Source organism: Perognathus longimembris, chromosome 5 (genome assembly GCF_023159225.1).
Source record: "Perognathus longimembris pacificus isolate PPM17 chromosome 5, ASM2315922v1, whole genome shotgun sequence".
NCBI lineage: Eukaryota > Metazoa > Chordata > Mammalia > Rodentia > Heteromyidae > Perognathus > Perognathus longimembris.
Genome location: NC_063165.1, coordinates 9,230,068 through 9,291,015, shown reverse-complemented (window position 1 = coordinate 9,291,015; position 60,948 = coordinate 9,230,068). Strand labels below are relative to the sequence as shown.

At 35.6% G+C, this 60,948-nt stretch overlaps 5 protein-coding genes across 6 annotated transcripts; all 5 read right to left on the bottom strand.

Annotated features, from left to right (window-relative positions):
* Positions 1 to 9,061: 9,061 nt before the first annotated feature.
* Positions 9,062 to 9,229, bottom strand: LOC125351363 (keratin-associated protein 19-9b-like). The gene has a single exon (XM_048346043.1). It carries the CDS (start codon positions 9,227 to 9,229, stop codon positions 9,062 to 9,064), a length of 168 nt encoding a protein of 55 aa, XP_048202000.1.
* Positions 9,230 to 14,347: 5,118 nt separating this feature from the next.
* On the bottom strand, positions 14,348 to 14,515 carry LOC125351367 (keratin-associated protein 19-9b-like). The gene has a single exon (XM_048346047.1). The coding sequence runs from the start codon at positions 14,513 to 14,515 to the stop codon at positions 14,348 to 14,350; it is 168 nt and encodes a 55-aa protein (XP_048202004.1).
* Positions 14,516 to 17,989: 3,474 nt separating this feature from the next.
* On the bottom strand, positions 17,990 to 18,157 carry LOC125351366 (keratin-associated protein 19-9b). The gene has a single exon (XM_048346046.1). The coding sequence runs from the start codon at positions 18,155 to 18,157 to the stop codon at positions 17,990 to 17,992; it is 168 nt and encodes a 55-aa protein (XP_048202003.1).
* Positions 18,158 to 31,914: 13,757 nt separating this feature from the next.
* Positions 31,915 to 32,088, bottom strand: LOC125351214 (keratin-associated protein 19-9b-like). Its single transcript, XM_048345922.1, has one exon. The coding sequence runs from the start codon at positions 32,086 to 32,088 to the stop codon at positions 31,915 to 31,917; it is 174 nt and encodes a 57-aa protein (XP_048201879.1).
* An 11,092-nt stretch (positions 32,089 to 43,180) lies between these two features.
* LOC125351213 (keratin-associated protein 19-5-like) lies at positions 43,181 to 47,021 on the bottom strand. 2 transcript variants are annotated; one of them, XM_048345920.1, is made up of 2 exons: positions 46,828 to 47,021; positions 43,181 to 43,205 (listed from the first exon to the last, which is right to left on the bottom strand). In XM_048345920.1, exons 1-2 carry the CDS (start codon positions 47,019 to 47,021, stop codon positions 43,181 to 43,183), a joined length of 219 nt encoding a protein of 72 aa, XP_048201877.1. The 2 variants fall into 2 exon arrangements, with proteins under 2 accessions (XP_048201877.1, XP_048201878.1); XM_048345921.1 differs by lacking the exon at positions 43,181 to 43,205 and having other exon boundaries at positions 46,803 to 46,894; positions 46,934 to 47,021.
* Between the last annotated feature and the right edge of the window lie 13,927 nt (positions 47,022 to 60,948).

Sequence of the window (60,948 nt, the reverse complement as noted above, 5' to 3'; positions counted from 1 at the left end):
ATCCCTAGCGCAACTTTTATTTTTTCTCTAAAGGACAGGTTTATTTTATATACATTTTATTGTTTAACAGCTATTACTATACAAACATTTTTATTACTTTGTTATTCAAGTCCACATGATGAACTATTAATTCTTTGTATTAATCTTTGAGTCGTTTTACAAAGAGGTTTCAATTCAACGTGCCAGCTTAGTGCCATTCTTCATCTGTCAATGCATTTTTGTTTTCTCTCCCATAACAATGAATATACATCCCTGTTCTCTGGCTATCACTTTTCCTAATAGATTTACATTCTAATGTTTCCCCCAAAGAATTCTATTTTTATTTGTTTTCTTTTAAACTACATTTCTTCATGTTCTTTACTATCTTGACTCTTGGCCACAGAACAATTATTTAACTATGATTTGACATTTTGCTTACAGAAAACTTAGCAAATATGGAAAATCTAGGACTTCAGTAGGTGCATCCTTAAATCATTCATTTATTTTTATGAGTTGTCAGGATTGTTCAGTGTTTCAAAATGTCTCTAGCAGTGATTTTATAAACCATTGCTATCTTTCCTGCAGGTAAAGTACTAATATTTAAAAATCCTTGTCAGCTTCAATTTGGTATAGCGTGAACGATTAAATGTTATATACTGGTTTAAAGGATGCTGTTTTCAGCTTGAATCAATGAAATTCATCAGCCAAATCAGCCTCCGTTTTCAAAATCATAAAAAAATTCAGCATATACAGTCAGCATACAAACAAATTATTAAAGTACTAGTGAGAATTACTTGAGAACCCAGAAGATTTCAGTGACTAGTCAAATCAACCAAACGTTATATTGATAATCACACCATTTCTAACTGAAAACAGATAACTAGGAGCAAGAAAATGCCAAAGAAAAACCCCTGCAACTTAGATATGAATAACCAAACTCAAGTTTGAGAAGCGTCTTCAAATAAAAGATTTGCAATACAAGTGCTCTGAAGACGTACGGAACCATTGCAATATTCAGTGGTTGAAAAAGGTTTATAAACTGAGTCAAACACCAGTGACTGACTTACACTTGTAATCTTTAGCTACTCAGGAGGCTGAGATCTTGACTAGTTCAAGGCCAGCCCAGGTAGAAATGTTTGCTAGATTCCACCTCTAAAAAAAAAAAATATATATATATATATATATATATATATTATAAATACAGAGAGAGAGAGAGAAAGGGAGAGAGAAATATTACAGTGAAAATACACTGTAAAATCAATGTATGCTAATAAAATTTAAATAAATGTTAAACTGAAACAGAAAAGAACAATAAATAAAATAAATATTAAGATTTCAAAAGCAGGCCAGACTCATGGTTCAAAGAGCAGAACAGCAGCCTAACAAGTGTAAGGATGTGACTTCAAATGCCAGGACTATCCTCCCAGAAAAGTCTAGAAACTGATTCTCAGTGAACACTCCATGTTATTAAAAAATTTAATGTAAACCTGCTTGTTAACTGAATAAAATTGATAAAAGCATAAACTATTTCCTCACATAGACAAAGCATAATCCAAAGTTTGAACCTCTTTACAAAAAAATACACTGAAGGACAGCACTTTCAAAACAAGGCCTGTGTACTGTGACATTATTCCTTTAAAAAAGACACCAGTAAAGGACAAGCAGAACACTAAGCAGCAAAGCATTAGCATCTCTCATTCATGATGCTAATAATACATCCATACTTACAGGACAAATGTGATGTGAAACCATTCCTTTCCTGGGATACTGAATTTTTAAGCAAAAATTTATGAGTTAGGACAAGATATCCATTAACATTAAAATATATCAATCTATTAATTTTTGTAGGATATCAAATAAAAAAGAGAACATCTCAAATATATCAATGGAAAGAAAGAACTAATGGCTACAAGAGTATAGGAATAGGGCTGGGAATATGGCCTAATGGGTAAAGTGTGTGCCTCGTATCCATGAAGCCCTAGGTTTGGTTCCTTATCACCACATATACAAAAAAAGCCAGAAGTGGAGCTTCGGCTCAAGTGGTAGAATGCTAGCCTTGAGCACAAAGAAGCCAGGAACAGTGCTCAGTCCCTGAATTCAAGGCCCAGGACTGACCAAAAAAAAAAAAAAATAGAGTATAGGAATACATATAAGAAAGTAGAGTGGGCTGGGGATATAGCCTAGTGGCAAGAGTGCCTGCCTCGGATACACGAGGCCCTAGGTTCGATTCCCCAGCACCACATATACAGAAAACGGCCAGAAGCGGCGCTGTGGCTCAAGTGGCAGAGTGCTAGCCTTGAGCGGGAAGAAACCAGGGACAGTGCTCAGGCCCTGAGTCCAAGGCCCAGGACTGGCCAAAAAAAAAAAAAAAAAAGAAAGTAGAAATTCTAATAGAGTAGCTCAGTCTAATATTCTAGCTACACAGGAAGTTGAGATCTGAGAATCATGGTTCTAAGACTACTTGAGACTCTTATCTTTAGTTACTCAGCAAAAATTCATAAATGAAGATGTAGCTCAAGTAAGTAGTAGATCACTAACTCAAGTCCTGTGTTAATCTCTCAGTAACAGAAAAGAAAAAGAGAAAGAGAAGAAGGGAAGGAAGGAAGGAAGGAGGGAAGGGAGGGAGGAAGGGAGGGAGGGAGGGAGGGAAAAAGGAGAAAGAAAGAAAGAAAAAAGAAAGATAAGAGAAGGAAAAAGAAGGAAAGGAAGAAAAAAAGAAGGAAGGAAGGAAGAAGGAAAGAAAGAGAGAGAGAAAGAAAGAAAGAAAGAAAGAAAGAAAGAAAGAAAGAAAGAAAGAAAGAAAGAAAGAAAGAAAGAAAGAAAGAAAGAAAGAAAGAAAGAAAGGAAGGAAGAAAAAGAAAGAAAGAAGGAAAGAAAGAAAGAGGGGCTGGGAATATGGCCTAGTGGTAGAGTGCTTGCCTCACATACATGAAGCCCTAGGTTCGATTCCTCAGCACCACATATATAGAAAAAGCTGCAAGTGGTGCTGTGGCTCAAGTGGTAGAGTGTTTGTTAGCCTTGAGCAGAGAGAAGCCAGGGACAGTGCTCAAGCCCTGAGTTCAAGCCTCAGGACTGACAAAGAAAGAAAGAGAAGGAAAGAAAAGAAGGAAGGAAAAAGCAGCTTTCTAATAAACCTATTTAGTTGATCTGAAAACTGTGCACATAAAATGTCGAAGTAGAAGTATTTTAAACGAGACAGTACAAAGGATTCATAGGGAATATTTATTGGCTTAACAGGTACACAAGTATCACAGAAAAGAAGAAGAAACGGGCATAAGGATGGACACGTGATTGATGGAATCTAGATCAGGAACAGATCGTCTCAGACAGCCATGTTTTCAGTAAAATCCAGAGGACCAGTATCTGCCATAGAAAGAGGGGCGGTAGTAGCCATAACCACCATAGCCCCCAAGGCCATAGCTGGAACCATAGCCATAGCCCAGGCCACCAAAGCCACCCAGGCCATAGCCCAGGCCACCATAGTAGTAGTAGCTCATTGTGTCAGGAGGTGAGGATTGGGTTAGATGTGGAAGCTGAGTTTTCTGAGATGAATGTCACCATGTGCACTTGGACTTTTATACTTTGCCATGGAGCTCAGTCAAGCCACAACAAAGGAGAGTTATTACTTTGAAAATTCACCTTTGGACAAAAACAGTACCATTAAGGCATACTTTACATTTTAAAAATACTTCTGAATATTAATTAAAACTACATTCCCGTGGACCCATTTTAATTTGTTAATTTGAGCTAGGTATTTTATTGAATAATTATTATCTAGTCTAAAAAGTTGGTATTCTCCCATTGGTATGTGGCTATCTTAGAAATCAATCTTTTTTGTTTCAGATATATGAAACTTCTGTCATTTTGCATCAATTCTTCATTTTGCTTCTGACTGGATTTTCCCTCAAAACATTGTTTACAGACTTAACAGAAAATTACTTATCTAGATAAGATGAAATTAATTTGAGACCATAAAAGTGCATATTTCTAGGAAGAATATGTAGACATGTGACTCTTTTACCATGTTGGCATGTTTTGGTTATGACTTTTTAAACCCATTATTAGTAAAGATTATTTCTAAGCCATCATTGCCACGATAACTCATGTGACATAACCATTACACTTTGATGTAATGTCTCATTTGATCCTTAAAAATTGGACTAGTAGCTCACACCTGTAATCCTAGTTACTCAGAAGAGTAAGATCTGAAGATCATGGTTCAAAGCCAGCCCGGGAAAGGAAAGTCCATGAGACTTTTATCTCCAATTAATCACAGAAAAAAAACAGAATGTTTAAAAAAAATTATCTTTAATTTCTCTTACACTACCTAATGATTAACTGAATTCTGTTTAGAACTTGATCATTCTTTTCACATTAAGTTCAAATCAAATTCTCTGCAGAAAGGAAAAAGGAAAATCTTTCCTAATGAAGAAAGAAAGTGTAGAACTATCAAAATTGTCATTTTGGTTCACAAGGTAAAAATCTGACTTTTTATCAGTAATTCTCCAAATCTGCAGTTAAGGGATAAAGTTATGTTCTAAATTAATTTCACACAACCAGCTAGGAACAAACCCAACTAACTGCTCAACACTATAACTTCACTTTTCTGCTCCAACTTTTCCCCTTTCTGAAAAAGACGGGAAGAAAGAAAAAGGAAGAAGGAAGGTGGGAAGGAGGGACAGAGAGAGGGAGGAAGGAAGGAAAGAAGCAAGGAAGGAAAGAAAGAAAGAGAGGAAGAAAAAGAGAAAAGAAGGAAAGAAAGAAAATGCAATAATTGGTGCTCAAATGTAGAGTGGTAGCTTTGAGCAAAAGGAGCTTAGGGACCACCCCCAGGCCCAGAGTTCAAGGTGCAGGACCAGCGAAGAAAGAAGAAAAAAAACTTGGGTTTTCACTATAAATTCTTTGTCATTCTTAGTTTGGAATAATTCCTTCCTGCCATCCTTAGAGCTTTCTGCAAGCCTTCAAGAAAATAAATGCCTACTTAAAAAACAAACTACTGATCCCTAAATTCACATTGTCTTGTGTAGAACTGATGTTTTTTTTTAAACTTTTCTTTCTTTTTTGGTAGGTTTTAATAGGTTTCATCAACATGAGTACATCTCTTCCTGTTTATATTTGTGGATATGTCACTTGGTACACATGTATGAATGTATATATGCATATTTTCTCAAATCACTTAGGGCAGTATATATGATGGAATACAATGTGAAGTAGCAATTATTTTAAAATGACATAAATATAATTTAAAATAATGATAACAAAAATGTGAAGAGTGAATTTCAGGAGTGGGTTAGGGTATTTAAGAAACGTGGAAGGTATGATGACTATCAAAAAATTCCTATAGGTATAAAATGAGTCGAATTCAGGTGGCAACAAAGCATATCATGAAGTAAATGGAAAGGAGGACACCAAAGTTTAATGCACCATGAGGGAATAAAGGAGGGAAGTGTGCTCTGAATGAGCAAAACCTGTACTTGAGTTGAGTATAAATATGGACTAATTAAGAGAGATGTTGAAATAGGGTGCTTCCTGCATTATAATCTGTGCTTTTCTTTAGGACAATCAATGACACTACCAGAAATAATGTTTTAGGGACCCATGCAGTAGTCATTATACAAAATTTTATTGAGTTACCAAATTCTTTGAATGCATATTTTAAAATACAAAAATTAACTGAAATTTTCAGAGGGAGATTTCCGTAGCAGTGAATAAGATATAATGATGAAAGTCCATTGTATGAATATACAACTAATCTATGCTAATAGATATGTAAGATATCACAAGAATGTACTCACTGCCTTATTATGTAACTGTACCCCTTTTGCACAATACCTTGTCAACAAAATTTAATTAATAAAAAAATGTAAAAAAGAACAAAATGACAGTCAAAAGGAATATTGAGAAACAGACACAAGAAAAGATTAGTAGTAACTTGTCTTATTTGAAATGCTTTTAGAAAAATAAATATTTTGGTGCTCCAGCAAGTTTTGAAAAGTCAATTAAGATGCAAATTAACCACATTAGGCAAAAGTTTGAGGTGTTTCTTGCTAACTAGAATTAATATATAAGTATAACTTAGGAAAATTATGTAATTACATAAACACATCAATTAAATAACATTCTCCAACAAGTTATTTGCACTTGGCAATCAAGATGCAATGTACATGCAAATCAACTAAAATGAAATTCTCATTAATTTTCCACTGACATGTGTATTTATTTAACTCTTTAAGCAAGGCCCACACTTTTTTTCTGGGCACAAGCACTAAAACACATTTGTTTCATATTCATTTTCACTGAAATAATCAGTCTTCAGAAAATTCTTGGAATCCCCATCTCTTTAATCCCAATTTGCTCCACTGAAAATACAAAACAAGAATTTAAGTTTGCCCTCCTTTGACAAAAATCATGATCACCAATGTAATAGTCTATCTATCTTACAGTTATTTCCTCTTAAACATAATTTTTCTTGCCACAAGTGTCTTTATATTTTTCTGAAATATATAATACAAATCCCATTGTGCTATTATTAAAAAGGATATGATATTTACTAAGATTTTCAAAACGGACCCTCAAGATCCATTTTGCTCTTTTACTCTATGAATAATAAATTCTTGTTGCAGTAACAGTGACGATGTCTCATTCTCTAATTGGAAAAATTATTCAATCAATCAAGGAACCCACCTATAAACAGAAAAAAGAAAATGTGTTATATATACATCATAAAGTACCAGTCAGCTCTAAAGAAGAATGAAATATGTCATTTGGTGGAAAATAGTTAGAAAATTATGTCTTTTTTTTTTTTTTTGCCAGTCCTGGGGCTTGAACTCAGGGCCTTGGCTCTGTCCCTGAGCATCTTTTGCTCAAGGCTAGACTTTACCACTTGATCCACAGCGCCACTTCCAGCTTTTTCTGTATATGTGGTACTGAGGAATTGAACCCAGGTCTTCATGAATGCTAGGCAAGCACTCTACCACCAAGCCACCAAGCTCATCTGTGAGACCTAGCCCTCTAAAGGACGGATAGGTGGCTAGGTGCTGGTGACTCAGGCCTTTAATTCTAGTTAGTCTGACTGAGACAAGAGGATTGTGGATCAAAGCCAGCCTCGACAGAAACAACCCTGAGACTCTTATCTCCAATAAACCAAAAAAAAGGCCAGAAGTGGGACTCTGGCTCAAGTGGTGTAGCACTAGCCTTAATCAAAAAAAGCTCAGGAAAGGTGTCCCAGCCCTGATTTCAAGCCTATAGGACTAGCACAAAAATAAAAGGGAGGAAAGAAGGACAGAAATATAAAATGCAATCTCTCTGGAAATAGGTAGAAACTGGAAAGAGGAAGAAAGGTGAAGGAGAAAATGAAGGAGAGTGAAATTAATCAAAGTATTTTTAAATTTAATTTTATTGTCAGGTGATGTACAGAGGGGTTATAGTTATATACATAAGACAGTGAGTACACTTCTTGTCAAACTTGTTACCTCCTCCCTCAACATGGTTTTAAGTATAGTAGATAAAGAGCAAGGGGATACATAGAGTGATGAAATTTATCAGGGAATATGTATGCATATAGCACAGTGAAACCCCTTACAAAACCTATATAATAATTACAGTGTAAAATATATATAATTAATTTCATGAAATCTCTTTAAAAAAAGAAAGAACAGAGAAATGAAATACAACGAAAGGGGAGAGAGACAGGAAAGAACGGGAGAAGGAAGGAAGGGAAAGAGGGAGGGAGGGAGGGAGAGAGGGAGGGAGGGAAGGAGGGAGAGAGGGAGGGAAGGAAGGAAGATAGGAAGGAGAAACAAACAAAGAAAAGACAAAGAAACCAAAGAAAAACTCATGTAATGCAATCTTTTCCAAGGTTTAAATGAGAAGCAAAATACTCAACCATTGTCAAGAGGAAAAAACCAAACAAGCAAGCAGAAGATGCATTGACTCAAAATCTAAACTCAGTGCTGTCAATGCCCGAGGAAAAGTAGATTTATGCTTACAACGTTGAATGATACATACTAAGAATAAAAAGTAAAGAAACACTGAAAATAGAAAAAGCGTATTTTCATGCTCTCTACCTGTATAAAATTAGAATCTGGAGGATAATACAGTCTGGAAACAAGCCATGTGATGTCTTCTATTGTGTCATAAAAAGACCCTTGGTGAGAGGCACACAGAACCCAGACTGTACAACGGGACATGGCCAGCCCTTCTCTGGGTAATTCATAAACTGATCATATGTCAAGGGAAAATACACATGAAAAATCCTTTTCTGATATAGTGAGTGAGGAAGAGATGTGTCATTGAACTTTTTTCTAATGTGGATTGTGGAGAAGTATATATTATATAATTAATCATAAGAATTAGACATTTAAATCTTTTTGACCTACACAATTTTAAATTAAAGGAGGAACAACACTTGAATGTATGTCACATTCCATGGTAAAATTACTGGCTAAAGTAATCAAGATACACTGTATTCATTAACTGTTAGGTAAGTGGCAAACCCTTTATACTACTTAAAGATAATAAATTTTAATGAAGAAATCAATAAAAAAAAAAGTCAAAATGGAGGTGAGAGAGTAGATAATAATGTGGAGCAAAGAGGCTTCAATGAAATTCACTACTGATAGTACGCACAAAATTATGAGTAAAGGTATATGTAGATACATAGAATAATCAAACCAGGTTGGCAGTGCTCTCAAGGAATGTTTATTGAAAGAATATGGTCAGAAGTATCAGAAGGGGGCTGGGGATATGGCCTAGTGGCAAAGAGTCCTAGCCTCCTATACATGAAGCCCTGGGTTCAATTCCCCAGCACCACATATACAGAAAACGGCCAGAAGTGGCGCTGTGGCTCAAGTGGCAGAGTGCTAGCCTTGAGCAAAAAGAAGCCAGGGACAGTGCTCAGGCCCTGAGTCCAAGCCCCAGGACTGGCAAAAAAAAAAAAAAAAAAAAGAAGAAGAAGAAGAAGAAGAAGAAGAAGAAGTATCAGAAGGATGAAGAAATCTTCCTGCAGTTAGCACTACTGGTGGGGAGGATAGCCAGCATCAGTGATGGATTGGTGGATCAGATCATCACAACAGCTATGTTTTCAGTAAAATCCAGAGGACCAGTATCTGCCATAGAAAGAGGGGCGGTAGTAGCCATAACCACCATAGCCCCCAAGGCCATAGCCGGAACCATAGCCATAGCCCAGGCCACCAAAGCCACCCAGGCCATAGCCCAGGCCACCGTAGTAGTTGCCATAGTAGTAGCTCATTGTGAAAGAGGCTGGGATTGAGTTTGTTGTTGAGTTTCTTGAGAATGAATGTCAATATGTGCACCTGGGCTTTTATACTTTCCCAGTGGAGCTGGACAAGCCACAACAAAGGAGTGTCATTACTTTGAAAAATCTATTTTAGTATTAAGCCATACTTTGCATATTAAAGATTCCTCTGAATATAAATGAAGACTAAATAGCTTTGAACTCAATTTTAATTTGGTACTCCAAACAGGGATTTTATTGAATAATTATTATCTAGTCCTCAAAGCACATATTCTCATACTTGGTAAAATGTATATCTTAGAAATCACACTCCTTCATTTCAGATAGCATAAGATTTTGCCATTGTGAATAGAATATCTATTTTGCTTCTGAATTGATTTTATTCTCAGACATGGTCTTCTCACCTCTGTGAATAAAAAAGAGAAGCTAATGTAAAATTCCATATCTCTAAGTGAATGAAATCAATTTGAGACCATGGGAATATAAATTTTCAGAAAAGACATATAGACATCTGAGTCTTCTATCAACTCTTCATATTATAGTGATAACTTTTAAGTGTTTTTTTGTTGGTAAAGATGATTTTCAAGTCTTGTCAAAAAGTAGCCCAGGCCTAATTTTCAGCATTATTTCCACCAAAGATTATCTGAAATATCCATTATCCTTAGGTGCAAACTCTCACACTAATACTTAAAATTGAATTTCCATTCTAAAGTTTTGTCGGTCTTTCTCATTGTGAAATAATAACTTCCTGTTCTCCATCTTTCAACCATACTAGAACACAGATACCTACTAACAAACTACTGATATTTTAAATTCACAATGTCTTTCAGAATTTGTTTCCTTATTCATTCCTTATTAGTGGTGCAGGATTTGCCTTTGGGGTCCATAATTGGCTGGCAAGCATTTTACCACTTGAGTCATGGCTTCATTCTTTTTCTATCCATCTTCTCTACACATGAGGCAAACACAAGCTCTTTAGTTTAAAATTATTATTTCATTCTGATATTAAACAATATCAGACTCTAAGATGTCTGGTTACTGCTTTAATAATTTTAAATAATTATAAGGAAGCCCCCCTTTTAAGATTTCAATCAGCCAGTGATCAAATAAAAGAAAGTACACAATTTAGAATGGGATGATGTGACTTCTAAAAACTTTATTAAGTAACAAAGGAAATCCACACTTTGGGCACTTCATTAATTATAAGTTCTGTTTCTTCATACAATGGATACTACATGATTTCATAATTGTGAGTATATAATGTGATCTTTGCATTTTTCCCTTCTCTTAGTTTTATCTTCCCTAATCCAGAAAAATAAAGTCACTCCCAGGTTGACCAGTCCTTACCAAAATTCTATACCTCTCTGTGTGTGCTGCTTATATGGTAGAACATCTGCCTGGTATCCCAAGGCCCTAAAAGCAAACTCCATTGTTTCTAATTTTTTGTGTTCTTGTGCCTGTCCTGGGGCTTGAACTCAGGGCCTGGGCACTATCCCTGAGCTTTTATGCTCAAGTCCAATGCTCTAACCCCTGAGACACATTCCATTGCCAGATTTGGGGGAGTTAATTGGAGTTAAGCAGTTAAGCATCTCACAAGTTTTCCTGCCAGGACTGGCTTCAAACCATGGTCCTCAGATCTCAGCCTCCTGAGTAGCTAGCACTAGCCCTGATCCATTATTGTTTGGCTTAAGTTATTATTTAAATGTGAATTTTAATCTCTTAACTTCAGCTGAAAAGTGAAGGTTAAGATTCTGAGGTGATCAAAGTCTGTTGTATACATGTACACCTTATCTGTGCTATGAAAACTGGAAAAGAATCACAAAGACTGAAAGTAAATTGTATTAAGAAACATACATTATAAAACATTAGTAGCAGCTTAGCTCTATTTTAAAACTATAAAAACACATACTCTGGTGGTGATGCAAGTCTTGGAAAGTTAATTACCTCTCCCAACAAGTTATTTTCCTTTGTCAATCATAGTAGCAATGTAGTACAGGCAAATCATCTGAAATGAAATTTTCATTGCTTTCTATGGAAATGTGTACTTATGCACTACTTACATGCAATAACAGAGCTTTTATTCTAATCATGAGTCCTGGAAACTCGATTTTACCTAAATTTTTCTTCCCTATTTTTACTGAAAACATGAGTCATCAGAAAATCCTCAAAATCTGTTCCTTAAAGCCCCCTTTACTGTGAACACCACAAGAGATGAAGAACTTGAGCTGGGACTTCTTAGTCAAAGACCAGGGCTATCACAGAAACGTTTTATCTGGCTTACAATTATTATCGGTTAAACATAACTTTTCTTGCTGTTATTGTAACAAAGAAAATTTTCTTCAGTGTATTTTAAAATCTCATTGTTCTATTTTAAATCATATTCTACTCAGTATGGTATTTCAAAACTGACTTGGTTCTTTTCTCTGTGTACAATATACACTTCTTGTTTCTACGACAATTCACACACTGCCTTTTCCTTGATGACTCATTTCCTATCGTCTTAATTCTTACATTTCTCTCAAAGGGCATGTGAACTATAGTTCTAGAGGATACTTCTTTTTATTTTCTTTAAATTTTATGGTTCTTGCCACAAAGTAAACAAATTCTACTTTGAAAAGCTTTTAAATATGGAAAATGGGCTACTACTGCCATAAATCATTCATTCATTTTAAATAATTAAGAAATCAGTATCAATTGCATTTTGGACAATTTTTAAAACATTAACATTGATTACTGCAATTAATAGTCCATTTCAAGTGTCTTGAAGTTTCCAACTTGCTACAACTTTAATAACTGCTACTTGGTTTCTTTAAAAAGCTGTAATTCTACCCAGTACAAGTGCTTCACACCTATAATCCTATCTACCCAAGAAGCTAAAATCTTCAGAACATGGTTCAAAACCCAGCCCAGGTAGGAAAGCCCTTTAGTCTTTTATCTCCAATTAACCACACACAAAAAAAATGTCAGAAATGGAGCTTTGGCCCTAATGATTCATCAAAAAAGCTCTGGGATAGCACTTATGTCCTGAGTTCGAGTCCCAGGATTGGCACAAAAATATGAAGCTGTAATTCTAGCTTAAGTTCATCATAGAAATCATTCATTATTTCACTAAACCAACTTGTATGGAGTTAAGGTCCACATGAACGTGCACAGACCCATTATTAAAGAACTATTAATAATGACCTGAGATACCTGAAGACTTCTGTCACCCCTTCTATTAAGTAAAAGTTATGCTTGGCATCATCTTATGTACAACTGACTAAGGATCTGAAGATGCTTAACATGGGAGTTAGAAATCAATACCTGTTCACACTTTGGGAAATATATCCAGGCCCAGGTCAAAGAGTGGGATCTTATCCTCAAAGTAACTAAGTCAATGAAGACTTATGTGTGGCTAACGTGGTACAGCAACTGTCCAGCAAGTAAAATGTCCTGAGATCAAATGTCAGGATCTAAAATTGTAGCATTATTCACAACCTCCAAGGTGATAGCATCTTAGGCACCCAACAACCTATGAATAGATTTTTAAAATGTGATATACAGACACAATGGAAAATTATTTAGCCACAAATATTAATGAACTAAATATTTTGCTGGAAAATAGATTGAACCAGAAATCTTTATATAAAGTGAAATAAAAAAACGGAGTCACAAATATCACATACTCTATTAGACATGTGGGATTAAGACCTTTAAGGAATGAGAGGAATATAAAATGGGTTCTGTCTAGACATAGGTATGAGTGGGAAGGTGGGAAGAAAAGAAGAGGGTGGAATATTTTTGAAGTGTATATATATGCATTATGATGATAAAATAATGACCCTTGTTGACATTGTTTTAGAAAGAATAGAGAGAGGGATATGAGAATTATAAAGGGATGAATTTTAATAGGTACATTGAATCCATATATGATAATATCACAATAAAACATTTTTGAACAATTGATGCATACTAATCAAAATGTAAAAAATAGAAATAAAAATCTATTCAGCTTCATGATGTCTGCAGAATAGAAAAGGGAAGAATAGAAAAAGGAAGAAAAGAGAAAAAGAAAGAAGGAAGGAAAAGAAAGAAGTAAAAAGGAAGGAAGCAAGGAGGGAGGGAAGGAGGAAGGGAAGAAGGAAGGAAAGGAGGGAGGGAGGAAGGAAGGGAGGGAGGAAGGAAGGAAGGAAGGAAGGAAGGAAGGAAGGAAGGAAGGAAGGAAGGAAGGAAGGAAGGAAAGGAAGAAGGGAGGGAGGGAGGGAGGAAGGACAGAGAAATATGTAATGTAAACCTTTAAACCTTTCAAGGTTTAAATGATTGCCAACTATACCAACTACAAATACTCAGTCTGAGCTAGGGGGAAGAAAGCCAGCATGCACTGATTCAAAATGAATGCTCAATCTATTAATGTATGATGAAAGGGAGGGTTATGCCCACAAAATTAAATGGCACATTATACAAAGCAAAAACTGAGGGTAATTGAACATAGATAAAACATATTCCCTCAATCTCTAGCTCTACAGAGTTCGAATTGAGGTAAATGAGGTCTACAGACAAGCCACCTGGATTCGTTTTTTTTTTTTTTTTTTTTTTTTTTAATTTCTAAGAAGACACCTGCTGAGGAAGGCACAGAGCAGTCATATAATACCCATACTTACAGGACACATGTACTAAAAAGAATTTCCTTTCTGAATGCACTAAAATGAGAATAAATGTATCACTGAAGAACTTTGTGGTGTGGATTGTATAGGAGGATATATTATATAATTATGCCATCATAAGAATTAAGTGCAATTAACTCTATTTCTTCCACACAACTTCAAATCAGAGAGCAGCACCTGTGTGCGTCCTCATTCAGGGGAGTCACTGGCTGGTGCATATCAGATTGGAGGTCAGGAAGTGGAAAATAACATAGGGAAAAGAGCCTTTAATGTTATATACTACACACATATATGCCAAATGTATGAATAAAACTGTATTTTGGTACACAAATAAAGACAAAACAAATTTTGTGATGTTCTCAAGCTATGTTTATTAAAATAACATACTCAGAAACATCACAGAAAAGATGAAGAAATCTTCCAGCTTGAGTGATGGATTGTGGATCAGATCATCACAACAGCTATGTTTTCAGTAAAATCCAGAGGACCAGTATCTGCCATAGAAAGAGGGGCGGTAGTAGCCATAACCACCATGGCCCCCAAAGCCATAGCCGGAACCATAGCCATAGCCCAGGCCACCAAAGCCACCCAGGCCATAGCCCAGGCCACCGTAGTAGTTGCCGTAGTAGTAGCTCATTGTGTCAGGAGGTGAGGCTTGGGTTAGATGTTGAAGGTGAGTGTCCTGAGATGAATGTCACCATGTACGCCTGGACTTTTATACTTTCCCAGCGGGGTGTGGCAAGGCACAACAAAGGAGGCTCATTCTCTTTGAAAATCCATCCTCAAAAAAAAAAATCAAAACAATTGAGTCACAATTTTCATAGTAAGGATGGTTTTCAGATTTGTACAAAGCCTCTTTATTTTTGCAATTTAGCTTAATTCTGAAGCCACAGAACTTGTTTTTTAATGAATATAAAATGCTACTCAGCTGTTAGTAGTGTAAAGTTGATATTTCTTTTTCTGTCTACATATTTCTATATGTACATAGAAATAAGCCTCCTTTCTCTTTAAACTGCCTAAGATTCTTCACAATTTCAAGGATATCATCAGTTTATCTCCAAAAATATTTACAAGATGTTTCATTCTTTTCACTTACAAACCAAGTATTTCTTATTTTCTGAAATGCTGTTCTAGACCACAAGCATCTAATATCACACTAGTGTCTTACCAACTTGAAACTGCCTCGGGCACAATTGTTTTGTTCTATTGCTGTTTACTTTTGTTTTTCAGGCAGTTATTGGTGATGGTTTAAAAAACATTCTAATAGTATGAGATTTTTCTTCATACTCCTAACACCTAACACGAGAGCTCAAGGAACACAATTGCTGCGATGAAAAAATAAAAATCTTACTTTTAATTAGCTTGTTTTTAAGGGCTTTATATACTTCTGTATAAATAATACCTTTATGTATACTATGTATATAGTACATAATATTTTTATAATGATCCAAAATTAACCCCAAACTCATTTTCCTTTTTTTTCAGTAGATAATATTTTCTATTTTTTTACCATCACAATGTACATATTGTCATATTCTTTTGTTATAGTTTTCTGTGATATATTTAAATTCCAACATTCCTGCTATTTGTCAAATGAAGTACATCTCTTCCTGTTCTGCTCTATTCTGGTTGTCACTAAGTCAAATCTTAGCTATAATATTTACTTCTTAAGTTAAGCTTTCTAAATGCAGGAATGCATTATTGGTAATATAAATATCTCCCATAAATGTTATATCATAAATTTACAAATCAATGTTAAATATTTTCTGACAGTTTTAAGTTATTTATGTTAAGAACAGCTCGAACTAACTCTTACTATTTAAATATTATTATCAGGTTAGATGTATTGTTATAAAATTAACCCATGTGACATTTATTGAAAGGTCCTGGCTATAGTTTGAGTGAGATGTCATCACATGAATCATTTCTTCTAGCCTTTTGATTTGTGAACTCATTACAAAACTAGCAATTAGAAGTCTCCAGAACAGGGATCAGATGTCAATCACCAGTTTCAAACTTCAAGCATCGAAAAGAGGACCTGCAATATAGTCCCCTTCAATGGGAAAATGAGGAATGCGCTCAATGTTAAATGCATGTTGCATAGAGTTTACACATCATGAGTCAGACTCAGCTGTCAATATTTTTAATGAATAAAGGAAAGGTGGAGACTGAACATTTAAATGCTATTTGCTACCATCATAAGAGTAAGGAAGCATGGCACCTGACCCACCCCTCCCAGGCTGCTACGTCATATCAGTAGCAGGGTGAACGGGGTTGCCTTGGAAGACAGTGGGGACTGGCATCAGACTCCATGTATATATCATTATTTCCTTAGAAGTCACCAGGTGAGGAACTTTAGAACCCAGACTGGACAGCAAGTCATGGCAATTCTTCCATGAGAGGCTCATAAATGGTTATATTCAAATATACTCCAAGACACAGGCTTTCCTCATAATGGGAGGTCTGGAAGGTTGTGATAGATGCTTCCTAGTTGTTATAGATGAAATGGATGTCATTCCTATAGATATGTGGATATTGCATCCATTTAAGATATACAGGGGTCATATGAATGTATGCCTAAACATATCAACTGAAATGTGGTATATACAGGGGAAAGTTCCAGTAGTAAAATTCCATTGAACAGCGAACTTACAGTTTAATGAAATGCATACCAAGAGGCTGGCTCTGTGGAGTTGAGGGAGACAATTAAAGAGAGGAAATGGAGAGAGGCGGAGTAGGTGAGTGCAGTCATAATACTCGATGTATGTTTGCAAAAATGGAGCCAGAAAATTTGAAGAGATGGGTGGGGTGGAGAGAGATGAAGAAGAAGGTAAAAGAAACAGTACCGGTCAGGATGCATTGACACGGTGAAATGAAATCCCTCTGCCCATTTAAAGACAATTTTAATTGTAAATTTAAATAGACAAATGCAATATACAACTGAATGATATCTAAAGATACATTGCTCTGTAGGTTTCAAATCTAAATGGAAACTATATGAGCATATATCACATGATGTAAAAGAGTTACTAGTTAAAAAGGTAGCATTTAGTATTAGTTCCTTAAAATATAATTACATGAAATGCATATTAATAGAGTAAAATGTGGTGTTTACATTAATCAGTATATTGAGTACATTCAGCAGCATGCACGCACATTTCCTTCTTTTCTCATTTTTCCATCAAGCCATTTTATTGTCACTAATATAATTTTAACATAAATCCATTACATATTTTTAATGTCTGTAAAGAGTAATATTTTATATGGTCACAATCCACCTAATACATCATCATTGTTGTATTTTCCCAAACTTCCTTTATTATAAAAATATATAAAAGTTTCCTAGGACTGATTTTTTTTTGCTACTATTATCCATTACTATTTCGTGTGTGTGTGTGTGTGTGTGTGTGTGTGTGTGTGTGTGTGTGTACTAAGGCTTGAACTCAGGGCCTCACACTCTCATTTTAGGTTTTCACTCTTGGTTGGAGCTTGAGCCATGCCACTGATACTGGCTTTTTTCTGGTTAATTAGAAATAATAGTCTTATGGATTCGTTTTCCTCGCCTAGACTTTTTCTCAACTTCAGTTTCCAGATCTCAACTTCTTGAGCAGCTAGGATTACAAGTGTGAGACATCTGTATCTGGTTTATTTGTCCCATTTTTATGGCAGTACTTGAGTTTGATCTCGAGGCCTTGGATTCATTAAGCACTTAAGCCATGGCCCCAGCTCCTTCTGCCATACTTTACTTGACAGATAGAACCTTACACTTTCTTCCTGAGCTAGCCTCAGACTGTGATACCCTCACCTCCGCCTCTCACGTAGGTGAGTTTGCAAACACGCATCACCATCACAGGCCCTGATGCGGCATTATTTTTCTTCAAACTTTATTACTTTTTTGTAGTGAAATGTATAAGCTTATGAGTCAATTGTGGTTTGAGTGGCACAAATACAAATGAAACATATTAAGAATGTTCACAAAGAATGTTTATTAAAAATAGCATATGCAAAAGTATCAGAGAAGTGAAATGAAGACATTCTTATGCCATAGAACAACAGAACACCCAACTTGAGTGACAGAATCAGGAACAGATCGTACCAGACGGCCATGTTTTCAGTAAAATCCAGAGGACCAGTATCTGCCATAGAAAGAGGGGCTGTAGTAGCCATAACCACCATAGCCCCCAAGGCCATAGCTGGAACCATAGCCATAGCCCAGGCCACCAAAGCCACCCAGGCCATAGCCCAGGCCACCATAGTAGTTGCCGTAGTAGTAGCTCATTGTGTCAGGAGGTGAGGATTGGGTTAGATGTGGAAGGTGAGTTTTCTGAGAATGAATGTCGCCATGTGCACTGGACTTTTATACTTTCCCAGTGGATGTGTGGCAAACCACAACAAAGGATTGTCATTACTTTGAAAATCGATCACTAGAGGAAAAGAGTGTCATTTGTCATACCTTCCTTACTAAGAATATTGCAAAGATGCATAGAATGTTTAATATTTTTCATATGTGTAAAAATCGTTGTCCTTTGATCATGGCTGCTATTTTACATATTTATAATAGTTAGAATGTAACTATTAGACATTCCTGCTATTGTTGAATCATTTCTGCATTCCTGGTCTTTTGTGCCATTCCAATCATATTATACTCATTTTTGTATGTTTTCCAATTTAATCTATTACAAATACCATGCTGTCTGTGTGTCTTCTCTCTTGTTCCTCATTAATTTACAAATGATTAATATTAATCCAAAAATTAAAGACTAAACTTGACTACAAAAATTGTAAAAATACTTTCCAATTTTTGTTTGCTTTTGTAAGCAAGTTCTCTCATTTCATCTCTAGCTTATAAAGAAAGTGTACATATGAATTTTAACTTTTCATAAAACATATCTACTAGTAGTCGAGCTCTAGGGTTACTATAACCAGTTATTACAAACTGGGTGCTGTAACAACATAAATATATTTTCAAACTCCTAGATGGTAAAAGTCCTTATTGTATGTGGCTAGGACATGCTGGCAATCCTTGACATTTCTTAGACTGGAGCTTCATTTTTACTATCTCTGCCTTATTTATTACATAGCTATCACATGTGTGTGTGTGTGTGTGTGTGTGTGTGAATGTGAGTGCACCTTTATGTCTACCTGTATGTCTGTGGCTTTGTGTGTCTGTGTTGCTTTTGTTGTCATAGTAATGTGTATCTCTCTCTCCAGGAGACACCACTTAAATTAAGGCCTACCTTAATCTAGTATGCCTTCATCTTTAATTGATTACCTCTACAAAGACTGTCTTTCCATATTACTTCAGATTTACAGCCACTTGGTTTAGAAACTTAACATGTACTTTCAGGGAGTATCTTTCAATCCACAGTAACACCATTTTTATAAAATAAGTCTCCTAGAAGATTATTTTCAATGACTTAGGTAAGTAGAGTTGTGTGTCCAAGAATTCCTTTCTTGAGATACTTTGGAGGGAAAGATAATATTTGCATAAATATTGAAAGGCCATAACTCATCTGTAAGATGAGATGGGAAGGCTAGAGAGAGGCTAGTGTAGAATATTTACTTTCCCCATGACTCTTGATAAAGCTCAAGTAAACTCTTTTCCTCTTGAATGTTGATGATGGAGAAGACTCTAGGTTTACTCATGAGGACATCTTTTACTCTCCCTCTTTTAGAAAAAAATATGATTAATTCACAAATCTTTACAGAAAATATGGAAGAGTTTTTTAAAATATGGCTTCTGAAAATACAGATGCTCTCTTAAGATTCTAACTGCAAGTCTGTCATTTTTACATTAATCTATATTTATCCTATAGCACATTGTCAAAATTATTTCCATTCTAGGTCCCAGGAAAGTCGTTGGTTCTTTTTTTCGCCAGTTGCTTCTTATTATAAGTACAGAAGAGAAGGAAATAAATACTTCTCTATTTAATTATGTGTTCTATAGATCCTGGAGAAGTTAGAGGATGAAAGATCCAAATTTAGGTTTCATACCAAAAGGATGATAAGAATTGAGGTAAATTTATTCATGAAATAAATTTTAATGGAATTTTTGGAGTATGAAAACTCAGATAGTAAAAGAGAGAGATGTAAATCACCACTTGTAGTCTTAGAAAATCTGCTTTCAAGTGGGCTTGTCTAGAATTTTCAGGGCATCGGCACACTTCAGTCTTAGTGGCAAGGGTAACAAAATTACAAGACAAAAGCAAAATGGGAGTTGGGATCTCTTATTTGTAAAGCAACTTAAAGACCTAAAGACACCATGGCCAGGTTTATTTGTAAGGAGAACTCTGAAGGATCTGGCATTAAAAATATATTTAGAGAGCTCAAATAGCATAATCTTTTAAAAAGATTAAGTCAAAGCCCCAAAACATCAGCACCAGGAAATAAGTACATGCAAAAGAGAGGGTGGATTCAAGGGGAGAAGAGTAAAGGAATAGAAGGGAGAAAGAAGGAAAATGCTGCCAAAATTTGTTGTACATACAACAACCTTAAGTAAAGAAAGGGTTGGGCCCCAGGGGGTGAGGATGTTGAAGGAGGTGAAAGCAGTCATGATGCATTGAACGCATACATGGTACCCCCTTTGTACAACTATGTAAAGATAGAAAATGCTTTTTCAAAAGAAGGTTATGCAGCAAACAACAAAATACGAAAGATAAAAGTAAACACTAGAGGAGACGATGTCTTTGGCTAACAATCAGAGGCAAGACTAAGCTACTTAGAGCCTCAGTGAGCATATTAGTCTGGTGGGGCAGTGGCTGAGCCTAAGTTTATGTTGATAAATTGATGTGCCCTAAAGGTTATCCTATTTCTTTGGTGGAAGGAAATGAGATTGGTTTTGTTTTGTTTTTGTTGCCAGTCCTGGGGCATGGACTCAGGGCTTGAGCACTGTCCCTGGCTTCTTTTTGCTCAAGGCTAGCACTCTACCACTCGAGCCACAGCACCACTTCTGGCTTGTTTCTATATATGTGGTGCTGAGGAATCATGTATACGAGGTGAGCACTTTACCACTAGGCCATATTCCCAGCCAGGAAATGAGATTGTAAAAAGAAATTTTAGAAGTACTTGTTTGGGGTGCAGGTTTGTTGGAGATCTTACTGGTATCTGCTACAATGGTAAGACAACTAGGCATAATAAATATGATGAATTCTCAGGCTGTATTCCTTGTACAAGAAGAAAGATAATCCTAAATACATAAAACAGTGGAGTCCAAGTCAAGGGAATTGCTTGTATATTGAGCTCAGAAAAACTCACAGTGTACATGGGGAAGGCCCAGAGAGCATTCCTGAACTCACAACACTGGGAATCTTAGTAACTGTGTAAGGAAGACACCATAAATGCTCCATCAACCTAATATTGTAACCAAATGCATGATTTCCCTGAGAAATATCCACATCTATTCCCATCTATAGGATTCCATTGAAAAAGAAGCCATCGATTTAGAAATGGGAAATCATCAAAATGGATTGCATGCTTTTGTTAGTCATAAGAATCCTTTCTGAGGAAAAGTGAATTTGAAGCATATCTAAGAAACAATAGTTTTCAATATAAAATCCCACTAAAATTTTTTAGAAAACTTAGATGAAACACTCTGTTTATTTACAAAATAAAATTTAATAAAATTCCTGGACTATGAAAGCTATTTAAGTTTCCCATAGAAAAAGAAAACACTTGAAAGAAATAAAGATTGAGATTTAATACTCATTAAGAAATTTTATTAAAATGCATGTTCATAATTATTCCAGACAAGGAACATAGTAAAGGACACAGTTCTGGAGACTCTTCATATTGACATTGACTTGCTTAGTCAGAGATATGAAAATCTACTCATTGAAAAATTCTTGTGCACAATGGTAACTTTTTCAAAGAATTAATATGTTCGAAGAAGAAAAATAAGTAAATATTATGAGTGACAATTTTTTCTTCTTTTCAGTAAAATCCAGAAGACCAGTATCTACCATAGAAAGAGGGGCGGTAGTAGCCATAACCACCATAGCCCCCAAGGCCATAGCCGGAACCATAGCCATAGCCCAGGCTACCAAAGCCGCCCAGGCCACCATAGTAGTTGCCGTAGTAGTAGCTCATTGTTTCAGGAGGTGAGGATTGGGTTTGATGTTGAAGGTGAGTTTTTCTGAGAATGAATGTCGCCGTGTACACCTGGACTTTTATACTTTCCTGGCTAGCTGTGGCAAGCCACAACAAAGGAGGGTCATTACTTTGAAAATCCATCTTTGGAGAAAAACAGTATCATTTACCCATGACTCATTAGTCAGTTTGAAACATTCATGACAAATATTTTCCTTCACAGAAAAAAAAAAAAACTGATTTCAATTTTAAGTTCTAAAACCAATTTAGGTAGCAGGTTTAATTTTCCTGTATTCAATAATACAGAATACATTTTTTAAATTCAGATCTCAAAATTTAGGCTCCCTAATTTACACAGTGCAAGGCTTTTAATTATTGCCTTTCACTTTTTTTTATTCAATAAACCCAATATATTATTCATCTCTATATGTCAATAAAATAATATGATGATTATGAACATTCTTGACTGGCCATTCATACTTTCAAAGTATAAGAACATGTTGATATCATTAATTGAAAATTGTTTAAGTTTGCATCCTTTCTTGTATATATTTGGGGAAAATTTCTTGCTACTTTCATATATGTAATACATGTTCAAATACTATCAAAATACACACCACAAATAAATTTTAATACAATTAAATCCTTAAATGAATTCTTTTCTATCTCATAGGTGAGTCCACTTAAAGGGCTTTGTATGACTTCAATTAGCTAGACAAATGAAATCAAGGTAAGGTAAGATAATGTTATATAAACCACAATCACGTCCTAAGATAAACAAGATTTAAGTTTCTATGTAATGAGTATCCATTTCTCAGAACTGATCATCTCACCCATTTGGGTGAGATGAATACCAGGAAGCAGTTTTTCAAAGAAAGAATCAAAAGTAACACAAATTATGAAGAAAACAATATGAAAGTCTTTGGGGTTTTTTTGTTTTGTTTTGTCTTGTTTTGCTGAATCCAGTTTAGACATGTTATTTTGATTCTGAAATTAAGAAATTCTCTACAGGGAAACAAAATCCTTCTTTTGATATGATTCCTGACAACTATAAAACTAAATATAGTAAAAAAATATCTAAGAATACTGATCAGATAAAGAATACAGGATAAATTCATACTACAGGGAAGTAAGAATACTGATCAGATAAAGAATACAGGATAAATTCATACTACAGGGAAGTTAACAATGCAAGTGACTAGTTTGAGACCTAGGTTCCCTCATTTATATTTAGATATGTGTCTGTTTTTATCTTTCCATGCCACAGCTTTTCTCAAGATTCATTTGCACTCTCCCTATTTTCCTTTCATCCCTGAATATCAGTTGAATTAACATCCTAGAAACACACACCTGTAAACATCTCCTTTTGTCTAAGTCTCTAAGTAAAATGTAAGTTTGAAAAAGCCAAAATATGATTGAAGAGTCAAGAAAAGGGTCCCAAGTTTGAATTAAGTAGGCAAAGGTAAAAGTTGCATGCAATCCTGTAAGCAGGGTCTGAGATGCAAGCAGCAATAGAAACATTCATTTAAGTCAACAACTTCCATTTATTTAGCTAATAATAACTTTAAGGACAAATTTCACAAAGCTAAATGTAATGCGTAGGAAGATTGGAATAACCTAGAAGCTATAAACCAAAAGAAAAAAATTAAAAACATGTATTTATTCTACCTTTTTTATATAAGCAGAAACTGAGATATTACTGAATTCTGGTGTTGACTTGGGAAGAGGTCATTTATACAGGAAAATCCATGAGTCTAAACAAGAAGCCAAGGGAATTTGGTTCTTGCTACATTCATGATACAACAGTTAGATGTCTGGAGAGATATTCTTCATTATAGATAGTACTTCCTATAATGTTAAATTTATATACATATCATGAGATGTTACATTAAACTAATAAGTATGGAATGTCTAAATATACTTCATTCAGTCTAATGAGAAATATGAGGGCTATATAAAAGGAATTATGTAACATTCTATGAGGGTTGTTTTAAAGGATAACTAAAATACAAGTACAGAATATTTTTCAATGCAATATGCCATACAGATATAATAATGTGAATAAAAGTTCATTGACCATGGCAAATAAATGAGAGAAATAACCTACAAGAAGGAAATATGCTACATTTAAATATGGAGTAGTGATAAGATTATTCACCTTGCATGATAAAGTTTCTTGATCGAAGAGACAGAGATCCAGAGATTTCTCTGGAATGTCATTTCCATGACTAAGGCAGAATCTCAGATGTGTTACAAATCATAGTGAAAAAGTTAGAGCAACCGTTTTTTTAATGAAAACGGATAGAAATCTGTGAAGTGATGTGCAGTATGCACTATTTTCAAGAAAATCCCAATGTCCAGTACCTTCCAAAGAGCCCCCAAAGGAATCACAGTCCATGAGGCCATCCATAGCTAGAACATGTAGATGTCAAAGCTAGTAAAGCAGCTTCTATAATAATAGCTCATTGTGCCAGGGGTTGAGGATTGGATTTGATGGTGCAGGCGAGTCTCCTGAGAAGATGTCAGAAGATGACAGCATCTTTGCCTGGACTTGTAGGCTCCCTATAGAAAGCCATTGCATGAGTGATATTCTCTTTGAAAATGCATCTTTGGTGAAAGCAGTACTACTAACGCATCCTTATTTCAGTGTTGTTCAGAGAGTCATGAAGGCAGTGCTTTGAATTTAGTCAATGATGATTTCATAGGGTCAGTATTAATGTTCGATAATTATCTCCCCGTGTTTAAAGGCATTTTTGCAATTATCTCTCTTTAAAGTGGGAGTAAAGGGTTCATCTGTTAGGTAAACCATTCCTATCATTTCTTATGTTTCCATCATTTTCGAGTATTTTTGTTATAGTTACCTTCTATTTAAAATATGTGTGTACTTGACTATAACATACCATATATTAGCATATACAAATAATTTCAGATGAGAAAATTAAATTACACATGGGTTCCCTAAACAATGCACATTCTAATGCATATTCTACTAATGAAATAAGTTTTCTCTAACAGGTTTTGTTTTTTAATTCTTCCATGGGTCTTCATTCACTTTCTCAATATGATGACAAAGGCCATGACATCACTCTATTTGTATTTATTCCCTCAAATACATTGAATGCAAACTTCTTTCTGTATGTTATGCAATCTTCCATCTTTAATTCACATCTATTTCACCAATTTTCCTATTAATTTTCTACAGCATTTATTTTTATCCCACACAATAGGACAATTAGTTGTACTTGGAATTCTTTAAATGACATAGAAAATTGTCATGTATTCAAAAATGGGAAATCTAATATGAACAACCAAATTATAAATTTATTCAAATTCAAACCTTACCATCATAAGGACAATTATATTTCCTTTATATAAATGGTATTTTTTTCTATTTTGTCATTTTTTACAAACTTGTTTTCATACAATTTCATCACAAAAGGTATTCTCTGTATCAATAGGAAGTTATACAAGTTAATTTTTTGTTTGGATGAAAATATTAGTTCCCTCAGCTGAAAACTTCTCACTGTAGAATTATTAACTAAGGAGGCTGCTTTAGCTGGAATGAGTGGATTCTCTCTCTGGTATTTCCTACTTCCTATATTAGGCAAACAATATTCCATGGTCATCTTTTTCTTTCAGTGGACAAAATATATTACTGAAAATGTTCCTGGGAAAAGAAGTCCAGAACCATAGCACTGGACTGTCAGGTGGAACTCAACAGTGAAAACTAAGCTTTCGGCAATCATCTTTCTCTAGAACAGACTTGCAGGCAAGGCAAAAATAAAACCACTCTTCGATCAGAATTGGAAAACCAAACAGGACTATTCACTCATAATTAATTTCTAAACTTTTGAGAACATGAAAGCCAAAGGTTCTATCTCAAAGGTTGTCTAACATATGCCAGAATGTTTTAATCTCCAGAAATGCTGCCCAACATAGAAAAAATATCTTAGACAATTTGTTAGCATTCATAATTCTCTTATAATACAATATCCCAAAGTAGGTAGCTGAAAATAATGTGCACGCGCGCGCACACACACACACACACACACACACACACACACAAATGTGTTTTAGGACAAGGTACACATCTACCTTGAAGGTAGACATCTGAAATCAAGGTTTCAAAAAGACCATGTTCTGTTGGTTCTGTGCAACAATCTTTTCTTTAGTATCAAGTGTCACAAAGCTATTTCCCTGGTTTCTAGACACATGTCTCTGACCTCTGTGTTGTCTCATCAATTCTTCCTGTAAGGGCTCCTGTTCCCTCTTTCTGTGCCTCTGTCCCTTCTGATGACAACAGAAATCCTCCCTTAACTTTCTGCAGCTAAAAGAATATTTCAGCTAAAAGAATATTTTAAGATAGGACAAGAGATACTACACCCAAAATACATTAATTGCAGTGTTTAAGATAACAACTGCTTTTTAATCTTATTATTAATGCTTAATGTCTGCTTTTAAGAATTATTGAGGCATATTGCTATAATTGTTCTATTTTTATTATCTCTTACTATGCCTAATTATAAATTAATTGTTCTGTAATTACTTTGGCTAGAAGAAAGTACAGCCTATGTATTATCAACAGTTAAGCATATGCTAGAGGCTTTTAGAGGGAATCCTCCACAAATGTGGAGCAATGGCCATACAATTCCCATTTGACTAATGGCCCATCTGTCTCCTATATCATCCTATCTCAACTATTTGGATCTACAGAGTCTATCATTCCAAATAAACTTGCATTTTGAGGTTATGCAAAGTTTTCAAATTCTGAGAGTATTGTATTCTAGCATGGGGTCAAAGTTGTGGAAGGGAGTAAGTACCTGCCTGATCTTACATCTAGGTGTACGTCCCTGACTCCCAAAAATTCATAAATGACAATTCAAAAGTGCATGCTCAGTTCATGAAGGTAGAGCCCCATGTAGGTAAGGGGAGAAGCAAGAGAGATGATCTCCCTTATGTAATCTCAAGAAAACATGAGTATATTAAAAGAGATGTGTCTTAGTATCTTAAATAATGAAGGACATTATTCTTATAACTATTAGAAAATCCTGAATTTGTCTTCATGGAATATCTTTTTTGAAATATATTTTATTATCTTTATGCAGTAGAACAAAGGGGTTGGTATTCCACAAAGCAGTATATTAATACAATGTCTTAGCCACCTTTTTCAACCAGTGGAATGTATGACCAGAAAAATCAGGTCAGCATAAGAAATGGAGTACTCTAACCTAAATCGAGTTACCAGTTTGTATTCATAGTGATGCTTATTCTTAAGAAATAAAAATCCCAAGTAAATAGTTCTATGAGGAAAGTGTTTCTAATAAAAACATGGCTAAGTATTTGTAAAGCATAAAAATCTATTGCTCTCAGATGGATGAAAGATGAAAGCAGACATTATATATATAGAAAGAAACTTTATTAGAAAATAACTCAAAATGTCACAGAAGGGGAAAAGTGAAAAGCCAACGCATCATAAACATCAAGAGCTGACATGGTGCAATTTGAGTAGTTGAATCCTTGCTGAGTGACATACATGTCCATCCATGTACACAATGACAACTCGCCACAGCTTGTTAAAAGACAAGATTTACATAATGATATTTAAAACATGCTGAGTTCTGCTGTGATCATCCGTTGTTCTTCAGTAAAATCCAGAGGACCAGTATCTGCCATAGAAAGAGGGGCGGTAGTAGCCATAACCACCATAGCCCCCAAGGCCATAGCCGGAACCATAGCCATAGCCCAGGCTACCAAAGCCACCCAGGCCATAGCCCAGGCCACCATAGTAGTTGCCGTAGTAGTAGCTCATTGTGTCAGGAGGTGAGGATTGGGTTTGACTTTGGAGGTGAGTGTCCTGAGAATGAATGTTGCCATCTGAACCTGGACTTTTATACTTTCCCAGCTGGGTGTGGCAAGCCACAACAAAGGAGGGTCATTCTCCTCAGTTGTCCTTGGTAAAAAACAAAACCATCACAGCATACTTGAAAGTTTTTCTTCCTTTAAGGCATACTTGAAATTTTTTCTTTGCATATAGTTCAAATTTCATAAATCATAATTTAGAATTTAATTACCCTTCTTTCCTTAAAATTAGTTTCACTTTTTCATTTGCTTCTACCTTACAATTGATTCATCTAAGCTACTTTATTAGGTAAGTTTTTGAATTTTTGAGATATTGTAATGTCAGATGACAGCTTTTCTTTGACTTAGTTCTTAATATTTTCCAAATAACCTTTTATCCTCAATGAGCTAACAATTAAGTTATGAAATCATGAAAAAAATGTGTTAATTACATAACAAAGAAATTATTTACTTTTTTTAAAAACAAAGATCATATTTACTTATTCTCCTCATTGGATAGTCTGTGTTCTGAACTTTAAATCTTATTTGTACTGGTAAATAGAAATTTCTAAAAGAGCATAAATTGGTCATCAGAGAAGAACACACAATTTTCTCATGAAAATTTCTTTGCAAAGAGTAACCCCCATACTCTGGGTCCTGCTGGCTCCCCCCTGGTTACTCAGGAAGATGAGATCTGAGGATCATGGTTCAAGGCCAGCCTGGGCAGGAATGTCCAGGAGACTCTGATCTCCAATTAACCACAAGAAAACTGTAAGTAGTGTTGTGGCTCAAAGTGGTAGAGCACTAACCTTAACCAAAAAAAGCTCAAGGACAGTACCCAGGTCCTGAGTTCAAGCCCTACAACTTAGAAAAAAAAGTAACACCCCACCCACCCAAATATGATACTCTTAACCCTTCCTGAAGCTACAGCTGGCATGAAACAGAAATCTGAGTTCTCACTCTTGAGAAAAAAAATGCTGTCTTACCTTTCATCATCATCATCATCATCCTAGTCCATAATTTTATTGGCTCCTAAGGAGTCCCCCTTACACATGACAGAAAGATTCCAAGACCCCCAGAAAATGCTTTCACTACAGATAGCGCCAATTCTTAGACACTCAATCTTACAAAGCTTAATTTATAAATTGTGCACAATGACAAACAATAATAGAAAAATTATACAATGTGATTTTAAAAAATGAATATGGATGTGATCTCTCTCTTGAAAGTGTCAGGATGAAGATAAACATTTTGGAACACAGTTGGTCATGGATAGTTGCATTCACAGGAGAAGAAACTGCAGATAAGACCAGACTGTCTGCCCTGTCCTAAGTTCCTTTCCCATTTCCTGTATTGTCCTGTGTTCTCTGTCCACTTCCTATATTGTCCTATGGTCCTTGTCCACTGACACTTAATGGTTGACTCCTTTGGGTTTTTATTTATTTAGGTACTTCACCCTAGTCCTCTATTACATGTTGGTTCTGAGACTCAGACTCTGAGATGAAGTTAGAGGTGATATCCTCAAGTAATCTCAAGAAAGTAAAGTGAATGAGCAGATAGTCGAAGCATGAGGCCCTAACACTGTTCCTAAAAAGTCTCCCCTGGCCAGCAGGTGCTCCAGAGAAAAGGTTGCCTCTCATGGAGACCCATGTTGAGCAATGACATTGTATCAGTCATTGGCTGGTGCTGCTCTAAAATCAGTGTGTCAGTGCTCAGGTGCTGAGACGGAACTGATGGTTCTAAAGTCCTGTCACCTCCCTGGGAAGTAATTTTTTATGTATAGAACAATCACTGGAGAAATCTGCATAGCTGCTGACTTTCTTAGATGAATGCCAGCAATTCAAAGTCATGGACTTGAGGATGCACATGATCTCTTTTGTTTTTTACAGTGACTAGATGTAGAGTTTTGTGCATGTGTTTTGAAACTATTATTTTAAAAGTTAAATTCTTCTTAAATAGAGAAAAAGAATAGGTATGCCAAATAAAACACTGCAATATGATGCACCAATGAAATGGAATAATAAATTTTGAACACAATTTTTTGCTGAATGTATATAATGTGAGAACATTATTGTTTTGCATTTGGTCAAAAGTAGAGTAAGTTGTTTGTATACAAAGACTTATTCTCTCTGGCTTTAGAAATTGACCCTCTGATTTTTCTCAGAACTTGTGGGTAAGTGTGTGTGTATGTGTGTGCATATGTATTTGTAGGTAAGTATATTCCTATATTTTATGCATTAATGATATAAACAAGTTAAATATAGTAAAATAGGTAGTGACATTTATTTCAAAATCAGTAAAAATTGAAGAATGATATATATATATATATAAATATATATGTACATATATGTACCACTGAATGTATGCGTGCTCTAGTGTCTGAAAAGGTAGGCAGGTAGTGAGAACAAAATATATATCCTAGAAGACATGATTGACTTTTAAGATAAAGTGACAAGAAAGGCTGCTACCAGGTCTCTGGGAAAAAGAATGGCTAGGAAATACAGGACATAAGTTATACTGTAAAAGGGGGCTAGGAATATGGCCTCGTGGCAGAGTGTTTGCCTTTCATACATGAAGCCCTGGGTTCGATTCCTCAGCACCACATATATATAGAAAAAGCCAGAAGTGGTTCTGTGGCTCAAGAGATAGAGTGATAGCCTTGAATCAAAAGAAGCTGGGGACAGTGCTCAGGCCCTGAGCTCAAGCCCCAGGACTGGCAAAAAAAAAAAAAAAGATATATTGGAAATCTCATGCATACACATATACCTATGTATAAAAAAGAATAGTTATACAGTCTTTGCTATCAAAACATAGCATCTAAAACTAAGAAATTTACTACATGTCAGTGATAGATTAACTGAATGACATCTTTTTAATATATGAAAAATACTCATAATTTTCATAAACATTTTAGTATATATGCTGAACTCCATTACATTTACCATATATTCCATTTATAATCTCTTAAAAGAGAAAAATTGAAACCATTAGGTAAATAAATTTGTGATTTAATAGTATTTGAGAGCAGAATGTGTGGAAAGGCTGCTTTACATAATTAGTAAACAAATATAAAAAAATAAGTTGGCTCCAATTTCCAGCTTAATAAAAATTTCTCTAAAATTCCTAAGTTAAAAACGTCTCCTCAGCTCCCATAATTTTTCAAATGCTCTCTATTTCCTGAGTATTTCAACTGAATATTTATGGAAAAACAAGACTAAAATATTAAGAAATAATGTAATTCAAAAGTGTATTCATAGCACTTGCTGGTGGCTCATGTCTATTAAAATCTTAGCTCAAAACTGAGAATTGCACTTTGAAGTCAGTCTGGGCAGGAAACAGGAAATTGGAGACTTTTATTTCCAATTAACCAGAAAAAAGGCCAGAAATGGAGCTGTGGTTCAAGTGGTAGAGTGCTAGACTTGAGTGATAAAGCTAAGGGATAGCACCTAAGTCCTGAGTTCAAGCCCCAGCAAGGACGCATACACATATACACATGTTACCACTTGGAAACTCATTAAATACTATAAGCATGAAATTTAAATATAAATATTTTAAATAATTTGATTTTTTTTTAATTTAAAATGCGTTTCATTTTTGGTCAGTCCATTATCATCAGTTGCATGATGGTGTCCTTAGATAAATTTAGTGCTCTCCTTTTTGTCTTAAGAATCATTCTGGAATTTGTAAGGAAGTAAGTATCTTGAGAAAAGGGAACTAGCCGGAAGAGCCTTTGGTCTGTTTGAGCCCTTCTCTAGATATAGTCTATCTGACCTTCAATTATTTACCCTAATGATTCTGTGACCCCAGGTGGGCTTGCTTGTCCAGACTCATTATGGCTGCATTAGAATGGGGTATAATTTACTGAGGGAAACAGTTTTGGATAACATATTATTCAAATATGTAAATGTATGATTCAAAAGGTTTGAGTAGCACAAATAACAATGAAACAAGATTTGGAATACTCAAAAAGTATGTTTATTACAATAACATGTGCATAAATATCACAAAACATAAAATGAAGAAATCTTCCTGCTGACATCACAAAGTGGGGGTCTGGCCCGTTTCAGTGTTGAATTGTGGTCAGGAAACAGCTAATGACAGCCAGTCATCTTTTCAGTAAAATCCAGAGGACCAGTATCTGCCATAGAAAGAGGGGCGGTAGTAGCCATAACCATAACCACCATAGCCCCCAAGGCCATAGCCGGAACCATAGCCATAGCCCAGGCCACCAAAGCCACCCAGGCCATAGCCCAGGCCACCGTAGTAGTTGCCGTAGTAGTAGCTCATTGTGTCAGAGGCTGGGGATTGAGTTTGGTGTTGAAGGTGAGTTTCCTGAGAATGAATGTCACCATCTGCACCTGGACTTTTATACTCACATGGGGGATGTTTGTCACCCACTCATATAGCTACTTTGCATGCTTACTGCTCTCTTAAGAATGTGGAAAACATCCTAACTATGCTTTTGACTTGTAATCTGGGTGGCTTTTTGTTTGTTTTAATGCCACTGCTATATGATTTCTTTTACTTAATTGCTTGATCTTAACTTCTTAAGGAGACTCTTTTCATAGAAGATAATTGCTACCAAGCCTGCAAAGCTACCACTGTGTTTCAATATAACCTAACTCAATTCCTACATGCAACCTGCCCTCTTCTTGCATCATGGTCAGTTTTTTCTAGTCTTTAGCTTTCATTCTTTTCCTAAATTAGATAATTTGTCTATGACTCACTTCTGGTACTGAGTCTAAACGTGTTGGATAGAGCACACCTAGGTTTTAAATTCAAATCCTGGTATATCTACATGCCATGTAGTTTTGGGTATCTTTGCAACTCATAAAATATCAGTTTTTACAGATGGGTTGAGCTGTTGTTCTAGTCTCTGATTTGCAGTTAACCACCTTAAGCATATAATAACAAGCTTACATGCTTAATTCCTCTTCCAGCTAACAAGAGTAATTACATAAAAGAAATAAATATAAACCACTGAAGAGTTGCTTCTTATGTAGCTCTGAATATCCTTAAAGGTTACCAAATTAAAGCAAGAATAAAAGAGGTATATGTAAATTTATATGCATATAAATGTTGTATAAATGTATATGTGTTTGTGTGTGTGTGTGTGTGTGTGTGTGTGTGTGAATGAAGGGACAATGTCTTTACTTTTTAAAGAAAATATAGTTTAATTATTTCTGAAATGTTCAAAATGAATAAAGAATGTATAACTCTAAGAAAAAAGACCACTTATTATAAGCATGTTTAAATCTCTTACAAGTAATTACTAAGACACATAATTCTCAAAAAATTAATTATTCAGTGTGAAAATATGGGCAAAATTTAAATGAGAAAGTCTATTGAGATGAATAAAATACACATTTACTGTGTCCATAGTAATTTTATTGGAAATTTGTGCAGATATTTTCTTTATGAATAAGAAGTTTCCAGAAGGTCCATAATATGGGAATGATAAAAGAAGCTCTATTTATACTGATGAAATTCTGAATCAGAAAAAATAATCTTTTTTACTTCCTCTTGGTCCTGATTGTGTGATTGTGGTGTCCTTCTTTCATTAGAGGTTCATGAGAAGCTATCAGAAAAGCATTACCCGGAGAGAGCCTAGTGGCAAGAGTGCCTGCCTCGGATACACGAGGCCCTAGGTTCGATTCCCCAGCACCACATATACAGAAAACGGCCAGAAGCGGCGCTGTGGCTCAAGTGGCAGAGTGCTAGCCTTGAGCGGGAAGAAGCCAGGGACAGTGCTCAGGCCCTGAGTCCAAGGCCCAGGACTGGCCAAAAAAAAAAAAAAAAAAGCATTACCCAGTAAAGAAAATAAGGTTACGGCTACATTTCTAGGGAAGAAAAGAAGAAATAAGATACAAAAATGAAAGAGTAAAGGACTAAGAGATCAATAACTATATGAGAGAGATGTGAGAACTCCTTTTCCCAGTGAAAGAAGTTGTTGGTCAACAAATCTCCCAATCCTATGGCTCTACCGCCATGATGTTGCTCTCGGAGATTATAACAGGTAGAGCTGAGTTGTAATGTTAGGGGTGTGTTACCCATATTCAAAGGGCACTACCCGCCAAGAGAGGGATATCTGTAATCCATCCTTGTGATGAGTGCACAGACATTAGTACTACATCATTTGTATTGCTCTTTTAAGAAAAATGCACCAAAACCTACCCACCTGCTTTATGATTTTATCTTAGATTTAAATTTTATTTCACTTTAGTTTCCTTATTGTGCTTCATAGCATTTTATAGCATTCATGGAATTCTTTCAGACTTTATTTCTGCTACCCCTGTGTTAGTTAAAACAACAGCTAAGCCAATTCTTTCTAAAAGATGGTATTTTGTTTTTGTTTGTGGTAGGAACAAGACAAAAGCCATGTATGTGCATGACTTTCCAAATGTTGTATTAAGCTAAATTCTGAGTTAAACCAGCACTTGGCAACAATTTAAATGCATGAAAGTATTCCTGAGAACTGAAAACTTAAAAAGAGAAATTGTGTGAATGTGTAAAAATTTCTCCAATTGTATAATATGAAACAATTTACTTCCCAACAATTATTCCCTTACTAATGAGTGGAGGGTCCTTGATGAAATTACTTAGTGAAGGAAATATCCATATTACTCCAAGACATTAAAAGAACAATATATATAAAACAGAGTCTGTCATGGCCTAGTGCCAATGCTCAGAGTTCTGTGTAACATAGATAGGAAGTAAAAATTAGAGTAACCTAAGATATATGAGTGGAAGTCAGAAACAAGTAACTAAATTCCAATTTGGCAATCAGCCCAACACACCATATTAAGTTAAAGCGTATTTATCGGTGTATGAGAAACACTTAATAGTCCAAAAAGAATTTGAAGAAAATGCCTTGACTAAATTAGGATAAGAATAAGTTCTGAGCAATTATTCCTAAGAAAAATAACCCCGGAGGGAAATATGAAGTATTGAAATATTTTGTAGAAGATGTCAAATATGTTCATCTTAATTCATTGAAAAGAAGGTGATTTTGCAATGGCAATCGGTAAGTCGATGGGAAAAATGAAAAGATCACTACTATAAAATATGAGGGAAAAAAGCTTCGATAACAACACATTTTTCGATGAGAATAAAAGCCTCTAATATTGAAATTCATTTGAGGATGAGTTTTTGATAGATTTGGGTTTTTTACCTTTCATAATTAAAGTTGGGATATAAATGAAGTAGCTTTGGTAATCATTGGAGATTCACAGCTTCCTTTGTGAATCCCAAAGCTTGCACCAAAGACTGTTTACTTGTAGATGGCTGTACATTGCACTAATAAGTGCAATAATATAAACATAGAACTTCCTTTTCTACTAACTTCCTGACATCATTCTCTCCATCAAGACTTCTAAGTAAAATGATGGAAAGAATGACATTGATCAAGCTGCGTGGTATTCATAAATAGACATGTTGAATTGAAATCCTTTGCACAATTCCCTAAATATAATAGAAAGAACAATATTCCAGAAAAATATGAATTCTAATTCAGACATAAGTAATATCACTTAAAATGCTATGTATCTGGAAAAATGTGAAATATGAAGCTTGAATGTGTTGATAAAAAGGGAGATATCAAAAGATACTCATACTAGGAGACAGTATGGATAATGTGTTATATGGAATTGTAGTGAAAAGAGGATTAACAAAACCTCAACAGCAGAGTCCAGAATCTTCTGGCATGTAGTCTTCCTCAGCAAAGGAGCCTAAGATAAACAGATCAATGTTCTGTCAATATGTTAGGAAAACATTATGAAGTGGCGATTAAACAACTATGGAATTTTTCAGTAATAATCAATAAGAAAATATTTATGCAGATGATACTGTAATGTAATTTACCCAAACGATTTAAAATGAGTTATTGAAGAGAAGGCCTAGTGGAGTGTATTGCAACATTACTAAATAAGAGAGAAGAGTATGTGCATATGAACAACATTGTTGAAGAGTAAATATAAGCAAAGATTTGGGATAGAATATAAAGAGGCAAGTCAAGTATATGATTTTCATATTGATATACTCATAGAGTGATTAGTGTGATCAAACTAAAGAGAAAATAGTTAAATAAAATGGATAATTGAATAATCAGATGTCTATTAAGGGGGAAGTGATAACATTCTACACACAATTGAAGGATAGTTTTTAGACGGGGCAGGACTCTTCCTTCATGTGTTGGAATAAGTGGAAAGTGTTTTTGAATGCTCAATGATCTTGGTAAACATTTGAAGATGTAGCTTTGGAGTTTCTGTTCCCTGATGATTCAGTTAAAGATGAACATAAGACAGACAGGAGGAAGCACAGTGACAGGGCACAGGCTAAGTGCACAAGGCTCTGTTTTGATTGCTGGCACCATAAGAAAAGACAAAAGGGAGAGGGGAAGAAAGAGAGTAGGAGTGAAGGACAAGAGGGAGGGAGCAGGAGAGAAGGGAGCAGGAGGGAGAGAGCAGAAGGGAGGGGGCAGAAGGGAGGGAATAAAGGGAGGGGGGCTGAGAGGAAGAGGGGGGAGGGGAAGAGGGAGCAAAATGAGGAAGAAAGAAAAAGAAAAAAGAAAGAAAGAAGGAAAAGAAAGAAAGGGAAGGAGGGAGTGAAAGGAAGGAAGGAGGAAGAGGGGAAGGAAGAGAAGGAGAAGGAGGAAGTAAAGGAGGAGAAGGAAAAGGAGACTGAGAAGAAGAGGAGGAGGAAAGAGGAAGGAAGGAGAGAGGGAGGGAGGGAATGGAAGGGGAAAAGGGAGAGAAGATGAGGCAGGAAGGGAGAGGGAGGAAACAAGAAAGGAAGGAAAAGGTGAGTTTGTAGATGAACTCAGTTATTAATTTATAGACTAGGGATATTAGCCTGGATTATCCCAGTGACATCAATGTAACCACATGGTATTTGTACATATAGAGAAAAAGGCAAGGGAGTTGGAGAAAACTATCACAAAGAAAATCAGAACAGATGAGGTAGAGGTGAGGATGGAGCTATTACATGTGTGAGGTGACCTTGACTTGCCATTGTTGGCTTCTGAGATCAGATAATGGTGACACTATCTAAATAATATCTGAAAATGATTCCTAGTTGAAAGGGTAAAGAAATTGAGATGGCTGACATAAAACTTCATGGCACAGAATACTGCTAATAACTGAATGTATTCAGAAGCAAATTTATTCTTAAGACTTCAGGAAGCAATACAGCACTGCTGATAATTGACTCTGGTTGCACAGGACTATACAGAATCACTTAAGTCATTCATTCTGCTCCTGGACTTCCTACCACACAAAATATGAGATAATAATTGTATTGCTTTAGGCCACTGAATCTGGGGTAATTTGTCACAGCAGCAATTGGAAACAAATACAATGATGGTCGGTTTATGATGTGAGTTATTTCTCTGATCCAAAATTTTAATGAAATTTGGAAGAAGTCAAATTGGATGAGGCAGAAGGCAGATTGGGTTGAAGTTTGATGAACGATGATGGATGAAATAGTTGCTTAGTGAGAGCTGGGAAATGAATAGAGGGATGTGGAGGAACTTCCAGGCAACATTCAATGCTGGAATAAGACGTAAGCTATAAAATGTAGCATAAGAAAGTTCTGCAAGGTTTCACTTCTTCAAGCTCAACCCACTGTACATGCATAATTATGGAATTTCCAGAACAGTTGGTTTTGAAAACCTGTTGGTATTTCAAAAGACGACAAGTACCACTGGTTACAGAAAGATGAAATTTCATTATGTGTATCTGGACACAGAGTCAGAGCAAGTTTCTAATCTCTTTATTGAATCACAGCCCCTCTCTTACTCTCCAACCCATCAAGGCTAAGGGTATGGGCACCAGAGCAATTGGCATGAACACAGACAGAGAAAGGAAATTGAAATTAAATTTCTTTGAGGGCTAAGAGTTTTGGATAGACTCTTCTGCTACTCTGAGGTTTTCAGGAAATCTGTCACATTTGGACCTAAATTTCAGCTTTTGTTAGTGTCTTACCCAGCTGGCCCTACACTCTTCTCTCTGCAAGGGTTCATCTGAGGAACATTAAAAATGAAGTAGCTTTGCTCCACCTGTTGACAGGCTTCTCTCCACCTCCAAACTTAGCTAACTAGAAGAAAAGATGGCACACTGGACCTGTTATCATAATCCAAATACAATATAAACTCCAGACAAATCCCCAAAGTGTGGTTGACACAGTGGAGGGGCAGAGGTGGGAAGCCACACCTTTAGCTGCTTTACATGATCATTTTTAATTATCTTGTTTCTGTTATCCTTTTAGTGATGTATATTACAAAAAGGCCTTGTGATATATCCCAACATACACAAATGTACTTTGAAATCACCTCATCTATTGATTACCTTTTAAAAATTTTTTATAGAGTATCCATTTTACTTTCAGTTTAAAAGGACCTTTTCAAAGGCCATGGGATTTTGCTTTTTTTTAATTCACTATTTTAATGATGTCAACCTCTTTTTTTTGTTTTGTTTTCATGGTGACTGAACACAAATAAGCTTTAAATCTCATTTCCTTTCCTGTTTGGATAAGTCTTGGTATTTCGTGGATTGCTTTTCTCTTTCTCTTTCTCTTTGCAATTAGTTCCTTTCTCTCTCCCTTTCTCTTCCACCCCCTCTCCTTTTTTGTATGCTGTGCATGATCAGCTTTGTTATATTTAGTTTTCTCTGTTTTTAATCTTAGTTCTATTTGGGATATCTTGTTAATATTCTCCTGTCCACATGTGCTGGATTTATCTTAGATTTTTGACATGATGTCTTTCTTTCGTTAAATATAGAAAATCTCAACTACTATTTCCTCATATGTTTATTCTGCCTCACTTTCTCTTCTCTTTCTAGAATCCCAACTATAAATAGCTTTGTAGCCAGGCAAAAGATAGATAGAGATGGATGATAGATGATAGATAAATAGATAGATGATAGATGATTGACAGATAGCCAATAATTCTTTTGGCATTGTTCCAGAGCTCTTGGATATTTTCATTTTTAATTTTTAATAGATTTTTCTGTACTTTTTTCAAGTTCATCCTTTCTTATTTATGTGGAGATAACTGATATGTTAGAATGTGCATTTCTGTTCATTTTCTTATCACAGAATTTCTATTTGGATTTTTTTCATAATTTTCATTTCATTCCTGCACATATCATTCAGATATTGAATTTTAGCTGCTATCTTTACTGTAATCTTATCCATAAATTGCTTAAAATACTTAACTTCTTTTTATTGCTTTCTGGTCCCGACATTATTTTTCTTTTAAGATAGCTCTTTTGTTCCCCTAGTTGTTTTCTGTTTGCTTGCTTTTTGCATGGTTTTTGTTTGTGAAAAGCTGGATAAGTCACATAGGATTAGAGACACTGAAGTACAAAGTAGATTTGCTAGGAGATGTATGTGTGTTTCTTTTACTTGGCCTCTTCTGAGTAGATTTGTATTTACCAGTGGAGGGTGGAGGCTATGTCACAGTTGTTGCTGAGGCCGTGTTGTAGTTGCTTCTGTGCATGCAGGAGTGAATTTTCTTTTTCTTTTTTTTTTTTTACTGTAAATGGTAAAATCAACTTCAGATTCCATCTGATTTTCCTCCCACTTGGACTTGGGCTTCACTCTTTGTTATCTATTAGGACATTGTTTTTTTTCAGCTCTCCGAGAGGATGTGTTCTCCTATTAGTTCTGAAGCTTTGTTCATGTAGATGTGAGAATAATGAAAGGTGGGGAGTCTGGTGCTTCCATTGTTTAGTGGTTTTGAAATCTCTTCTCAGGGAGGGACCGCCACAAGAATCCCTTATCCTTGTCTAGGGGTTAAAGCCTTTCTACCTTTAATTCCTCTCGTCTTTCCCCTGGATGTAATCGTTATTTGTGAGATGCCCTTGAGATACAGTCTGTAATCCCTCTCTGTGTAGATCAAGGTTTCCTCTTTTAACCTTAGGAGAAAAGGCAAGGACCTGGATGGGAGTCTGTGTCTTCCTCCTTCCCTTCTCTTTGTTATGAGCTTGCTCCACCAACTTGCTCTAGCACAGACCTCCTGTTCCTTCTTCAGACAGGTTAAGTATTTTGTTCAGCTGCTCTTCTTCAGGCAGCATCAGAGGTGGGGAGGGGTGATGCTTTTCTAGGAATTCTGCATGATGTCTATGTGAGGTCATAATGGAGTTATTTGGAAAAAAGAAGGAAACCTTACCCTAGGACCACATAATTCAGAATCCTCACCTTCATAACGGGCCTAATTCTGCCATTAACATTTAGCCAGAATTCCTACCATCTTCTCTAGCACTCTGTGGTAGATTCCTTAAGAAAGAATGTACTCGGGTCCAAGTTCTAAGTCAAGCACCTCTCTCTAGATTCTGGGATAGCCATTTGTCCTCAGATTAACAATGCTATTGATGTTATTTTTTTTCTAGCTTTTTGAACTTCCACATCTCTAAACTCAAATAAAATTAACACAAACTTTTAATAATTCCACAATACAAGGCTAGCATAACTATAATTTCTCTGATAAATGATGATGGATGTGGAGATATATTCTTATTGATTACATATAAATATAGAGATATTTCACATATTCTGTCATTTGATCCTGAATAGAACAACTGAATATAAATTCACATTATATAACTGTCCAAACCTTACAGAAACAGAAAGCACAGTTTGTCCAAGGTTACAGAACTATTTACTAGTAAGATCAAAATTCAAATCCAAGTCTTTTTGGTCTTTGTATGAAAGTGTTAATTTATATTTTCCTATTCATGAGCAAACATTAAATGATGTATGAAGACATAATCTAGCACAACTATGAAATAAGTCATCGTGAATGTGTCCTTTTTGGAATCTTGGGCCTATAAAACTCATAGTGATTTCACACTTTGTAATTTATTGGGTCAACTGCACTAACAGTACCCTCTTGCCAAGTGATAAACACAGTAGAATTCAGAAAACAAATTACTAAACGAACTACAGATGATAGCTACCAAATCTCCAGAGTGTGTAGACCTATGGAAGTTGCCATACCCAAATCCAATCACATGAGCATTACCATTGTAGGACATGATATCCAAAGTTAGTGCTGAAGTTTGATGTAAAGATGGTATGCATTATAACTGTGTGGTAACTTTATATCTACTTAAGAATGCAAGGATATAGAAAAATTGACCTGTTTCTCATTCTGAGTAAGAATTGTACAAGCTTGTCGGCAAAGCCATTTCTTTCATATTTGAAAGGAGGTTTAACCTTGCTTTTGGAAGCAACTTTTTGCCTTTCTTTCCCCTAAGTTTGTACACTAAGTTTGTGTCATTGCTAATATGAAGTAATTACAGTAGCTGCATAAGTATCCCTTCATAATTAGTTAATAGCACAGAATTTTCTTAGGAAAGTGACACAAAATGCAAAGCCATATTCCATTCTTCATACATGTATCAGTGTGTGTTCCAATCCATTACTTTCTTTCATGGTCATTCAACAGTTCCCAAAGAATATATATTAAATTGTCTTAAATGGTTTAATGGCAAAATAAATAAAAGTGAAGATTTGTAAATAATTTATGATAAAACAGACAAACCAATAACACTTGAGTAAAGGAAAAAAATCAAATTATTTAAAAATCACTTTGCAAACAGAGGATTCATAAATGACACTAGTATTCATTAGGCATATTCTTACTCTTTATAGGAGTGTTGAAAATTACTTATACATTTGTAGTTTAGTATTTGAAGTGAACAACAAAATAAAATAATTAGATTTTTTCTGATACTGTGAAATTCTGTGAACAGTTAGAGCTATCTACCACATGAAATGGTGAATTTGTATGGATAGTGACTGTGATCATTAGGATGATAACATTGGTGACAGTATTAACAATCAGTAACACCAGTGGTCATGTAAGTGGGAAGTTCAAGGCTTTCCTTTCTAATTAAAAGATGGAGTAGAGGAATTCTGGAGTGGTTAATCAGTCAACCAAGTGTATCCAGGGAGGAATTTTTTAAACAGACTTGCCCAGGCATTCAGAGATAAGAGAGTTGTAGTAGAAATAAAGCCATTTCCTCTCCTTACATCAAACCTTGGAAAGATTGCTGAAGTTGGTTTTTTAATTCCCTGGATAATTTTGATGGATTACAGAATAATACCACTGAAATGAAGCATTGTAATCATCTTTCTCAATGTTTGACCTTTTTTTTTTAATTTCACAAATCCTGTAAGTGGGAGAGTAATAAAACACAGTATTTGGGAGCCTGAAACATGGCTTTACCTGATTGTTCCCCCAGTGAAAAAAAAAAGTCAGCATAAACTGAGAATTCTTCTGGAGCGAAGGGAAGTACATGATCAGATACATACTGAAACCAGGATCTTGGGGAAGACGATGTTAGTAGAACCACACATCAAGCATTGAAGAAGCTAAAACATCTAAAAAAGTGAATTTTTCCCAAGGAAGTTTTTAAAAAATATATAAATTTTAGGACTAACATTAAACCTACACACATCTGTTTAGGTAAGGCTGCACCTCAGGAAACTAAAATGTTTTAATTTGGACAATGGTCAGCCTTTTGCTTGGGAAATGGTATCTTTGGAAAGCAAAGACTTTCAATCTACACATCCAATATTTTTAAACTAACCTGATTTTGCAAAAAGGACAATGTAAACTTTAAAACTTAATGTTTAGTACATACAATTTTGTTATATTTTCTGTACCTTGAATGTTTGTTAATACACATTATTGTACCAACACCATTATTGGAATCAAGGCTAGAGTTAGTTACTACTTAATAGTGCACACAATAATACTAAACGGATAAAACACTGAAAACAATGAAAAGACCCAGGAAACCAACCCTCTTTCCATTCATTCTTCAGCACTAAGAATGACACCCCTACATGAAGACAGGCAGTAAATATATCTTGAATTAAATTTGTTGTTAAATCCAAGCATTGTTGAATAAATGTATCAGTTCAGACCAAAAAGATAAAAACACTAAGAAATTTTTTTTATCTGAAAACAGAGGGGTTAGAGTCACATAAACCAGGCAGAGTATGTTTCCTTTTGGATATACACTGACAATTGCATTAAGATGAACAATTGGATTGTAATCCCTTATTCCCATTTGAAATGTACGGAAATGAAGTGATAAAGTCACGATTGCTAGTTCAGTTAAACATATTTATTCAAAGCTATTTCAAACATTCGGTCTTGCGTGGTCACAGCAAAACGTTAATGACTAAGAAAGAGTGGGTGAAAACCCAATTCCACGGGAAGATTCCAGATGCTTCCAAAGAAATGGATGGCAGGCTCCTTCTGCAGCATGAAGTCAGTAAGGGAGATTTGCTCAGCTTGAAGAAAAGCAATCTTGTCATTGGAGTGTGTGGAAAAGGAGGAAGGAGATGCCCGTCTCCGGATCAGCACTTTTCAGTAGAAGCTGGAGAATCCGTATCTTCCACAGCATGGACGGTAGCATCCATAGCCGTAGCCTCCAAAGCCAGAGCCATAGCCACAGCCATAACCGCAGCCTCCGTAGCCAGAGCTACAACCATAACCTCCAAATCCAGAGCCATAGCCGCAGCCTCCACAGCCAGAGCCCCAGCCCAGCCTGCCATAGCTGCCATATCCACAGCCATAGCCACAGCCCAGGCCTCCGAAGCCTCCGGAGCCGTAGCCCAGGCCTCCGTAGTAGCTGCCGTAGTAGCTCATGGTGTCAGGAGAGGTGAGTTTGGTTTCACTGAAGATGAAATTCCCGAGTGTGTGGATCTTCATCTTCCCCAAATGCTTTTATACCCTCCCTAGTGGGTGTGTTAAAGACAGGTGATCTCATTTCCCTATCACAGAACCACTGTAAATTATTGTAAATTGTTCCTTTCTGACTGAACAAAAGGTCTGAACTCTTATTAAAGAGCTGTTAGTAATAATTATACCTTAATGAGTTTGCATTCCTCAGAACAAAATGTTTCCAAGATGAAGAGGGATTACCACCTCTTCAAAGAACTTATATGAGATCCAATTAACACGGGCTAATCTGCCTGATAGCTTCCAGCAGCCCTGCCATTACACAACCCGAGTCCTTCTCTTTTTTAATGTGAATTCCATTGTCTTAGCTACTTATCATTCCTTGAACCCCAGCGCTTTTCTCTATCGTGGGTAGGGCATAGTCACACAGACATAGTTGGAGGAAACCTTGTGCGTTTTTGTTGTTCTTTATTTGAAGTTTTGACTTTTTTCACTGCTGGCCACTACAGCCATGTATACTTGGGGCATTCTTTCCTCCCTCATTTACTATGATGAGAACTTGATGAGCTTCCTTGATCAATTCTTCACTCTTCCCAATTCCTACTTATTCACCAACTCTGAAAGTCTTACCTATTTTTCTTTTCAGTCAGTAGATACCTTTTCCCAAGGAATTTCACTGAATACGCTTTGAACAACGTATTTGCACAAGTGATTTTTACCCCTCAACCTCTCCTTTGAACTGCATGACAATTTCCACATCCAGCAGGGGGAAATTCACATCTACCCACAAAGCAGCCTCATTTTTTCTCTCTTAAAAATCATATTTTACAATTATTCCCTAGAGTTCTTTCACTGTTATGCCCTCCATTGCACATCAGGTGCAATGCAATTGCAAGTACATGGAATTCTGTGAATTACTCTGGTATGTCTATTATTATTACTATGTTCAGAAGTTCTCTATCATTGTCCCATAGATTAATATAAGATGTTATTGCTGATGGCACTCCTGAGGAAGTGTTCTGCTCTGACTCTTTTTCCATACCAGTCCCAGATTAACATTCTAAACAATAATATCTGATCATTTCATTTTCCAGCCATTATGTATCTTAGCCATTAAAAATGGATTGAGCTTCCTTAAAATCACATTTTTATTAATCACCAAACTATCTGGTCATTTATAAACTACCATGGAAACCTCCTCATGCCAATGATAATAAGTGCAGTGTGTTGCATTCCAGTAGAAGACATCCACCAGCTGTGTACTTCAGAGACTGCCAGCTGTTTCTTCATCCTGAAATACTGTTTTATATTTCTTCACCTATTTCATTCTAAACTACCCTTCCATATATACGTCAACTTTCTCAAAAACTCCCACTCCATCCTGATTTAGAATACTCTTCAGAAGGTTAGACAGAGTTCTACTGTGTTTCTTCAAACTCAGAATTTAGAACATAAATTCTCCATCATGCTGGCTAATCCTTGAAGAGAGCAAGTTTATTCTCATTGTGCTTTATAACTTGCAGCTGAAATAGAGTAGGTAGGTAGTAGACTTTTAGATAAATGGTTAAGTTAATAAGTGTAGAATGCTATAAACAACAAATATATTTTGTGTCCCTGTCTTCTGAAGCTCACGGGGTGGCATATTTTCTATCATTGTTGCTAAATTCCAGGAAGTTGTATCTGTGGTAATGTACTTATAGTCTTCTTTTTTCTTAAGTCATCTAAACTGAAGTCAAAGAATAATGTTGGAATCTGATTTTCTTTAATAATTGGCATCTCAGTTTTCCTGATTAGGTATGGTGTTGGCAGCTGTAGAGATGTGAATATTCTAGAGTGTTTTCTAACAAATATGTACACCAACAGAAACAACACCATAAAACCACAAAAATACTGGAACTTCAATGTAACTATGAGAGAATGAACCACAAACTTCAAATTAGACAAAGCAGTTGAAAAAAGAAGCACTGAATGTAGTGGGAGAAGTTGATAGTTATTTCTGTAAAGCACCTCAAAAAGCAGGACCATATCCAGAAAAACTGAAGAGAAAAGAGTAGGAAAACAGAGTGTCAAAGTTACACAAAAATTGCCATGAAAAGAAAATTTCTTCAGGAAAACCTTTTATGTAAGGGAAAATGTTACATGAAAAATGAATCAGTAGAGAGCTCAATAGTGTGATTGGAAAATGGGATGAATTCTTTTCTACCAAAGACTTAGAACCGTAGCAAATGTCCACTTGCTTTGCTTTTCATGCCCTGTCCATTAACTCCCACAGCTTGAAGAGCTTTCTATATTTTGGGAAATTACTAATTACATTATTTTTCTGGCTCAGGATTAGCTTGTTTCTCATAAACCACAGAAAAATATTCAAGTGTTAAGTGGTCTTACGTGCAGTACTTTCTGGATGAGAGTTTAGCCCTTGATTATATATATATTTGTATTTATAAAATGTATATATAAATTTATATATTATCTATATATGAGCATAGGAATATGGAGATTTTTGTTTCTTTTGGAATAATTTTCATGAGTTTAACTTAATAAGATCATGTACATTTGAGACAAGAATGAAATAATTTTCAGTCTTATTTTATGAAAAAATTAACCACACATGAAAAGAACAAATGCTAAAAAGAAATATCATCATGTACCCATCTCCTGATCTAAAATGGTTATAAAGTGTTTATGAATAAAGCTAAGTTTCTTTATCATCATTAAAACTTTTAAATCTTTAGTTACAAAATTCTTACATTTCCTTAGCAAGGAACATATACCTACTGATGTTGACAACTATAATAAACTGAAAGCCTCGAAGGAAGAGGGGTATTTAAGAAAGATGTACAGTAGGAAATAGAAGGGAGTCATGGATATTTAAAGAAAGGAGGAAGTAATAATCATCCATAAAATATGTTAAGCTTATTATCAATGCAAAGATAATTCTGCCATATTTGGTGATTATAGATAACAGCTAATGTATTATGAAAATTAAATCCCAAACAAAGTTGCCATGTCAGTTCAAGTTTATGACTCTATTTCTGATATTAAAGGCAAAAGTTTGCCAAAATGTGATCTCTATCCAATACATTCTTGAAAATCATTACAAATTGCACTTGAAGGTCATCACTAATCAAATATCAATGCCCTAGTAATTTAGTTTCTTCTCTCCATTGTCAGAAACCAGGTGCCCCCAAAAAGCAGTGTAATTATCAAGACGGGATAAAGAAAGCACACATAAGATCCTGGAATAAAATTTCCTAGAAGCTAGGCTTTATGAAAGACAAAGACAAATATTGTCATTTTAAGTATTTATTCAGTAGAAGCCAGAAGACCAGTACCCTCCATAGCAGGAAGGACGGCAGCAGCCATAGCCGTAGCCCCCAAATCCAGACCGATAGCCATAGCCTCCGTAGCCAGAGCCCCAGCCCAGCCTGCCGAAGCTGCCGTATCCACAGCCATAGCCACAGCCCAGGCCTCCGAAGCCTCCGTAGCCGTAGCCCAGGCCTCCGTAGTAGCTGCCGTAGTAGCTCATGGTGTCAGGAGAGGTGTTCGTTATGGTGTTGCAGGTGAGTTCTGTGAGTGTGACTGCAAACGAACGTTTATATACACTCCTAGGGGTGTGAGAGCCACGCCTCTCAGTGCCAGCCACTAAAGCCTAATGCAGCAAAACGATGCCAATTGTCGCGTGTCCTAGTGCTCAACCACATCTTCCGCCGTTTATGCACCTAGTCATTTACAACTCGTGCAGCTTGTTTCATGTTCTGCTTGATGTGGATGCCTAAAAAAAAAATATATTTTCCTCAAATAAAATACTAGGTTGTTTATAGTTTCAATAAATGCTTGTGTTTCTGAGTTCCAAACTCCATAAACAAATTCCCAATAACCTCAAATATTCAAATTGTGCCACTGAGGTTTTGCACTTGCCTTCTAATTGTACCCTGACCTTTGATGCTCCCTGGCTGCTGCTGTCTGTCTTAATATGATGTGCTTTTGTAATCAGCTGAGACTCATACTTGGCAGTGCAATGATGATCTTTCATTTTTAAAACAACTAAAGTTGATGTCCCCAAAGGAAGTTCTTAAATGTCATGCCTCCATAAAGACAGGCCACTTGGTAGCTATCATTGAAAATAGCACTGAAATGAATCCTGCTAATTCTTTACAAATAGCTCCCTGGATATATATTATCTTATCTCAGGTTCTAAATTCCCAGAGAACTAAGGACTATAAATTCGTGGCTATATAATTACAGAATTTTAAAAATGACATCTATTATTTCACCTTTTTAACCATTGAATAAACCATGATTCCCAGACAAACAGAATTATACCAAAATGAACTTCAGTGGAGGTCTGGAGAAAAGTCTAAGTGCTTCAAACCTGGGCCTTAGTTCAGCAAGGATATTTGCAACTAAGGATAAAATTGCAGGTTAGGAAATGTCTTCTCACACAATATCCAGTCCCACCAATTTTAATCATTCTATTGTTTTCTCACATTGTCGTAATAAATGAATAAGTGTGGTCAACTACTTCTGTTATCCAGAAATGATCAACATAATTGAACAGTGTAAAGAGCATATGTAATTTTGGAATTTTTTGTATTTATTTAACATTTTCTCTCATCAAGCAATTACATGAAAAATATAATTGGTTGCTGACATATGTCCACCTCAGTGGGACTTTGTAGCCTTCAAATCAAATGGAGTTATTAGAGAAACACAACTGATCTATCTTCACAGTCTCCATTAGAAAAAATAAGGCTTAACATAGTTTAATTTAATCAATACAACTTAAGGTAATTAAAAATTATGTTACCAGACCGAATTTCCCTGATAGGAGAAAGATTTGTATGAAGAGAGAGGTACAATGTACACATTATTTACATATAATAAACATGTGGAAATAGCATAATGAAGAGAAAACTATTATAAAGGAGGAAAGAGTGGGTTAGAAAAAAATATAGGTGTTTCAATCAAACAAAAAATACAATAATACATGCATATAGGAAAATCAAAACAAAACTCCTTCATGCAATTAATAATGCTAATAAAAATAGTCTCACAAGATTCAAAGTATGAACTAGTTCCCATAGTCTTTATTTGACTCATGAAGAAGTAATCCCATAGCTCTAAGTTTTGAGTGCATGTAAAACACCAAGTTATCAGCTGTTTCTTATTCTCAGTTCATAGCTTCTCCCCTACATGTGCTGATTTCTATAGAAAAGATAATTCTTAACTTTTTTATCTTTCTGAAATATGATCACATTCACATTTCAAAAGTTTGACAAATATCATTTTGCATTATTTTTATTCTTCTAACAATATTTTAATTTTTCTTCAGTTAACTTATCTTTTACAAAAATATATTCACATAAAGATACTATTCTGTGATTGTCGGGGCTGGGGATATAGCCTAGTGGCAAGAGTGCCTGCCTCGGATACACGAGGCCCTAGGTTCGATTCCCCAGCACCACATATACAGAAAACGGCCAGAAGCGGCGCTGTGGCTCAAGTGGCAGAGTGCTAGCCTTGAGCGGGAAGAAGCCAGGGACAGTGCTCAAGTCCAGGGCCCAGGACTGGCCAAAAAAAAAAAAAGATACTATTCTGTGATTGTAAATCCTCTATGGAAAGATTGCTATTAGCAAAATGATGAAAAATAACAAGGACATAATAAAAGGAGAGCTCTCATGCACTGTTAGTGGGAATGCAAATTAGTACATCATAAGTGTAGTGTCCTTTAAAGAAAAAAAAACAATTTAGAGACAATTACCACTCATTACACTCATTTGTGGAGACCACAAAAGTCTCACAGAGGAATAGAGTGAGTAGTGACCGATAGTTATGGGAAACATCAATGACAAAGAGGTAGAAAGAACATTGGAAGGAGAAACAAAGCATAGAATGAAGGAAGGATTCCTTCTGCTTTTCCATAGGGCAGTATGATAATTATCAGTAGCAATATTACAAAAGATTTTAAAAGAAATAAAAGTATATAAGACCTAAAATGGAAGAAATCTTTAATTTTATCTTTTCTGTTTTATTGCTGTCTTATGATTTTCTTTATTATTAATGCATAGTATTTATAGTATTTTTACTTCTTTATGGAATCCAGCATGGTAACTTGGTACATTTATAAAATATGTGACGACATAAGCATTAAAAAGCAATCCCATTTCCTCCAATGCAAATGATTTGGTCTTTAGAATGAACATGACCTCAGGAAGGGATATTGAGCATTTAAACTACACTTCTGTAGTAAATATTTTGTTAAGAATAATGGTAATATACCACTTTTAAAATAAAACTAAAACAACTATTTAACCACTTTTTCAAAAAATGACCTTCATTTCACTTAGCATCATCTTATGTGTTCATATGGACATAGCTATTGAGCTATTGTGGTCTTCTGCTAGGACTATCCTAGGTGAGTACTAATTATTCCCAATGAGGGAAACCATACAATCTATATTTCTTTGGGTCTGGCTCGCTTCACTTAATATGATTTTTTTCCTTAAGGAAATGGAATGATTTCCTTTCTTTCTTCTTTCCTTTCTTCTTTCCTTCCTTCCATTTTCCTTCCCTCCTTCCTCCCTCCCTCCCACCCTCCCTCCCTCCCTCCCTCCATTCTTTCTTTCTTACTTTCTTTCATTTTTTATCATTCTTTTTTTGATGCCTGAAGTATAGTAACTGGTAAATACTTGTTGGATAAATGTTTAGATAGATTAATTACTGAAAGGCCATACAGGCTATTAACTCCTATAAATATATCTAATAGGAATATTATATTAATTAATATTCAAAGTTATCAAGAACTGATACTTCATCCTTTTCTACTGTCTGTAAACCAGCCCCATCTCACAGAGTAGCTCCTTGCCCATAGCCCACAGTTAGGTCACCAATTTGTCTTTTCTTAAAAGCATCTTGTTATTCTTACATTCTTTCACTATGGCCCCAGCTCCTCTTCACACAGTAAGCTGAATGTCAGGGAACCATACCAGAATCACAACCTTTCTCTTTCTCTTCTCTGCATACATGCTTTGTAATTTATTTCTCTTTCAGTATGTAAAAAGTGCTAAAGGAGAAAACCCTCACCTTCCATTTTTTCCCATCATTATCATCATCTATGTGTTTTCTCTTCCCAAAAGTTTCCTTCTTTCAAAGTACTTCCAAAATCACCAATTATACAAGACAATAGTCTGGATTTGACTCATGTAAGTCACCATTTTTTATTTCACTTACCTTAAATTCAAGTTAGCCACATCCCCTCCAACAATTGTTATTGTTAGTTTTCTTCGTATAGGACATTTTTACTCGGGTGAGATGGAATCTCAATGATGTTTTGATTTGCATTTCTTTTATGGCCAGTGATGTAGAGCACTTTTTCATATGTCTCTTGGCCATTCTCATTTCCTTATCACAGAACTCACTTTTTAAGTCTTCAGACCACTTGATGAGGGGGCTATTGGTTCTTTGCAGTTTTGTTTTGGAGGAAGGTAATTTTTTTAGTTCGGCATATATTTTAGATATGAGGCCTTTGTCCATTGAATGGCCGGTAAAGATCTTCTCCCAATCTGTGGGCTTTCTGTTTACCTTGCGAGCTATGTCCTTTGCCGTGCAGAAGCTCTGCAGTTTGATGCAGTCCCATTTGTCCAACCTTTCTTTGATTTGTAGCCTTTCTGGGTCTTTGTTAAGGAAGTTCCGTCCTGTGCCAAGGGTACATATACACAATGGAATTTTATGCCTCTATCAGAAAGAATGACATTGCCCCATTTGTAAGGAAATGGAAGGACTTGGAAAAAGTTATACTAAGTGAAGTGAGCCAGACCCAAAGAAACATGGACTCTATGGTCTCCCTTATAGGGAAAAATTAGCACAGGTTTAGGCAAGTCACAGCAGAGGATCGCAAGAGCCCAATAGCTATACCCTTATGAACACATAAGATGATGCTAAGTGACATGAACTCCATGTTATGGAAACGATTGTTATATCACAGTTGTAACTACTTTCAACATGCCATGTGTAACTGTAGCTTCTATTACTGATGATCTTCCTGTATTACCTTCCTGTGGTTGTACCTACACTATCTTTGTATCTTATCTGAGTATATTGGAAACCGTGTATACTGGTATGAGAACTAGGAAATTGAAAAGGAATACCAAAATCGAGAGACACAGGGTAAAAAAAGACAAACAACTACAAAAGCAATACTTGCAAAACTGTTTGGTGTAAATGAACTGAACAACTCATGGTGGGGGGAAAGGGAAAGGGGTAGGGGGGAGGGGGAATGAGGGATGAGGTAACAAACAGTACAAGAAATGTATCCAATGCCTAATGTATGAAACTGTAACCTCTCTGTAATTCAGTAATAAAATAATAAAAATAAATAAATAAATAAATAATAAGTAAAAAAATAAATAAAAAGCAGTCAATAAACAAAAAAATTTCAAGTTTTCATGTATTCATTCAATAAATAATAGAGTACATTTAGCTACTCAATGAACACAAAAATAGCAAAAAGAAAAAAAATACCCCAAATTCATGTGCCTATCATCTTAGTGGAAGAGACAGACATAAACAAATACACACTTTATGCATTCAACAAAGCAAGTACTTTCTGAATAGCGATAAGGACTAAAGTGTCTCTAGACATTAGGAAGAATAATATGAAGTCTTGAACATAGCAGAAAAAGTGCCTCTCTTCCTGATAGCCCAATGGAAAAGAAGGAAAGATGTGTAATCCATTAAAAGAGATATAAAATAGTGATACCTGCCAATCAATAAGCAAACAAATGAACAGGAGGTGTGGCTCAAGCATTAGAGGGCCATCCATTAACAGAAGAGCTAAGCAAAGAAAAGAGGCCATGAGTTTAAGACCTCATACTAGCACACACACAAAAAATAAGACTATCACATCCAAAATGATGTCTCTTTGGTACAGCTGATTCGATCAATTATTAAGAAACAAACATATACAGTACGATAAAGGTCTGCTTGGGCATTCAATGTGGGTGCTATTTGATGGTGCACACATATATGTGTTGAGGAAGTAGCACTTCCAGCATTAGAAAACAAAAATAGCAGCCAAAGCTACCAATTGCTCTGTCTCTCAAGTCTGTCTGACCTCTTTCAATTATCATTAAGTGAAGCTTAAAGTGCTGCCACAGTGGAAGAAATCCATTAAGAAAATAGCTTCCAAAAACACAACAGAGTAGTTTCCTGCTTAGAAACAGCACAGGACAGCATGACTCTGAGCACACAGTGGTAAATGCTGAGATAATATGGCATTAAAACCCCACTGTGGAGATGCAAAACTGCCAAAGAGAAGCTGTAGCTGTCTGTGAACTCTAAGTTTTGTGTGGAAAGGACCACTGGACATTTTCCCTCCCTGCACAGGAAGCAATCATGGGGAGATTTTCACAAAGTACATGTACAGATTGCAGGGAAAGACACATAATTTCCCTTGCCTGTATAAAAAGTGCATAGAAAAGTTAACAATGACCCATTTAAAATATCAAAGTAAATTTAATCGAAATGTTCACATTTACCACTTGAAAACACTTTGACAATTTTGCAAGAACAATGGATCCAAAAGAACAATGATTACTCAAACTATAAATCCATCTCCAGCAAAATTGCAATTTCAAGATTTTTTTTATATCTGCTCTGGCATGCTGGTATTTGAAGATCCCCTAACAGTACTGAGGGAGTGAAGGATCAACCTCATGCAGGATTTCTCCAATGAAGTCAGGCAACCAGTATCTAACTTGGTGACAGGATGGTGATAGCTATACACACAGAGCCACAGCTCAGACTCAAAAAAATAGCCACAGCCCATGCTACAGTCTACACAACACACACACACACACACACACACACACACAGAAAAGAGATGTTCTTAGTGTGCTAATATCTAAAACATATCTATTGTGTGTTAATTAATTGCTCTTCATTGATTCATTGATTCTGAGTTCCTGATCAGTTTTTGCTGTTTAATTGGATATAAGAGTTGCACAGATTTTCCTGCCTGAGCTGGCTTTGAACTGTGATCCTCATATCTCAGCTGGCTGAGTAACTATAATTAGAAATGTAAGCCACTGGCACTTTGCTATTTTTTCATTTTTTAATGAGAGTTAAGGGATGATGATTCACTCTTGACAAGAGTCTTATCACTCAAGTAATAAAAGATTAGTTACCAAAATATACAGGAGACTCAGCATACTAAACTAAGAAATGTCATGACTGCTGTCCTTGGCAAATAGTGAAAAAATTTAATCTAGCAAGGTCAAATTATTCACTGAAATATTCAACATTAAGTCTATAGTGATATTGATAAAGGAACAATGAGGTTTTCAAGTGCTTTTCAATGCAAAGTTGTCTTTAATTGGCAGATTCATGTATTTTGGGTCTATGGGAGTGATTAAATGCACAATGTGGCAGACATGTTAACGTATCATAACCCAATCTCATCAAATATTCAGTTTACATACTTTCTGTGCTCTAATTGTGGGCCTAGCACATAATGTTCTGAGTATGTTTCACATTCCTTATAGGAAAATAGTAATCAGATTACACTGACTTTAAGCCATTTAACTAGTGTCTCGAAAGTGATTTCTCAGTGTAAATTAATAAATTGATTTCTGATTATTATTCCATTCATCATGTTAAAAATGATGTGGCAACAAAATAGGCAATGAGTATTTCCATTTCCTAGGATTGTAATATGCTTTTGCAAATTAGTGGAACAATCTGATTATAATGCAGCTTTCCATGTAATTTAAGCACAAGCATAATTAAAAAAATAAGCAAGCACAACTTTTAAGGCTCCTGCAATGATGATTCTATTACATATTAATAACAGAATTATATTCTATAGGTAACCAAATATTTCAAGTTCATCAGTCTCCTAGAGATACATTTGTGCAACAATGCATCTTGAATAGTCCATCTACCTGATAATGTAAAGTGAAGAGACCTTAGGAAGGTATCAATTTTCAGAGAAATTGATGATTTTCCCTCAGGACATATTATAAACTTCCTCTGTCTGACATGAACTAACTAAGAAAAACTTATTATTTAATAAAATTTCACTATTTATATGTTTATATACATATATATATAATGAACATTCAAGAAGGGGGTTTTGTTTTCATTTTGCTCAGGTCTCGAGACAAAATATATGTAAGAAGCAACTTTAGTTAAGGATATTAAGTCATATGATGGATTCCTATGATAGCAATAAAGACCACTCAAAATGAAAGAATCAAGCATAGGGTTCACATCACAGTCACAAGATTTCATAAAAAAGCAACAATGTAAACCAATAGGGGAAGTAACTGTACAAAGACATCATCACTTTAATCTTTGTAATAAGAAAAAAAGAAGCGATTTTAATACAATAGTCAAAAGTATTTTGCTAGGATGAAATAGTAAGCAATATTATATGCCAATTAAAAGCAATGTTGACAAGGCATTTTATACCATTGGAAATCACTAATGGCACAAACCTGACTAACGTAAGTAGAATACAAAAATGGTTATTATATAGTTTCATGATCTGAATTACTAAATCTCAGTGATACAAACATGAAGCCAGACCTAACTATCACAACTTTCTTTATAGGAAGACTGACAAGAAAAAGAGACTGACAGTAAAGAAGTCCCTAGAACATACCTGAACCAAGAAGTAGTCAGTAAGTGCTGATTGTTACTACTGTACAAAATTGAATGGTACATTCTTCTCTTTTTAAAACCCATCAGATGAAAACAACAAAATGAACCCATGATTATGCACATTTAAGAAACACTAGATAAACCTATAGAACCCTTGCATCATCAGGGGCATTTACGAAACATTCACTTAAATCTTAATCACTAGAAGAAGAGAACACTCTCTTGGCTTATGAGAGTAATTATCATACAATCTGGGAAGGATAATTTCTTATTTAAAGCTGGCAGCTTCTATTGGATAAGGTGGTAAGAAGTGGCTGGATTCTTGTTGGACTTTCCTTTTGTAAATTTAATTTTATTGTCAAAACGATGTTCAGAGGGATTACAGTTACATACTTAAGGTAGTGAGCACATTTTTCCAAGTGGAGTAAAATATCACTGTGAGAGATTGGATTTTGACATCAAGAGAAAGGGAGGCATCAAGCCAAACTTTTGGTTTCAGTCCATGAAACAGAAATGTTACCAACAAATGTGAGAAATATGGTGGGTAGATCCAATTGCCTTTGGAATAAAGGAATATGAGAAGCTCGATTTCAACCATACTCAGCTTAAGTTGACTCTAACTTCTATAGGATTTTTGCAAGAAAGAGTTGGTATATTTACTTTCCTTAGGATTAATGAGATGAGATCACAGAGATACTACTCAGTATCTACATCCATTATTCTAAACCAATCCCCAGAGAGGTGATGGGAATTTTAGGTCCATTGAGTCCATGAAAAAGCTTTTCTTCTCTTGTATTCCCACAAGTATTGAAGGGTTAGCATGAATTCCACCATATATGACCTTAGTTCTTCCACAAGAGGACCCATCAATGTCAGAGCTACCCCAGCACTCTCTATGATGACATAATGATCCACATATAGTTTTTTAAATTATTTTATTTTATTGTTAATGAGTACATTTCTTGTTGGATATTGTTATCCTCTCCCTCACACATATAATTTATCTTTAGGCTGTCAGTAATGCTGACCATACCATGTCACTCACTCAAAAGCACTGTTATTGTGGATGGGTATGGTCTTTTTATTGGAATAATGACATAATTAGATAAGAGCATTATCTTGCCATCCTGGAGGAAAGCAAGGCAGGTGTTTGGGTTTTTGTAATAGTCTTGACACTTTAGTAGGATTTATATTTATACACAATAACTTGCAAAACAATTGCTGTCAAAAGTTTTCCAAATAAGACCATTTCATTTTTCTTTCTTTCTTTCTTTCTTTCTTTCTTTCTTTCTTTCTTTCTTTCTTTCTTTCTTTCTCTCTCTCTTTCTTTCTTCCTTCCTTTCTTTCTCTCTCTCTCTCTTTCTTTCTTTCTTTCTTCCTTTCCTTCTTTCTTTTTTTCCTGGTCCTGGGGCTTGAACTCAGGGTCTTGGCACTGTCCTTGAGTTTCTTTGGCTCAAGGCTAGCACTGAACCACTTGAGTCACAGTGCCACTTCCAGGATTTCTAAGTCATTTATTGAAGATAAAGAGTCTCAGGACTTTTATGCCTGGGGTTGGCTTTGAACTGTGATCCTCAGATCTCAGCCTCCTGAGTAGATAGGATTGCAGGCATGAGCCACTAGCACCTGGCTGAACATTTATTTTTAAAATAATAATAGGTCTTATTATTTTGACGTGACTAATAACAAAAAAGTTGTCCAAACTCAAGGTAAATTCAATAATTGTTAAATAACTGCTCAATAATTTTATTCTTTGGTCTTAATTCCTTTAAAATAACATTTAAAAACTCCATATTTTACTTTCTAATCAGGACAAAGAATCCACTATCATTAAATTTGATTATGAATAGTTCTTTCTTGCAAGCTCAATGGCCCCACTAGCAGCATGTGAACCATGGACCTTTTGGAATTTATTCTCAGAGTCCTTTCAGCCTGTTACATTCCTTAGCTGCCTCAATGAAATGGCAAAAAGTAGAAATGATGCTTTGATTTAAGAAATAGGAAATTCGAGACATATGTATTGTTTGCAAAACTATGAAGCGTGTAGCATAGCTTTTTCTGCATGCAACAAACTAGTAATTAATTCTGTCTTCCTCTTCTGTTAGTAAGGCATCAAGTCCAAAGTCATCTAACACTTAGCATGAAAGTCTAGCTGACATGTCAGGTGCAATGCCCCTTGCTATTCCATTATCTATGGATTTATTTGAAAACCTTTTGCAATGTTTATAATTATGAGGAAAATAGCATGTGCTGGAAAATGTTTTGTATTTTATCTCATCCATATAGACAAATGCCTAATTTTGCAGACCAAGCAACTGAAACAGCATTTGAATAAATGGCCAAGGAAACATTAAATAAAAAAATCAAATTTTTCTAACTATATGATTTTGGCTTTTATTTCTCTTATTTTTTATTTATATGTGCATATGCTTTGTAATTTTTCTGTTTATTATGAGTAAAATTGGTATCACTTTTCCTCCCTTTGAAAAATTCAGAGTTGAGATGTTTACTTTTTCCCAGAACATATCTCTGGGTCAATTATACTCTGTTTGTGTCCAGAAATTTTTACTCCATTAATCAATTATGAAATTGGAGTAATGCCAGAAATTCAGTGAAAACATATTAAAATCTGCTTCTGATAGAGAGTATAAATGAAGGTTTGAGTAAACTAGAATTATTCTGAGCAAGATGACCAGTTATAAAGCCATGAGACCTATTGTATGGCTGCTCAGATTATTTGTTAATAAATTGAAGGACAATAACCAAACTGTGTGAAGTAGAAAATGTAGATGACAACTACAGAGTACCCCAATATGAAATGATGCAGTAAAACTATAGCCTGACAGGAAACAGCTAAAGGCTATGCACTAGGGAATACAGAGCTACTGTTTTTGACAATAGGCATTGATTATTCTATGACTAAATGACAGTAAAAACGTACCATGATTAGGGATAATTAATGGCAATTACTGCAACAATAATGTGCAGAACTTTGTTTTTAACAAAATGCACATTTGGAGAAACAACTACTGTGCACATATTAAGTGTTTTAGCTGGGTAATAATATTTTTTTATTGATTTTTTTGTCTTTTCTTTTTTGGTACTGGGGATCGAACCCAGGATGTTGCATTTACTAGGCAAGCTCTTTGCCACTGAGCTACATCCCAACCTAGACTTGTTAACTGTTTCATTTACTTAGGAATTCGATCTCTGTTGTAGGAATTCTGCTATATGATGAGTATTCAAAACTAGCCTAGGTAAACTATGCAAAGTTATCATGAGTACAGTTCCTGTTTCATATTTACATGTCTTCGTATCTTTTTGTTTTTCCTCTTATGATAGGCATTCAGTTGATCTATGTCTAAATTATAGGAAGCAACAACTCTTTTGGTGTAGATCTGAAACAAGTAGATATCAAACAAAGAAAGGGAAGACCTTGGTGGGCGCAAGTGAAGAGGTGATCTAGGTCTGCCTTCCAGGACTAAGTATGACAGATGGGAGACACATAAGTAAGCTTTCTCAGATGACGTGACACCTATGTGGAGTCTTAGCAGTTCATTCAGATATAGCTTGTTAGACAGATGGGAGAGTCATTGTCTCATATAATATGGACTATCTACAGACAGCAAGGTCTAAGTTTGGCACATTTTAAGTAGAGAAATATTTTAAGTCACTACTGGGATCTGAGAAATAGTAGACACTAGCACAGGGACTGTATATTAAAGGATTTTTCAGGTCCTATCTATGAGGTTAGACTTTACTAATTAAGTGATAGAATTGTATGTTATTTGGCTTCTTGGTTTATTTTTTCTCCCTTGTACACTGGTTTGTTTTGTGTGTGTGTGTGTGTGTGTGTGTGTGTGTGTGTGTGTGTGTGTGTGTACCTTTTGCTTGTATTTAAGTTTATCTGTCTTGTGGAGCATAAGGAGTATAGAAATGGTAGGGCAGAGGGTGAACTAACTCAGCAGTGATACTCACTAGACACTACGTTGAAAATGAACTATATACTTGGGGGGTCCAAGGATGGGGAAGGAAATACCTGGGAGAAAATGAGGGAAGAGATAACACTGTTCAAAAAGAAATATGCTCATTACCTGTCATATAACTGTAACCCCTCTAAACATCACATTTACAATAACAATAATTTTTTTAAAGATCAAGGACAGACCTCTATTTGACCTAGGAAGCCTTAGAGGATCACAAAAGAAGGAAACCAAATCAAGAACAGCATAGAAAGAAAGCCAAAGAACAAAGTGATCCCCGATGTCAAATGCCACAAAGATAATCAACAGGAAGTATCTCAAGGGCACTAGGTAATTAGTAGGTCATTAGTGATCTAACTGAGAGCATGGATTGGATTACAGTGAGACCAATGGATGGAACAGAGGAAACTGAAGACCAAATTGGAGACATTAGAGAAATTGACTTAAAACCTGAGATTTGAAGTAAGTTTAGAGGGAGCTCCCCAAGGTTGATCTGGCGTTGCGGCAGACTTTTTTAATATCAAAAGACTTGAGCGTGCTTATAAACTCAGGGGAAGGTGCCAGTGGGGGAAAAAAAAGAGAGAAGCTGAAAATATAGTACACTGGAGGGATAATTTATCAAGCAAGGTGCTGAAAGAGATGGCATTTAAAGCAAAGCGGAAGAATGATGTTTGGGGACAGAAGAGAGGATATAGTTTGCTCTGAGACTGAGATAAAAGGCAACGACAGGTGCAAATATAGATAAGTATGTGGGGAGGGAGTTGATAGAATTTTCCCCTGATAGATTCTTTTTTTCTTCATGAAATAGAGGCAAGTGTTGCAGACATAGGGTACTAAAAGTAAACCTTGAATGAGGAGTTTGATGGATGATGGGGAAGGGTTGGTTGAGAGAGCAGGAGTGAACACCAGAAAGCAAAGAGGTCTAAAACAAGTGAAATGATTATAGAGTAGCACTAGGACTCAGCTAAAGGTGATATGATTTTTTTAAAAAAGAGTCCTTGTGCCACTCCATGTAGTTCAAAGACTTCTCCAGCAGCAATTAGAAGCCTAAGTGCAGACTGTAGACAACTTGAATTAATGTCCAGTGCAAGATTGACAGGAAAGACTGACAGATGAGGATAGAGCCTGCTAAAAGTGATTAATGACATGAAGAATGCAGAATGCATAGTTAATCAGAATTAGTATACTTGAATATTAAAGGTGACCCTACCAATACTGATACAGAAACACTGGATATAAACAACCACACATAAGAAATTAAGAGCAGAACATGATACTGGTAGCAATGGGACAAGTCTTTAGTTATACAAGTGAGACAGCATGACTGGAATAGAAATGTGAGCAACTTGAAGAACAAGAGATTTAGAGTTGGCTATTGACTTTTGGACAAATTACATCCTCATTGCCATTGATGCTAATTTTGGTCCAGTACGATGAGCAGCTGGGATTTAAATCACATCTGAACAAACCCCTGTAGAGACATCAGAAGTTCTGTGAACAATCCTGACTTCCTTCCATTTGTCATTAATCACCTCAGAGGGAGGGGCGGGTTCCTTTTTGCCTAGGATACAGATAAGAAAACATGAAGACCGAACCACTGTGGCTTGAGTGAGACATAAATGTTTGTTTCAGTGGTTTGGGGTTTAAATGATGGGCATAGTTCTTAATGGAGGGTAGGAATGGAAAACATGTAGTAACATTACTGTTTGCAATGATTTGGAAACCAGACAAGAAGTTTCTAGCTTCAGGTGAAGAGGTTGAAGAAAAAATATTTATTGGGACTTTATTGTCCCTTTTCATCATTGATCAACC

Excerpts from the sequence above, each read along its gene's own strand:
- LOC125351363 (XM_048346043.1), bottom strand. The coding sequence starts at position 9,229 with ATGAGCTACTACTATGGCAACTACTACGGTGGCCTGGGCTATGGCCTG.
- LOC125351367 (XM_048346047.1), bottom strand. The coding sequence starts at position 14,515 with ATGAGCTACTACTACGGCAACTACTACGGTGGCCTGGGCTATGGCCTG.
- LOC125351214 (XM_048345922.1), bottom strand. The coding sequence starts at position 32,088 with ATGAGCTACTACTACGGCAACTACTACGGTGGCCTGGGCTATGGCCTG.
- LOC125351366 (XM_048346046.1), bottom strand. The coding sequence starts at position 18,157 with ATGAGCTACTACTACGGCAACTACTATGGTGGCCTGGGCTATGGCCTG.
- LOC125351213 (XM_048345920.1), bottom strand. The coding sequence starts at position 47,021 with ATGAGCTACTACGGCAGCTACTACGGAGGCCTGGGCTACGGCTACGGA. Across the intron at positions 43,206-46,827 it reads CGTCCTTCCTGCTATGGAGG|ATACGGATTCTCCAGCTTCT; the intron begins GTACTGGTCTTC and ends ATGCTGTGGAAG.